General features: G+C 44.7%; 3 protein-coding genes, 1 non-coding gene and 1 pseudogene across 7 annotated transcripts; 3 read left to right on the forward strand and 2 right to left on the reverse strand.

The window, feature by feature from the left end:
- Positions 1-19,433: 19,433 nt before the first annotated feature.
- LOC123156178 (chloride channel protein CLC-f) lies at positions 19,434-26,342 on the forward strand. Of its 3 annotated transcripts, XM_044574341.1 has the most exons (9): positions 19,434-19,951; positions 21,240-21,642; positions 21,977-22,171; positions 23,717-24,171; positions 24,251-24,355; positions 24,456-24,689; positions 24,786-25,004; positions 25,103-25,335; positions 26,048-26,342. In XM_044574341.1, exons 1-9 carry the CDS (start codon positions 19,625-19,627, stop codon positions 26,106-26,108), a joined length of 2,232 nt encoding a protein of 743 aa, XP_044430276.1. In that variant the 5' UTR covers positions 19,434-19,624; the 3' UTR covers positions 26,109-26,342. The 3 variants fall into 3 exon arrangements, with proteins under 3 accessions (XP_044430276.1, XP_044430278.1, XP_044430277.1); XM_044574343.1 differs by lacking the exon at positions 19,434-19,951 and having other exon boundaries at positions 21,555-21,642; positions 21,977-22,148; XM_044574342.1 differs by lacking the exons at positions 19,434-19,951; positions 21,240-21,642 and having other exon boundaries at positions 21,977-22,212.
- A 219-nt stretch (positions 26,343-26,561) lies between these two features.
- On the reverse strand, positions 26,562-30,705 carry LOC123156179 (probable WRKY transcription factor 2; annotated as a pseudogene).
- A 25,425-nt stretch (positions 30,706-56,130) lies between these two features.
- LOC123163249 (U2 spliceosomal RNA) lies at positions 56,131-56,327 on the forward strand. Its single transcript, XR_006481811.1, has one exon. It is a non-coding gene; the product is annotated as a U2 spliceosomal RNA (small nuclear RNA).
- LOC123156317 (pentatricopeptide repeat-containing protein At1g80150, mitochondrial) lies at positions 56,147-60,636 on the forward strand. 2 transcript variants are annotated; one of them, XM_044574456.1, is made up of 3 exons: positions 56,147-58,186; positions 59,655-59,799; positions 60,238-60,636. In XM_044574456.1, exon 1 carries the CDS (start codon positions 56,801-56,803, stop codon positions 58,136-58,138), a length of 1,338 nt encoding a protein of 445 aa, XP_044430391.1. In that variant the 5' UTR covers positions 56,147-56,800; the 3' UTR covers positions 58,139-58,186; positions 59,655-59,799; positions 60,238-60,636. The 2 variants fall into 2 exon arrangements, with proteins under 2 accessions (XP_044430391.1, XP_044430392.1); XM_044574457.1 differs by having other exon boundaries at positions 59,655-59,787.
- Positions 60,637-60,810: 174 nt separating this feature from the next.
- On the reverse strand, positions 60,811-67,677 carry LOC123156316 (probable amino-acid acetyltransferase NAGS2, chloroplastic). The gene is made up of 10 exons (XM_044574455.1): positions 67,168-67,677; positions 66,065-66,152; positions 65,092-65,300; positions 64,314-64,465; positions 63,705-64,125; positions 63,064-63,161; positions 62,679-62,790; positions 62,412-62,571; positions 61,667-61,739; positions 60,811-61,379 (listed from the first exon to the last, which is right to left on the reverse strand). Exons 1-10 carry the CDS (start codon positions 67,531-67,533, stop codon positions 61,223-61,225), a joined length of 1,836 nt encoding a protein of 611 aa, XP_044430390.1. The 5' UTR covers positions 67,534-67,677; the 3' UTR covers positions 60,811-61,222.
- Between the last annotated feature and the right edge of the window lie 4,129 nt (positions 67,678-71,806).

The following is a 71,806-nucleotide window of genomic DNA, read 5'->3' on the forward strand; positions in this document are numbered from 1 at the left end:
GAGTTTGTAAGGGCAAGGAGATCGCCTACTTCGTGAAGATCTACCGCTAGTGAGGCAAGTCCTTCGTGGGCAACGACCGTTGTGGGATAGACAAGGTTGCTTCTTCGTGGACCCTTCTTGGGTGGAGCCCTCCGTGGACTCGCGCAACCGTTACCCTTCGTGGGTTGAAGTCTCCATCAACGTGGATGTACGATAGCACCACCTATCGGAACCACGGCTCAAAAATCACCGTGTCTCCAAATTGCGTTTGAAATATCCAAACCCTTCCCTTTATATTCTTGCAAGTTGCATGCTTTACTTTCCGTTGCTCATATACTCTTTGCATGCTTGCTTGAATTGTGTGAAGATTGCTTGACTTGTGCTAAGATAGTTAAAATCTGCCAAAGACTAAAATTGGGAAAAGGTTAAGTTTTTAATTGGTCAAGTAGTCTAATCACCCCCCCCCTCTAGACATACTTCCGATCCTACAAGTGGTATCAGAGCCTTGGTCTCCATTTGCTTTGATTTCCATAGATTTTGGTGGTCATAGCCTTGGTTTCACAACCTAGGAGAGTATGACGTCTAGCGAGGGAAATTATCACCGTAGAGGTTCTTACTTCGATGGTACTAATTTTGCTAGTTGGAAGCATAAGATGAAAATGCATATTCTCAGACATAACCCCGCCATTTGGGTTATTGTATGCATTGGCTTGCAAGGTGAATTCTTTGATGGGAGGGAACCAAACCGTGAAGCTACCGCGGAAGAACTGAAGATGCTGCAATACAACGCTCAAGCTTGTGATATCCTCTTCAACGGATTGTGCCCCGAAGAATTCAACAAAATCAGCCGTCTTGAGAATGAAAAGGAAATTTGGGATACTTTGATTGATATGCATGAAGGTACCGACTCCATCAAGGAATCCAAGTTGGATGTGCTCCAAAGTCAGCTTGACAAGTTCAAAATGAAGGATGGTGAAGGTGTTGTTGAAATGTACTCTAGGATTGCTCTTATCACAAATGAGATTGCGGACTTAGGAAGTGAAGAGATGACCGACAAATTCATCATCAAGAAGATCCTAAGAGCATTGGATGGAAAATATGATACCGTGTGCACATTGATCCAAATGATGCCCAATTACAAGAATCTCAAGCCAACGGAGGTCATTGGAAGAATTGTTGCTCATGAGATGTCACTCAAGGATAAGGAGGAACTTCACAACAAGTCAAGTGGTGCTTATAAAGCCTCATGTGAAGCTCCTATATCATCAAGTGATAAACAAACCTTCAATGAGCTTAATGGTGAAGAACTTCAACAAATTCTACAAGAGTAGAAGCAAAGAAAGCAGCTCCAAGTCAAGGTCCTACAATGACAAAAGATCTTCCGGTCGAGAGCGCAATTGCTACAATTGTGGGAGACCCGGACACTACTCCAATGAGTGTACGGCACCCTACAAAAGAAGAGAAGATTCTCCCAAGAGAAGAAGTAGAAGAGAAGAATCACCGCCAAGAGAGAGGAGGAGTAGAGATGATCGTTATGAACGAAGAACATCCCGGAGAAGCAAGGATTCAGAAAGGAAGGACAAGTCATCAAAGAGCTACACAAAACGAAGACATCAAGCTCATGTTGGTGAATGGGTATCCGGTTCCGACTCCGAACATCACTCCGAGAGAAGTATCACTCCGACTCCGAACATACTCAAGATGAAGGTGTTGCCGGTCTAGCACTTGTGTCAACCAACTCCTACGACATATTTGATTCGCCAAATGAAGGAATTGGAAGATGCTTCATGGCTAAAGGCCCTAAGGTAACACACCCCGAGTATGTTGATTTCAATAGTGATGAAGATGACTTGTTAGGTGATGATGATTTACTTGTTGACAACTCCAGTGATGAATACTATGATGAAACGTCAATTAATCATGCTAATCAAGATAAAACGAATGACGATGATAAGGAGAAAATTGAGCTCCTAACTAAAGAACTAAACACTCTTAAGTTAGCTCATGAAACTATCTTAGGGGATCATCGAGAACTTTTGAGGACTCATGAGAAGTTACGCTTTGAAAAGCTCAATCTTGATCAAGAGCATGAGTTCTTAAAGGCAATCAATGATGATCTTCGTAAGAAAAGTTCTTCTTACATTGCCAAGCATTTACTCTTATCTACTTACTTGCCTCAAGTCAAGTCTAGTAACAAAAACAAGAAGGATTCTTCCTCTAGTAGTAACAATAATCATGCTAAACCCAATCTTGTTGCTTCTAATACTTCTCTTGATTCCACTAATGATTCTCTTAGCCAAGTTACACTTGAGCAATAAAATAGCTTATTTAAGGGAATCATGGAGAAAGGTGTTTACAAGAGCCTTGCCGGGAGTAAGCAATTCGAGGAAATTGTACGCAAGCAAGGAAGGCACCGGAAGAATCAAGGTGTTGGTTTTGAACGAAAGTTCAATGCCAATGGAGTTGAGTGGGAAGAAGATCAATACCCCAAGACGAAGTTTGTTCCTCAACAAGAGAAGTATGATCCTACTTCCTTCAAGGGGACACAAGCTCAAGATGATCTTCCACCACAAGACCACAAGCACAAAGGCAAGGACAAACTTCAAGAGGAGATTGATGCATTTGAAGAAGCTCCTAAGGCCTTGGTCAAGTGGGTTCCCAAGACTACGTCAAGTTCTACTTCATCAAGCACGACTACAACTCCAAGGATTCCCATCAAGATGATGTGGATCCCGAAGAAGAAGAACTAGAGAGTTCTTGAGGGTGACTCTCCCAACATACTTCACTCATATCATTTTGGCAAGGACAATACAATCAACTTCCACATCTTGCACTAGTTCAAGGGGTCACAAACCCTCATGTTGGTAAGACAAGGGACAAGGTAACCTAATGCTTTCATGGACATCATCTTGTGTGTGCATCACTCTATGTCTATGGATATACTTGTTTGTTCCTTGTGGGACTAACCCGTGTAGGTATTGAAAGTGCAACTCACTCCAAAGGATTGCTCCAAATGATCTTCATCAACATTGAGCATCCACATCTTCAACACCTACATGAAGTCATCATCGACAAAACCCAAGGTTAGTTCATCCCTCTAAGGGGGGATCTCACATCTAGGGGGAGCTTAACTCTAAGAATTGAGTCAAAGCAACTCTAAAGGTGTGAACACATCAATGCATTATGTAAAAGTGGTAACCCCACTTGAGCTTAAACGATGAGTATGACCTATGATCAAATGTTCTTATTTGACTCCTAAGTCAATATACTCATATATAGATGACCTAGTCATCGCCAATTGTTTGATAGATGCTAGAATTGGTTGTGCATGCTTTGCCACATATTTCACTTGCCATTTTATTGTATGAGCATGTTGGTTGCATATTTAACTCATTCGAGGACATCCACTTGTTGCTTTGATTGATTGGCTTCTTTTTCTTTCACCAAGTGGATGAAGAAGAATGCCTAAGAACCTTCTCTAGCTATCTATGATTTTCTTGTGTCAAACTCTATTCATGCTACATCACAAAATTTGATCAAGTCAGATTCAAACCACTCTGTGTGAGGAGCACTTGGAGTCCCCGATTCATCATAGACTTAAACTTCCAAAACTTCTTTGTGCTTTCCGGTCTGACCGATTCTTCCATTTCGGTCATACCGAGATCACTAAGTCGGTCTAGGTTTTCAATCTCGGTGCAACCGATTTGAACTTTTCGGTCTCACCGAGTTGCTGCAACTGTCAATAGTTATGCATCTCGGTGCCACCGAGTTATTTCACTCAGTCACACCGACAGGGTCGGGCTATATATACTCACGGGCAAAAATTTGGAAACTTTCTCCAAACCCCTTCGCCCGCGCATAGCTCGCTCTGCCACCAGGGTCTCCGGATCATCGACTTCGTCGCCAGCCGCCTCCTGTCGCTGGTCTTCGCCGGCGTCAACGGAATTCAACCCCGCCGTTGTGCCATAGCGAGTTCATCGCCAAACTAGGGTATGGACTCGATCACAGTGCTATCCCCGTCCGATTCCTAGCACATTGTGTTCATCATGATTCTTGCCACGATTGAAACGATTCTATCCAGTCAAAACAATCCTTAGATTAGATGTGAATTGGAAATTTAGGGTTAGGTTTCCGCCGAAACCATCTCGGACCCACCGAGTTGAAAAACTCGGTTCCACCGATTCGGCTAAAGCCATTGCACAAGTGATTTTCTGTCTGACCGAAAATTGCAAATCGGTGTGACCGAGTTTAGAACTCTATGAAACCCTAGCAGTCTCGGTGCCACCGAACTGTGACTCGGTCTGACCGAGTTCACTAGTTTAGGTTCCAAAAGCTGCTTCAGTATCATCGAGTTTGCAAATCGGTTGATCCGAAATGCTTTCTGTGGAAAACTAAAACTAAATTTTTGAGTCATTCTTTTGCAAAAACTTCTGCATTTTGTGATGCTCATCCATTCTATCTCAACTATATCTATTCACAGGGTTAGCAGTCAGTGTTTGCAGCATGTCAGACCAAAGTGACAGCCAGAACCAGCCAGAGGAGTAGATTCGCATGAGTGAGGGCACTAGTCCCTCTAGCACCTCAAATGAAGGCAGCAGGAGCACCCCAAGCAATTTGCCCAAAGCTGCCACCAGGGCCTGAAGGAAGAGAACCTCGGACTCTGAGGATGAAGACTATGTGGCAGCTGAGGATGAGGCCACTTCCAAGAAGATTGTGCTCAAAAAGGAGTATGGCTCAGCTGCAACCACAAAGCCAGGTCTAAAGAGGAAGGTTCCTGCCAAGAGGACACCTACACTAAAAGTCAGAGCTTCAACTCAAGAACCTGAGAAATCTGATCCCAAAGAGGCTGCTGCAGAAGGGAAGAAGAGGAAGGAAAGGGTCAAGAAGACCATGGCCAGAGTTGTTGGACAACCTTCCATGATGGAAGAGGAAGAGGAAGAGGAGGCTGCTGCTCCAGCACCCAAGGCACAAAAACTTATGGGTGATGCTATAAGGTCAGGGGCTGCATCATCAAAGCCCAAAGAAGCACCCAAAGCTGCCTCCAAGCCCAAGACTGCACCTAAAAGGAATACCAGGAGCATACCAGCTGCTGAGAAGAACAAGGCCCCAGTGCCTGAAGTTGCTGAAGAAGAAGAAGATGAAGGACAAGTTCTGAGGAAGCTGAAACCTAAGCTTGCAGACCACAATGATGCTCATCCAGTGGCTGAGAATATGAAGCTGAGGAAGGATGCTGGGCTCAGACAGTGGAGATTGTCTGATCCTTATGCAATCAGGAGAAGGACTGCTGTTGACTACAGGTTCCACACTAAGGAACAATAGGACTTCTATGAGACTGTGCTGCTGGACAAGAAACCCATAGTTTGTGACATGAGGTGGGTGGACTGGAAATACATGAAGGAAAGTGAGGAACACTACCCAGGTGTGCATGACAGCTTCAAGGCTTGTGGAGTTGATGAATTTGTTGGATAGAAGTTCACAAACTGGAATGATGAGCTTGTAATGCAATTCTACTCCACATCTCACTTTTATCCTGATGGCAGAATAGTCTGGATGTCTGAAGGTACAAGGTACCAGTCCACAATTGAAGAATGGGCAAGCCTGATCAATGCACTAGAGGAGGAAGCCGATGACTTGGATGTCTATTCCAAAAAGAAAAAGGATCACAACTCAATGTCACATATGTACAAGGAGATCCCAGATAAAGCACTTGAGACTTCCAAGTTTGGATCTGTCCATTTTCTTCTGTTAGGACTGCCAACGATCAACTAGATTCTAAGGCACACTCTCTTGCCCAAGTTAGGTGACCACAACATGATCAGAGGGCATGCAATAAACATGCTACGCATATTTGATGTTCCACAGAAGTTCAAGGTCATGAGCCTCATAGTTGAGACTATCAAGAGGACAGCAGCAGACCAGAAGAGAAGTTGTGGGTATGCCCCACAAATCCAGGAGCTGATCAACTCCAAGATGGGCACAGGCAAATACTTGTTGGATAAGGAACACTTTGCTATCTACCCAGACTTTGAAGAAAACCAAGTAGTCATGAATGAGAATGAACCATTTTCAGTGCAAGCTCAAGAGAAGAAGGAGAAGGCAAAGAAGGAGAAGGCTGCCAAGATGGCAACTTTAGAGGAGGCATCTGAGTACTTTTTGAAGAGCAAGCAGGACCAGCTTGGTTACTTAATAGCATCAACTCTAAGGATTGAGAAGGGGTTGGCCACCCTAACTCAAAACCAGGAGATCCTGGAAAGAATCATGGAACAAAAGTTCTACGACTTAGATGTGAAAGTAACTAAGATCCAGTCTGTTGTGGAGCAGCTTCAGGAAGATATGCAGGAGAGGAAGGGCAAGACAACCACTGATGCATTTGCCAAAGTGCCTCGAGCTCAGAGATCAGTTTGTAGTGCCAGTGACAGACACCAGAGCCACTTCATCTGCACCTGCTACAGCTCCAGTGCAACCAGCTCCAGCACCAACTCCTCCAGCTCCATCCACATCAACTGAAGTCTTCGTCCAAGGAGCCATCTCTACACCACCACTTGAAGATCAAGCCTGAGAGTCGTTCTAGTACTATGCATTTTCTATGAACTTTTTGGTAACTTGTTGCCAAAGGAGGAGAAAAATGTATAGATCATAGGCTTCGAGAGAGAGAGAGTTTGCTTTTGTTCTCTCTTGCTTTTCGTGGTTGAACTTTATTTGCTTGTTCTTGCTTGAGATACTACGTTATTGTCTATGTGATACATTGATGATCATGTGTTTGATCATATGCTACCTTAATGCTTGTTGGATGACAATATTCCTTTTATCTCTATATGACCATTCACTTTGCTTGGTGATGAGTGCATGTATTCAATCTTTAATATTTTGAGCGCTCCACCAAGATGTATGTGACATGGAAGAGTAACCCATGAGCCTAACTCCTTGTGCATTTGCAGTCCAAAGCAAATCTTAAACTATGCACAAATTTAGGGGGAGCTCTTGCTTATCACATACTTCTCAAAGCGACAATGTTTTTCACTCTTATTATCATTTGTCAAAGCTTTGATCTATATGTTGTCATCAATTACCAAAAAGGGGGAGATTGAAAGTGCAACTATCCCTAGGTGGTTTTGGTAATTCCTAACAACATATAGCTCATTGAGCTAACATCTTTCCAAGACAAACATTTCAGGAAAAGCTCAATGAATGGCATGGCATGGATGAGGAAAGTGGATCCCTCAAAATTCTAAGGATAAAAGGATTGACTCAAGCTCAAAAGCTCAAGACTCTACATTTTATATTTTAGTGATCCAAGATCACATTGAGTCTATAGGAAAAGCCAATACTATCAAGGAGGGATGAGGTGTTGCTTAATGAGTTTCTTGCTCCACAGTGCTTAGTGATATGCTCCAAAAACCCTCAACTATTGTCTCACATCCACATATGACCTAAACCTAAAGTCAAACTCGGCCCCACCGATTCTTTCTATCCGGCGCCACCGAGTTCAGATGTCATAGCCACTGCCACAACCCTAGGCAAATCGGTCTCATCGATAGGGATCTCGGTCTCACCGAGATGGGATTGTAATCTCTCTGTTTCCCTTCATAACGTTTCGGTCTAACCGAAGTGAGCAATTGGTCCCACCGAGATTGCAATGTAAACTCTCTGTTTCCTTTTCGTAACATTTCGGTCTCACTGAAAAGAGTGTTTAGTTCTTTAGTTAGATGCTAAATCTCCTTCTTATCATTGTCATTCGTTTCATCTTGATTAGCATGATTAATAGCAATTTCATCATAGTTTTCATCACTAGTATTGTCAACAAGCAAATCATCATCACCTAGCAAATCATCTTCATCACTATTGAAATCAATATACTCGGGGTGTGATACCTTAAGGCCTTTAGCCATGAAGCATCTTCCAATTCCTTCATTTGGTGAGTCAAATATGTCATAGGAGTTGGTTGACACAAGCGCAAGAGTGGCAACAGCTTCATCTTGAGTATATTCAGAGTCGGAGTGATAACTTCTCTCGGAGTGGTTGTCAGAGTTGTAACCAGATAACCATTCACCAACATGAGCTTGATGTCTTCATTTTGTGTAGCTCCTTGATGACTTGTCCTTCCTTTCCGAATCCTTGCTTCCGCGAGAGGGTCTTCGTTCATAACGATCATCTCTACTCCTTCTCTCTCTTGGAGGTGATTCATCTCTTCTACTTCTCCTTTTAGGTGAGTCTTTTTTTTGTAGGGAGCCGTACACTCATTGGAGTAGTGTCCGGATCTTCCACAATTGTAGCAATTTCGATCACGACTAGAAGATCTTTTGTCATGGTAAGATCTTGACTTGGAGCTTCTCCCTTTGCTTCTACTCTTGTAGAATTTGTTGAAGTTCTTCACCATTAAGCTCAGATCTTCATTGAAGACTTGTTTTTCACTCGATGTGGTAGGAGCATCACATGAAGCTTTATAAGCACCACTAGACTTGTTGTGAAGTTCTTCTTTATCCTTGAGTGACATCTCATGAGCAACAATTCTTCCAATGATTTCCGTTGGCTTGAGATCTTTGTAACTGGGCATCATTTGGATCAAAGTGCACACGGTATCATATTTTCCATCCAAGGCTCTTAGGATCTTCTTGATGATGAATCTGACAGTAATCTCTTCACTTCTTAAGCCGACAATCTCATTTGTGATGAGAGCAATCTAGATTACATTTCAGCAACACCTTCACCATCCTTCATTTTGAACTTCTCAAGTTGACTTTAAAGCACATCTAAAAATGCAACTACCCCTAGGTGGTTTTGGTAATTCCTAACAATATATAGCTCATTGAGCTAACATATTTCCAATACAAACATTTCAGGAAAAGCTCAATGAAGGGCATGGCATGGATGAGGAAAGTGGATCCCTCAAAATTCTAAGGATAAAAGGATTGGCTCAAGCTCAAAAGCTCAAGACTCTACATTTTATATTTTAGTGATCCAAGATCACATTGAGTCTATAGGAAAAGTCAATACTATCAAGGAGGGATGAGGTGTTGCTTAATGAGTTTCTTGCTCCACAGTGCTTAGTGATATGCTCCAAAAACCCTCAACTACTGTCTCACATCCACATATGACCTAAACCTAAAGTCAAACTCGGCCCCACCGATTCTTTCTATCTGGCGCCACCGAGTTCAGATGTCATAGCCACTACCACAAACCTAGGCAAATCGGTCTCACCGATAGGGATCTCGGTCTCACCGAGATGGGATTGTAATCTCTCTGTTTCCCTTCGTAACATTTCGGTCTAACCAAAGTGAGTGATCGGTCCCACCGAGATTGCAATGTAAACTCTCTGTTTCCTTTTCATAACATTTTGGTCTCACCAGAAAGAGCGTATCGGTCCCACCGAGTTTACCTGACCAACTCTCTGGTTAGCTTATTACCAAAATCGGTCTCACCGAGTTTGTGTAATCGGTCTCACCGAGATTACGTTATGCCCTAAACCTAACCATATCGGTCCTACCAAGTTGCATGTCGGTCCCACCAAAATCACTAACGGTCACTAGGTTTACTGAATCGGTCCGACCGAGTTTGTTGATTCGGTCCCACCGAGATTGGTAAATTGTGTGTAACGGTTAGATTTTGTGTGGAGGCTATATATACCCCTCTACCTCCTCTTCATTCGTGGAGAGAGCCATCAGAACAAACCTACACTTCCAACTTACTATTTCTGAGAGAGAACCACCTACTCATGTGTTCAGGCCAAGATATTCCATTCCTACCATATGAATCTTGATCTCTAGCCTTCCCCAAGTTGCTTTCCACTCAAATCTTCTTTCCACCAGATCCAAATCCTGTGAGAGAGAGTTGAGTGTTGGGGAGACTATCATTTGAAGCACAAGAGCAAGGAGTTCATCATGAACACACAATTTATTACTTCTTGGAGAGTGGTGTCTCCTAGATTGGCTAGGTGTCACTTGGGAGCCTCCGACAAGATTGTGGAGTTGAACCAAGGAGTTTGTAAGGGCAAGGAGATCGCCTACTTCGTGAAGATCTACCGCTAGTGAGGCAAGTCCTTCGTGGGCGACAGCCATGGTGGGATAGACAAGGTTGCTTCTTCGTAGACCCTTCGTGGGTGGAGCCCTCCATGGACTCACGCAACCATTACCCTTCGTGGGTTGAAGTCTCCATCAACGTGGATGTACGATAGCACCACCTGTCAGAACCGTGGCTCAAAAATCACCGTGTCTCCAAATTGCGTTTGAAATATCCAAACCCTTCCCCTTTATATTCTTGCAAGTTGCATGCTTTACTTTCCGCTGCTCATATACTCTTTGCATGCTTGCTTGAATTGTGTGAAGATTGCTTGACTTGTGCTAAGATAGTTAAAATCTGCCAAAGACTAAAATTGGGAAAAGGTTAAGTTTTTAATTGGTCAAGTAGTCTAATCACCCCCCCTCTAGACATACTTCCGATCCTACAACATCCAATTTGGAGTCCTTGACGGACTCGGTACCTTCGTGCATATCAATCAAAGTATCCCAAATTTCTTTTGCATTCTCAAGACGGCTGGTTTTGTTGAATTCTTCGGGGCACAATCCATTGAAGAGGATATCGCAAGCTTGTGTATTGTATTGCAGCTTCTTCAATTCTTCCGCAGTTGCTTCACGATTTGGTTCTCTCCTATCGAAGAATTCACCTTGCAAACCAATACACATAATAGCCCAAATGGCGGGGTTATGTCCAAGAATATGCATTTTCATCTTATGCTCTAACTAGCAAAATTAGTACCATCAAACTAAGGACCTCTACGGTGGTAATTTCCCTCGCTAGACGCCATACTCTCCTAGGTTGTGAAACCAAGGCTATGATCACCAAAAACTATGGAAATCAAGGCAAATGGAGACCAAAGCTCTGATACCACTTGTAGGATCGAAAGTAGGTCTAGTGCGGGGGGGGGGGGGTAGACTACTTGACCAAATAAAAATCTAGCCTTTTCCCAATTTTAAGTCTTGGCAAATTTTAGCAACTTAGCACAAGTGAAGCAATCAATCTACACATGCAATTCTAAGAGTGTAACAGCAAAAAGTAAAGCATTGCATATGAAGGTAAAAGGGATGGGTTTGGAGAGGGCAAACGTAATGTAGACACGAAGATTTTTGGCGTGGTTTCGATAGGTGGTGCTATTATACATCCACGTTGATGGAGACTTCAACCCACGAAGGGTAACGGTTGCGCGAGTCCACGGTGGGCTCCACCCATGAAGGGTCCACAAAGAAGCAACCTTGTCTATCCCACCATGGCCATCGCCCACGAAGGACTTGCCTCACTTGGGTAGATCTTCAGGAAGTAGGCGGTCTCCTTGCCCTTACAAACTCCTTGGTTCAACTCCACAATCTTGACGGAGGTTCCCAAGTGACACCTAACAAATCTAGGAGACACCACTCTCCAAAAGGTAATAAATCGTGTGTTGATGATGAACTCCTTGCTCTTGTGCTTCAAATGATAGTCTCCCCAACACTCAACTCTCTCTCACGGATTTGGCCATGGTGGAAAGATGATTTGAGTGGAAAGCAACTTGGGGAAGGTTGGAGATCAAGATTCTTGTGGTTGGATTGGAATGTCTTGGTCTCAACACATGAGTAGGTGGTTCTCTCTCAGATAATGAGTAGTGGAAGTGTAGGCACGTTCGATGGCTCTCTCTCAAATGAAGAAGGGGGTGGAGGGGTATATATAGCCTCCACACAAAATCTAACCATTACACACATTTGACCCAACTAGGTCAGACCGAATAGAGAAACTTGGTGAGACCGATTTAGTTCAAAATGTGAACATTAGGAATCTCGGTGGGACCGACCAGATCAACTCGGTGGGATCAATGTGCTAGGGCTAGGGCAAAACCTCATCTCGGTGAGACCGATCGCATGAACTCGATGAGACTGATTTCAGCAATTAATCAAACAGAGAGTTGGTTAAGCAAACTTGGTGGGTCCGATTGCTCATTTTGGGTGAGACTGAAATGTTACGAAAAGGAAACAGGGAGTTTCCAATGCAAACTCGATGGGACCGATCGCTCATTTCGGTGAGACAGAAATATTATGAAGGGAAACAGAGAGTTTGCAAAGCCATCTCGTTGGGACCGAGAGTCGTATCGGTTTGACCGGATTGATTAGGGTTTCTGGCTATGGCCATGTCAAGTGAACTCAGTGGCGCTGGATAGATCAAATCGGTGGGGCCGAGTTTGACTTTAGATTTTGGACATATGTGAAAATGAGAAAGTGGTTGAGGGTTTTGGAGCAATATCACTAAGCATTTTGAGCAAGCAAGGCATTAAGCAAACACCTCATCCCTTTTTAATACTATTGGCTTTCCTATTGACTCAATGTGATATTGGATCACTAAAATGAAAATGAAGAGTCTTGAGCCTTTGCCAATCTTTGTCCTTAGCATTTTGAGGGGTCCACATCTCTAGTCCATGCCATGCCAATCATTGAACTTTTTGAAACATTTAACTTGAATGGATATTAGTTCAATGAGCTATATGTTGTTATGAATTACCAAAACCACCGGGATTAGTTGCACTTTTAGCTTGCCACTACCACTTGAGCCAACCAAAGCAATTGCTTGGTCAACAGGAATCTGAAGGCTGAAGACTTTGAGGACCGCCATATTAGGCCTGAACGGGTACACAAAGCTAACTGATTCAAACTGAACCTCTCCATGCACTTGATCCAAAACATGCCCCTTTGGGTCATCGCCATTGATCTTGGGCGCACGATTTATCCGTTCTAGAATTCTTGTGGCAGCAACGGAAGCTTCGATGAAATGTTTCAGCTCTGGGAGTGCCATTTCAAGGGATCTGTAACATTTCAATTTCTACCATGCGAGTGCTTCTACGATTTTGGGCCAGTCTCATGTACTCAATGCGTCAACGACGCCATGAATTTCTCATGAAATGGGCCGGCCCATGAGCTCACATACTGACCTTGGGGCCTAGGACAAGGTCCAGGTCAGCCCATTCCCATCTTGAATATTGTATGTGACATTTTTTCTTTTCTGAAAAAATGGTTAAGCTCTTAGCCTCTGCATCATTGTACCTGAACAAATTGATGTCACCATAGATTCACACTATATTGAAAAAAGGAATTGTTTCACACACAAAAAGCGCGTGAAAATAGTGTTTTTTTAATACCAGTACAAACACAAGCGCTCATATACACGCGCACACATTCACCCCTATGAACGCACACACGCACACCCTACCCTATGAGCACCTGCAAAATACTGAACCGGCATATTATCTTCAAATTTATGAAGTCACCGACGAGGTCGTCGACGGAAATGTCTCCTCCCACTGAATGCACATTGCCGGAAATACTGAAATAAATTTAGGAATAAATGCGAGCACGAGGATTTGAACCCTGGTGGGCATAGGTTGATAATCTTTCCCTACTAATAAACCAGCGATCGCTTCTGGTCGTCCGTCATCGGCCTTTTTGCAAAAAGGTCCCTGTATGTTTTAGTAATTGAACCCGCAGTCCGTCTTTAAGTGGATGTGGAAAACGTTTCATTATTTTACAAAAAACACCCTGTATTTGTAAGAATTCAAGCCATGATTCCTCCTCTATTTCATCTTATCCACACACTCCCTTTCCTTTCCAGCCACGGCGGAGCAGGAGAAGTTGAGGGGTGGAGCAGGAGCGGGGAGGGCGGGAAGGAGAGCATCAGCGAGTATGGGAGCAGGCGCCCGGAGACGGAGAGCGAGTGGATGAGCGAGGAGAGGAGAAGGTCGAGCGGGAAGCAGAGGCGGTGGCGCTGGAGGAAAGGGAGCAGCGCGAAGGTGAGCGGCAGGGATGCGTCACTAGCGGCGAGGCCTCGGAGCAGAGTGTGCCACTCGTACGAGGTGCGACGGTACGGTGGAGTAGGATGCGGCGAGGCGGCGCTCGGGGGCTGGCACAAAGGGCGGAGGAGACGACGAGGTGAGCGTGGAGACGGAGGAGGGGCCGGAGAGGTAGGCGAGCAGTGGCTCGAAGTCGTAGCGGCTGGCGGGGCCGGCGGCGGAGATGGAGACCGAGGAGGTGGTGCAGTTGGGTACGGGGAGGCGGAGGCACTGGCGCTGGTGGCTGTCCGCCGCCGCCAGTCCTCTCCGGCCTCCTCCGTCGTATCCTTCTCAATCTCCGACGTTTTTCTCCCGTGATTTGGATGGACAATTGGAGGTCGTGTCCTTGTCCAACACCAAGCAATGGAGTGCCCGACCCGGATTTCAGTCGCCTGCTATAAGAAGGAGGGGTCCTCGGCCAGAATCTCCTTCAGGTTGCGTTGTTGTACCATAAGCTCCATCAAAGCCCGTCCAAATTGTAATTTTCAACGAAACGTCCAATGTCGCCGCCGAGTTCGCCGGAGGAACAAGAACATCCGTCCAGTTGTCCATTGTAGCCTGCCTCGGCTAGACCAGAGGTATGTATCTCCTTGATATTCACTGGATGGAATACCATGTTTTACATATAATTCTGTCCCCTGGCTCTGTATGCGACTTTGTTCTTTCTTCAGTTATGAAATATCTTTGTAGTTTTATGTGGTGAAAGTTTTAGAGGCTGTTGATAGCTTTCCAAAGGTATTAAGTTTGTGCAAGTCAGCATAATGATTATGAAGATATCGTCAAATAATAGTTCTGCTGTTCCAGGATTTTCAGTCCAAGCAGATTTGCAAGAATTAATGGCGACTTTAGTTTAGCCTGCCTGAAATAAGTGACAATACTTAATTTTGTACTGTGGTATATATGTACTTTGCTGTTTGCTCAACGAATTATATTATATCAATATCAATAAGCCGACATTGTTCAGGCCTTATTTTTTAGCTATCCCCTTAACCCATGTTTCAGTTATTTTTCTGTCCCCTGCCTTGTTGGCGAGCCCGTGAGTGGCTACTGTGGTTGCTCGTGCTCCTGTACGGTCCCTGATCCTTCCTAATTATTCGTCGCCAAGGATGAGACGATTTTAGTTGCCGTGGATCGTATAGATAGGCCCTGTGCATCTTGATCTCGAATTCTCAATTGAATCTGATTGGATGAGCATGAATTATTCGGTTCTACAATCCAGGTAAAAAATATGCCACACAAGCTTGCTTTTGTCTGCAGAATAAGCATAATTTTTAACCGCCATGAGCACGTCTACTAGATCGATTTGTGTTAAACAAACTTACTTGGTTAAGTGAAGGAATGTCTAGCGAATTATATTCAGGAGCCTTGTTGACTTTTCAATCCTCGCAAAGAACCTTGCTAAGCTAAACTCATAATTACCTCGCTCTTGTATGAGATAATAGTATGGAGTAGAACCATATGCATCTTGATCTGGATTGAATCTGATTGGGTGAGCATGAATATTCGGTTCTGGAGTGCAGGTCAAAAGTATGCTACACATGCTGGTTTTTGTCTGCAGATAAGCATGATTTTGAGCCACCAAAGTGTATCGATTTGTGTTGAACCAACTTAGTGGATGTCTGGCCAGTTATATTCAGCGACTTTTTTGACCCGTCAATCCTCGCAAAAGAAACTTGCTAAACTTACAATTACTTCTCTTGTAGTACCAGATAACACTATGTAATAGAGCCATATGTTGCTGGTGACTGAAACTGGTTCAGTCATAATTGGCTGATTGCTTCAGTTTATTAGTCTAGCTAAGAGTTTGTTCTCTGTGAATGGTTTAGCATGGCTGAGTGATATGTGTTTACTTCACTAATTCATAAGAGTTATTTTCTCTTGCCAGCTTCAGCTGCAACAGCATCTTGCCTGCATCATATATTTTGTATTATGTTGTTGTGGGCATGCCGATTCTGAATTTCTGCGTACTGCCGACTTCGCCAGAATTACGTCCGCCTGTGTAGCCAAGGTATGTGGTTCAAACTACTCAATATTGATTTGGAGTTGTTTTGGTCAAGCGTCTAAACTAAACCATGCTACTGCACAGTAGCCAAAATTCAGTCTAAACTGAACCATGCTACAACACAACAGCCAAAATTCAGCAGAGTGAATGAAACATAGTAAAGCCAATAGTGTGTGCCCGTTATTTCCTACATCCATAAAAGGGAAATATCCTTAGAAGACAGCAGTTGAAATGGCGTTGAATAGCTTTCATTGTAATTCTAAAAGTGTGCTGCACAATGCTAATTTGTTAATTGTGCCCTATCAAATTGAAACCTGAAAATTCCTATTTATGATTAATAAATCATGTTGTTGCTACTTTGTTAATAAATCATGCACTTCTTAATTCTTTGTGTACGAAACTCATAACTTTGTCAAAACACTAGACATAACTTTTTTTTGATTAATTCAGTCAAGCCATCCTTATAGTTCTGTAATGTGCGAAACTCATAACTTTTTTTGATGCATTCTTCAGGTTGAGAACTAATGATGGACGACGTAAAAGCTGTTAAAGAGGAGATTAAAGCATGGAAGATGGCAGCAGAGGAGGAGGCTGAAGCTGGTAGATCAATTGAGCAAGAGTGCCTCACTCGTGTGCATTTATAATTAGCTTTTCCAAATCAATAGATAGTTTATGTCAAGATTAATACATGTTGTTTGATTCACTGTTTGATTGAAGCTTTACTAATTACACCTTCACACAATTTGCAATGTAGTTTCAACAAACTAACAGTGTGAGGTTTAACTTTTTTATTGCAGAAAATGGATGATAACACTTAATCAATCATTGTTGAGGATTTTGAAACCCGACCTTCATAAAGAAAGCAAAATGTTCTGAATCGGGTGTTTTGAAATGGAGGTTTAACTTTATTTGTAAATTCCGCTCAGTACGTCCACCCTGAGGCATCGCCATCTACATGGTGGAAGAGGTTCGTCACTGTGGACAACATCAGCAGCGACGTTGTTTCCAATACGCAGCAAGTGCGCGACTTTGGTGAGGGTGCGCAAGGTTTCTGCATGTCCCTCAAGTTCCTGCCCCCATACCGTTGCTCTCGCCGGCCACAGCCGAAAGCTTGGAACCACGGCCTGCTCTTATCAAGTCTCCATCTGATGTATGGTACTTTGCCAAGGTAAATTTAGTTATTTTCATACATCTTCCGAATTGAGCATAGTTGATGTTTATGTTCAATTGATGTTGATTAATGTATATCTTTTGATTATTTATAGAGAAATGCCGAATTCTTAGTCGAGTGGTAGAAAGAAGGTGTCTGTCAGGTCTTAGGCTCCTAGCTCATCTTGCTTTAATCTGAAATCATATCAGGTCAAGGAGTAGCTTCCCACAAAAAAAAGGTTCAAGGAGTACCACTAGCACCTCTGAAGCAGCAACAAAAGGATCAAAACCACATTCTTCAGTATCCTACTCGGCAAAAAAAGGGCAAAAAGACTAACTTCCAGAAAAAAACATGAAGAATTCTTCAAGCACCAGACTGAGACTGATTCCTTGAGAAGCGTGCTTGATAATATCATGTGGTCAGGTTCTTTTCTAAGTTGAGGTAGGGTTGCCTCTTCAATCTATGATATTCAAACGAGATGGAAAATGAATATATAGAGGAATATAATTTGAATATATTATTAACAACCTCCATATTTTTATCATGTCTCATGGCCAGTTCAATACTTCTTTCTTGATGCAACGGTTGATATATGGTTGTTTTCCATGGCTATGTTAGTAGGCTTTGGTGCAAATTTATATTACTCTCTTATTCTCTAATGATTATACTGGGACGCTCATTTGAACAGATCTAAGATGCACTAGGAGCTTTCAAAACAAAAAATGTATGAGCAAATAAGATTTGTAATCTTCATCACTTTAGCTCTTAATGTGTTGTCATTCATTGCAACTACATAACACACGCATGGGGGGACAGAGAATATAAGTCGCGACACGGGTGGGATGCCATGTTGAAATAGAGAATGGAGACTGTGTGTGCAAGGTGGTCTTACGTCATGCTTACTGGGTTGAAGTTTTTTCTACTGTTGCAACGTTGGTGCTGGTCGACTGCCGGTGGTGTTGGGTGGTGGCTGTTGGGCGCATGAGAAGGAAGATGGAGGCAAATCGCTGGGTGGATGTATGGAGAAGATAAGAACTGAGTGGTGGAAAGGGAATTCTTGGTGGGATTGAGTGCCTGTTGCTACTGCTTTTCTTAAACGATGCGATGTCAGTGCTGCTAGATGTTGATTTTTTTTTGCGTAGAGCTAGATGTCGATCTCTGCTAGCATACAATTTACTTGGTTGTTGTTTAAGCCTACCATATCTTAATCTTAATTATGAATACATTAGTAGTTTCAGTACTTAAAGATGTGTGACTGAAATATTGGGAAGATTTGTTCAAAAAAATATTAAAAAGAAATACTATTTCTTAAGGGAAAACATATTTGGGGCTCACATATGGACTATTTGATCATCAATATATCCCTAGAGTCTCGATGTTCCTCATGCCGTTGATAAGATAGAGAGGAGGGAGCGACGAAGAGTTGAGCAAGTACAACAATGGTGCATCCAGAGAGAGGGGGAGAGGGAGGGAGACATGGATAGATAGAGAGGAGGGAGCGACGAAGAGTTGAGCGAGTACAACAATGGTGCATCCAGAGAGGGGGAGAGGGAGGGAGACAGGGAGACAGGGAGAGGGGGAGGGGGGGAGAGAGAGAAGCATGTGGTCATGGCTACACCGACCATGTCCTCCGTCATATCATCTCACCCGCAACTCTGCATGTCCTAATCTTGATCTTATTCGAGCCCTGATGATGGTGTAAGGGAAGTAGCCGTGTTGGTGTAGTCAATGTGAGCACCAAAGCATTGTAAACTCTTTACTATCTTATGGATCGTCTTATCTTTGAAGTGGCCATGTATGAATTCATGATAAGACAAGGAAGAATATAACAGATTGAGAGATAGAGCTCAGTATTTCACCATGATAGATAAACCCCGGAATTTATTTCATACTCGTTGCAACGCACGGGCTCTTTTGCTAAACCATTAACTTTTATTAAAAATAAGGCGTTTAACCATATTATCAACATGTATTTAAAATGATTATAATAAATGATGCACAATGACACATGAAGCAGGCTCTTTACTATCTAATGGGTCGTCTTATCATTGAAGTGATCAAGTATAAAATATGAATTCATGATAAGACGAGAAAGAATTTAAAAGATTGAGAGATAGAGGTATTTCACCATGATAGATAAACTCTTGAATATCAATCAAACCCTGGAATTTATTTCATACCCGTTGCAACACACGGGCTTTTCTCTAAAGCGTTAACTTTTATTAAAAATAAGAAAATTCCCACGTTTAACCATATTATCAACATGTATTAATATGGATATAAAAAAATGATGTACAGTGACACATGAAGCAGGTTATGTCCATTTTATCGCCCGGTGCAACGCACGGGCATTTGTACTAGTAAAAAATAATGTATTTGTTGGTAAAAATCTTTCGCTAATGAAATAAAACACGCCATGTATTTTGGAAATAGAGCCTTTGACGAGGGGTAACCTGGAAAACAAGCACGCGCACTTCCCTTTCCTCTCTCCTAACGTCCGCCCACACCTCCCCCTCTGCCCGCCCTCGCCATCGCCAACCGCCGACGAGATCGCCCGCGACAAATCCCCCAGATCCGCCGCGGGCCAGCGAGCCGGGGAACCTAGCTTTGATGCGATTGCGCTAAGCTCGCGCTCCTGCCCCGCCCGCGCGCCATGGCGCACAGCGACCTCGAGCCGCTGCGCTCCGGCGCCGCCGCGCTGCCGTCCTCCTCTGACCCCGACTCGCCGACGACCCCGCGAAGGAACCGCGTGCGCGAGCTGCTGCGGAACCTTGACCGCCGGCTCTCGAGCAGGGGGCGCCATAACCACGTCGACAGCGGCCCGGCGTCCCCTACGGCGGCGGGAGAGGCGGGGGCGCCCAGGAGGGAGGAGGAGAGCGACGAGCTCGGGGACGGCGCGCCGCCCGAGTGGGCGCTGCTGCTCGTCGGGTGCCTCCTCGGGCTCGCCACCGGCATCTGTGTCGCCGCGTTTAACCGCGGGGTAAGCAAGAGATCTGCGTTGAGGAAAAAAATGCGTTATTTATCAGTTCTTTTAAACCTTTGCTTGTGGGAAAATCAGTATTCTGCAGAGATCTCTATGCTTGACCAGTGCAAGGTCTTTGAAATGTTCTCTGATCTTTCTATGTTGACTGTTTTCGTGAGTCTGTTGCGATGAGATAGATGGGTTGTGGGGATTTCCAGCAAACACTCTGGACTATGAATGCGGGTGTACGTTTACGTGCATTTGTATTACCTCTGTTCGGAAATAACTGACGCAGTTTTAGTTCAATCTCCGTTCGGAAATAAGACGCAGTTTTAGTTCAAAACTGCGTCATTTCTTTCCGAACGGAGGGAGTAGCTCTGTAGCACACTCCTGTATGAGGTAACACAGAGATGTGGAAGAAACTTATAGTCTCATCTGTGGGAAAAGTGATAGATCATAAGTATGAATTTGTGTGCCGTTCAGGGTGTCATGTTGGACAATGTTTGGGTGTTGTTTGATTGTCTTCACATGGAACATGATGCTACGGAGAATTGGTGATAGCGGTCTCTGCTAGTTAAGAGTATACGTGTTAGTGTATGCCTCGTGATGCTAATGGGGTGAGCAAGGGCCAAGGAGTTCTGTGTGCAGTATGTTAACCTGATGATGATTTGCCGGTTTGATAAGGTTTTGTGCTATTTAATGTCTTCTTGCTGCTGACTCTGGTTTTCTGATTTTGTCACTGATTTGCCTTGATGAAGATCAGATAGAAGCCTATTTGAGATTTAGCAAACTGCATGGGAAACAGAAAGGCCCTCATTCTGACGAGTTTGGATGTTCTGCCTGTGTATCTACCTTGCAACTGCCATGTGATCGCAGAGCTTAGCTCTGTTTTGCTCTTATATTTTTAAAAGCATTTGATTTGGAGAGCTTTTGAGTGGGTGTTGTGGTACCTTGGGAGTATTTTTGGGTTATTTCAGGTCTCTAATAGACTAAGGCCATCTCCGTGTTAAGATACTTCTATGTTCTCGCACTGTAATAGACCCATGCCCATCTCCGTCTGGAGCTACTACTAATTACTTTTCACTACAGGGTGAGATCTAAGTCCTTGTAGTTGTATGCTTGGTGTTTGTCTGTGTTTTTAAGCTACCAAGTTTTTATATCTGACGGAAAGGCCTTGCCTAGGAAGATCAAATCATTAAGCAGGAGCTATCCAAGCAGATTTAGTTGTTTATTGTTTGAACTAAAAGGTTCTTTTGTAACCTTCACCGTTTAGCTGTTTGAAAAACACCTGCCTTGCCCTTTTCAGGTGCATGTCATACATGAATGGGCATGGGCAGGCACACCCACTGAAGGAGCTGCTTGGCTTCGCCTGCAGAGGCTTGCTGATACTTGGCATAGGATATTGTTAATTCCAGTAACTGGTGGAGTTGTTGTTGGTATGATGCATGGATTGCTGGAGATATTTGAGCAGATAAAGTTATCTATGTCATCTCAAAGGGAAGGTATCGATTTCATGAGTGCGATTTTTCCTGCAATCAAGGCCATCCAAGCTGCAATTACTTTAGGGACGGGATGTTCTTTGGGTCCTGAAGGGCCTAGTGTTGATATTGGTAAATCTTGTGCAATTGGGTGCGCTGAAATGATGGAGAACAACAGGGAACGAAGAATTGCTCTTATTGCAGCTGGATCAGCTGCTGGAATTGCTTCAGGTATACATAAATAACTACTTTTTTTATAGCTTACCAGGCTTGCCACCTGGTATATACCTAAGTAACTATATCTGTTCAAATTGTTTACATGCGTAAGATAGAATTAAAATACAACAAAATCCTGCTAAGATGCTAGGCAGAAGTTAAAGAAGAAAGGACGATGCAATAAATATGCAAGCAAGAAGGACCACAAATCATATTTAGGAACATTTTAGATCTTTGCGGGAGTGAACGGCAGATTCATATTTTTTATGTTACCAGCTCCTTAGTCCCATAACCCATGCTATTGAGTTTCTTTCCTATTTTCTCCCCTGACACTTGTCTATATGTTTAGGTTTTAATGCTGCAGTTGCTGGATGCTTTTTTGCTATTGAAACAGTACTGAGGCCACTCCGAGCAGAGAACTCACCACCATTTACAACTGCTATGATTATTTTGGCATCAGTTATATCATCAACTGTGTCCAATGTTTTGTTAGGGGAGAAGGCAGCTTTCATTGTCCCGACGTATGAACTAAAATCTGCCGCTGGTATTTTATCTTATTCCGATCAAATTTGGTATTACAGAAAGGTAGTTTTTGTTCAGTTAGTAGATTATGTGTTATGTGCTCTACTGTAGTAGGAAAATTAGGATGGTCTCATCTTGCACCTGGTTCTCTTTTCTGAACACCCATAAAAACGTGTGTTGTATCTTGCACCTGGTTTGTAGTTTTTATCTTTTGTTTTGCAAGAAATCAGTCGATATCCGCACCATGCATAAAAACATTGTTTTTGCTAGTTTTAGTAATTTCAGTAGGGCAAATATATATTTCCAACCCTGTTTTCCAAATAGTGTCACTATAGCCCAATTTGCTTGCAAATATGACACCTTATGTTTTTTGGTTCTAGGTAAATTTATCATGAGAAAATTATCTTAGTATCAAGCAAACATGTAAAAATTGGAAATATCATCCAATATGATTTCATGTGGGGACTCGGGTCCACATTGTAGTAACATGGTGGATATGGGCATGTTTGGTTAGTGCCATGGGTACCATGCCTGAGAAAAAGTAGTGCCTGGCCTCAGCCTGAGATGTTCATGATTTTTGCCTGGTCAGCCCAGCCTGGGATGTTGGCGTTTGGTTGGTGCCTGACTTGTAACATGCTTATGATGAGTTATATGTGTTGTGAACCAAATAAAATAATATGTCCTTTCTCTTCTCTTGCTCTTGTGGCGGACACAGTGATTCTCCGTTCTCTGGTTGATGGCTTTCAAAAGTCAATTCCAGAAAGAGCCATTTGATCCCCATCAAAGTTTGCATTGAAACCCTCACGCACTAATATACTTGAAACTCGATCTATTTCACCGCACTTCTACTTCCTGACATTTTAAAACAAGGTCCTTATATGAGAGGGGTTAGCTTCCAGGCAGCACTTGCCTGGCGTCCAGGCGTGAGGAATCGGAGGCCTGGGTCTGGCTAATCACTTGCCTGGACTAATCACCTCACCCAGGCCAGGCTAGTGTAGTATGGCTAGGGACTCGAACCAAACATTGCCCAGGCAACATCCAGGAAGGCCCCAGCCAGGCGTATCATGCCCAGGATGGAACAGGCCTAATATTTCCGACTTGCCAATCTTTGGTCTGACACTCTGACCAGTTGGCTATATACTCTGTTTTTAGCACTCCAGCATTTTTGGCCACAATATCCCATCTAGCATTCATCTTCCCCTTTCGAAACAAAGAAACTGAAATAATGCTATGATGGATTAGTTATTAACTGATGAATTTATAATGCTTAATTCCTGATATAAAATCCTAGAACTGTGGTGGCTTGTGCAGGAGAGAAAACAGTAGTCGTAGCACCTTCTGTAGTCTCCTCGCTCTACCAGCTATGCAACTATAATGCACAGCTAGCAGCATGAGCCATTCCTTGTAAAATTTATATTAGTTTTTAGCACTTGTTGCTGTGATTCTTTTTCATCTGGCAGTTAAGACATTTATTAACTCAAAATTCTGATGTTCCGTAATGTGTATTTGTTATTGTCTAAATTTTCAGTTGTCTAAGTATGCAACTGACTAAAGTTATATTCTGCAGAGCTTCCACTCTATCTTATTCTAGGCATGCTTTGCGGGGTAGTGAGTGTGGTATTCAGGCAACTGGTTGTTTGGTTCACAAAGACTTTTGACTTGATAAGGAAAAAATTTGGTCTCCCTGCTGTAGTATGTCCAGCTTTAGGTGGTCTTGGAGCAGGTTTAATAGCTCTAAGATACCCTGGGATACTGTATTGGGGTTTCACCAACGTTGATGAAATTTTACATACCGGAAAAAGTGCTTCAGCTCCTGGGATTTGGCTGTTAGCTCAGTTGGCTGCTGCAAAAGTTGTTGCAACTGCACTTTGCAAAGGTTCTGGTCTTGTTGGTGGCCTATATGCCCCAAGCTTGATGATTGGTGCTGCTGTTGGTGCTGTTTTTGGAGGCTCAGCGGCAGAATTAATAAACTCTGCCATTCCGGGTAACACTGCTGTTGCACACCCTCAAGCTTATGCACTTGTAAGTTTTGTTTTTGAGCTAGGCAGGTAGTTTAAAGTTTGATACTGCCAAAATTAATACTATTTTCTACTCAATTCAGGTGGGAATGGCTGCTACCCTAGCCTCAGTTTGTTCAGTTCCATTGACATCTGTACTGCTACTCTTTGAACTGACAAAAGATTACAGAATTCTGCTACCTCTGATGGTAATGTCCATCCATTGCATTTTTTATTCTGCTGTAAAAGCATTCCATTTAGCATACTAAACATACCAAGTTTAAGCTTACACTTGTTTTCAATTAATAGGGAGCTGTTGGTTTAGCAATATGGGTTCCATCGGTTGTAAGTCACTCCAGCAACAAAGAGATGTCTGACGCTACATCTCCTCGCCATGGTTATTCTTCACTATTACCTCCAGCTGATAGGAGTGAGGCAGATGGGAGACGACCAGATGGAGATGATGTTGAACTAGCAATTCTAGAAGATGATCTATATCACTATGGTAGTAACAGTGAGGAGATGCTTCTCGATGAGTTGAAGGTCTAGCAGTTCATTTTCCGTTTTTTTAGTTTCATTTGAGTAAATATGCAATACTGTGCTGGCTATTTCATACCTTTCTAACAAGAACTCTTGCAGGTTTCACGAGCAATGTCAAAGCATTTTATTAAGGTTACATCTTCAGCCACTATCAAGGAGGCAACACTGCTTATGCACGATAAGCAGCAAGGTTGTGTTCTTGTTGTAGACAATGAAGATTTTCTTGAAGGGATTGTTACAGTTGGTGACATTCGTCGTAGAGGATTTGAATCAAGTGAAGATGCTAACAGTACTGGGGAAAATTCATCTGTCCTGGATGTATGTAACCTCACAATTAATGGCCTACAGTTAAATTCACCATCTGATTATCATTTCCTGTAAAACAATACACATCTTTACTCGAAGAGTCTTTTCAGGTGAATTCTGCTCTTGTTACATCGTGCCTCACACGAGGGTTTCAATACCATGGCAATGAAAGAGGGCTGGTGACCTGCTTTCCCGACACAGATCTGAGCACCGCTAAGGTGCTCATGGAAGTCAAAGGTATCAAGCAACTTCCAGTGGTCAAAAGGGGGGCTGGTCGTAGGAATGATGGGAGGCGTAAAGTTCTCGGGCTTCTTCATTACGAGTCAATAGGACGATGCTTAAGGTGATCCTTGTTATGACTTATACTTTTTATTCAATAGTTGGACTATTTCTGTGACAACGATGCACTTTTTTCCCATCAATAATTCTGTGCTAGATAAATGCAGCCAAGTGCCATGTGCCAACCACCTCCAGGACTCCAGATAAATCTATTGGCCCTGGTGTAACTTTGAATTTTAAACTGACAAATTCTTACATGACAATTGTTTTTCTTTTAGACTATTAAAAAAAAACTACTTTGCTTGGACAAGGAAAGAATGCACTGTACCCACTACCCACTTATATCCTCTCACTGTCTGACAAACAACATTTAAAAGCACAACTGACCTTATTTTCCTACCAAGATACCAGAATAGTTATAGTCAATCTATTGGTTTCCTTGGCTTTGACCCTCAAGCTCAATGCAGTTATCGTATTTTGGCTTCCTGCTTGGGGTGCACATATCACACTGCACAAAGATTCTTTTGAATAAAGCAGTATTGGGCCTGTGGCCATTCATTAAACAGATAGCAAATAACTTGTTGACAGTCATATCTTACAACATATGGCGGTTATTTTTCTTGTAACTGAAGCAGAGGTGGACTGTGAGTCTGTAGATACATTGATTGAAACTGACTCCTTGCAAAGGGGATATGACTGATCTACGAGAACTCTTGCACTTTCTTCCTGCCATACGAAAGCACTCTGATACGAATGTTTGAACAATGCTTGTGCAGGGAGGAGCTGGAGCGGTGGAAGGCGATTTATCAGAGAGAATTCCCAGCAGCCAGCAGTTAGCTGGCAGTGAGCATGGAGGCACCGAACATGCAGAGCTGAAGTTTTGGTTGTAATTTTTAGTGAAGAACATACCAAATACATAAAGGGACGTTTCAACAAACTTAGGGATTTAGGGTTAACTTGAACACCTCAGTTAAAAGAGTCACCAAATGTAAAGTGTTTTGGAGCTTGCCAGGATATACATTTCGTATGGATTACAGATTATAAGAGGTGATGGTGTGGTTTCAGCTTTGATGTTTCTGGGTTCTGACATGGTAATATACTGGGAACATATTGCTTGGCCTTTTGCAACTCAATCCAAAACAAATGTAAATTGGTTATTGTGGAAATTTGTTAGTACTTCGTGTCATATCTTATGTTGAGCAACTATGACTTGCTGTAAATAGGTGTGCTGTTGCGCCATAATAAAATGTGAAACCAGAATAACTCAGGATCTGCACTGCAGTGAGTTAAACTTTCAGATTAGGTAAAACGAAAGCATGTAAAGTTTTACAGTATCTGACTTGAGTTGATTCAATGTTAGCTTGAAACCTGAATATTTCAGCAACAAAGGTAATGCCCTCTCCCAGAAACCATATGGCAAGTTTGGTTAGCTACCTCAGATCTTAATCCATTTTTCCTGCTTAAAATCATCTGAATTCTCTGTGTTCCCTTTTTCTGTATAAGATGAGGCCTCTGTAACCATGAAATGAAACTGAAAAAAAAGTTCACATGGAAGAACAAGGGTACATCACCAAAATTGTTTTTCACATACAAAAGCATAACATACTGCATGTCTCATCTTACAAGAGACCTGAATATTTTTACATGTTAGGACCCTGAGACAACCTGCTCATCAGCTGCTGGTAAGCTGCCGGACCAGTTCCACTCTGATCTGCTGGCCGTGCCGCCGGATTCCCCTTCACCTCCCTTGCCTGCAGCACAAGCCTTGGGTTCCCCTGCATCGCCGATGGATGGCCAGCCATCATCTGCGCCGGCACTGGAACAAGCGCCAGGCCACGGGGGAGCACTCCGAAGGGGAAGCCGCCTGCTACACCGAGCTGCGCAAGTGAGCCATAAGCGGCAGCGCCGCTGTACTGAGGGATGATACCTCCTTGTGCTGGCGGTGGCGCAACACCACCATGGCCCGAGCTTGGGTGGCCATTGTTTCTGTCAGCCGGAACTTCATGGGTGTGCTTGCCCTCATACGTCGTGATGACCGATTTCAGGTCATTCGACGCCCTCTCGACGTGCTTGCGCACCGGGCAGCCCGGGTGCGTGCATTTGTAGTAGCTCCTGCACACATATATGAAAGGGTTTCTTCACTGCTGAAGTGTTTCTGAAGCTAAACATCTTCCTACTAAGGGGATGAAAGAAACCGCAGCGACAATAGAAATGACCTTGGATTTGGGTTTCCTTTGACGACTTTCTGCCCGTACTTGCGCCAGCGGTAACCGTCGTCGAGCACATCGACCTCGCTGGTGGTCTGCACAATGACGCGAGCCTCTCGGACAGCTCTCGACGCCAGAGCCCCTATGTCTATACTACCGATGGCGGTGGTTGGAGTGACATAATCCATCATTCTGAAATGAAACTCAAAAGAACCCATGATGTAGCTACGAACCAACATGGTTTACTGGAACTACAGCAGGCTAGTGTTAGGGAATTAGTGAAGAAGTCTAACTAACCTTCTCTTCAACTCGGTCGCATCTTTGTCCCTGTCAATGCCTGAAGATACAGTACCATGTGCTTCCCTGTTATTGTCCTCACCGGTGAGTGTCGGCGGCGAGACATCAATAGCTTCTCGGGTAGCTGATCTGTCTTCAAATCCTTCTCTGTTAAGAGAAGCAGACAGGTTTGTCGCAGGAACTTCACCGTGCGCATGTTGAAAGTGGTCATCTCGAGCACTATCTTCGCCATCGGCTTGCAGATTGTTGGAGTGCGAGAATGGGACACCTGGCCACCTGTCGGGAGGCGGTAAAGGGTGATTGTGAGAACCTTTGTAGACTATCTCCGTTATGTCACCATCTTGACAACGCTCCACCTTTTTCTTGACAGGGCAATTTTGGTGACTGCATTTGTAGTAGCTCGTTGGATGGTCACTATACTTCACTTGCTTCTTCCCATATTTCCTCCAATTATACCCATCCTCAGCACGAACAATGACCATCGCTGGACAATCTTCTCCATTTCTGTTTGCCTTGCTATCTTCTTGTTCGTTATCGGGGATACGGTGATTGTTCTCGCTTGCTGAGGCCTGGTTTTGATGAGTAACACCGGGATCCTGAACAGTAAAATCTTTTTCAGGTCAATGCATAACTGAACAGAGGATTTGACTTCGCTTGCAATTTTGCAAGAACGAGAAAACTGGCATTGCCGGATATAGTGACAGGAACTAGGCGATAAGACAGTACTAACCTTGGAGCAAATTACCTTATCGGCAATTGAAAAAGTTGGTTTAGACCTCAAAATTTGCTGGAAGGAGATTGTATGATCATCATGTGATAGCTCTTGAGCCTTCTTATGGACCGATGGTATTGTTGTTTTAGCATTAGTACACATCAGAAATGGCAATTTACCAGTCGTAGGAGAAGGTTGTGCCTGCATTTTATAACCATTTCCAAAAGTTTGAGACCGTAAACATTATACTGGGAGAATAATATCCAAAGGCAATAATAATCAACAATTTAAAGAAAATACAGATTGTCCAATGCAAATCAAAATCAAGCTATACTAGTCAGAGAATAGTTTGATCATGTACTGATAAAAATGCTCCCATTGGTGATCATTGCACATAAACTGACATTGACTGAGGCAGGGGAAGTAACATACGATTGCGTTGGGAAGAAAAACCGGAGACTCAAGAAGTTCCCTTGGACTCACGCCAGGTGGAATTATGATAGGAGACCGAATCGACGAGGAAAAACCAACACGGGAAGTGTCAATCTTGAGTGCACAGAAACCGTTCCTTTCTGCTGGACTGCCACTATCTGGGCTTGATTTCTCATTAGCATCAAACAGGTTTGGTTCAAAATGGAGAGAGGTTTTTGTAACTTGAGAACTTTCTCCCGGGCTCGAACCGACAGAAGCTTTGCTCCTCTCCATTCCATCATGAGGTTTGTTGCTGCCACTGTCACTGGAAACATCGGAGAAGGGACCGGAGCTGAAATCATCGTTGAACAGGCTCAACATGAGTGTTCTTGGGCTGGGTGTGGAGAGCATCCAATCCTCCATCACTGCTCCACGCCTGTTGCTGGCCCCAGCCATTACTGTAGCTGAGAGGCTTAGACTGAAACAGGGAAAGAAAAATACATCATTCACAGCTGAGACAAATGAGTATTTCTGGTAATAAAATGAAGAGCAGAAGGAGCAGTTTATGTAGAAACTCCATCATTGCAATCTATGCTAAGATGCTTGGATACATTAAACTACATACATGTGCAAATTCCTACGGGCCCAGTTAAAACACAACATGGAGCTTAAGCCCAGAAGTCCATTTTAAACATTGAACTATTATTCATATTAAATTCCGGACTTTCGAAACCTCCGTTTAAAATGAACAATAGACCAGTTTTAAAATTCGGTGTCATGTTTTGGGCATTTAAAAATATGTGCAAAAAAACATGGATGTTGGGAATGCTATGAAATGACAACGTACAAAAATTCATCAAACAAGTATGGCTATTTATGTCATGTTAAGAAAATGCGTGAGAAATTCAATTTGTCTTTTGTGTTTCCTGTATGGAACAGAAATGATCACATTGGACAGTAAAATCAAAAGAAATGGAAAAATAAAAAAAATCTGACTCTGTGGCATTGATTATGAACAAATGTTTTAGGTGCTTGCAAAGTTTGGTGGCCAAATACCGTCAAATGATCTCCATACAAACGGAATACAAATTCTGCTCAAACAGCACACATACATTTGAGCAGAAAGCCCGGGGTTAATATAAACTGTTTCATCGTATTGAGCTCAAGTTGGACCAAGCACATGGTTCAAAGTAGACTTGTTTCACAGTTAAAATTAGTAGCAACCTTGCATACATGAGACAGTTGAGTGAATCTCCCCCAGGAAATTACAGGACGAAATGTGGGAATCACACTTGCAACATCATCAATCTAATTCAGAGTAACAAAATAACTCTCAGAATCTCTAAAATTGATGCCAGCAATCAAAGAGAGAGAGAAGAAATAAGGCTAATAACTCACCTGAAGCGGGCTTGATTCCTTCTCCTCCCCGCGACAAAAAAAAACCAAGAAAAGGGAAGAACCTACGAACGGAGGAAAGAATTTTTCTGCAGAAAACAGCGGGAATGGATGGGATCCTTGTGCAGCAAGACGAGCAGGACCGAAGTGCGCAGGCTCACTCACTGGCTGCTGCTCTGTGCTGTGTGTATTTTTCTGCAGAAAACAGCGGGAATGGATGGGTTCTTGATTTTTTTTTCAGGGAAGAGAGAGAGAGAGAGAGAGAGAGAGAGAGAGAGAGAAGAGGAAGATGGCGGAGAGAAGTGTGGAGAAGATGTCGCGGGCGGTGATGGGCTCGAAAATTCGTGTGCCCAGCGGCGGAGCTGCTGCTGTGTCGTCTTCGCCGCCCACTTTGCCCCCGTCTTTGGTGGAAACCGAGGGCTCCTTTGATTCGAAGGAGTATAAGATTTTCAAAGGATTAAAATCCTTAGTTCTCTTTCTTCTATATTGGTTCTTTGATTCGTCCTACAGGAAATTTTCTATGAAATCTTTTATATTACATTTCATAGAAAATTTAACATTCCTTTATTTTTCTTATGTCATCAAACACTCCTTATTAACTCTATAGGATTCAAATGGGCTCAAATCCTATACTTTTCTATTTATACGTTTTTAAAATCCTGCAAATCAAAGAGGTCATGAACTGTTTCTTGCTAGGCGAAATGGTTTAACCATGGATGGTGTTAGAAGGGAAAGAGGAATTTGATGGAATTGTTTTATGTATTGCTTGAGCCTCATGGGCATATATATAGGAGTACATGGTCATCTTGGAGTACAAGTCAAGGCAGGAACAAATCCTACGCTATCCTATGTTTCCTAAATAAACATTATACTCAACATCCCCCGCAGTCACAACGGTAGCGACGCAGACGATGAGACTGGAGAAGAATCCGAAGGCAAGCCGACAGACACCCCCCACAGTCGTAATGGTCGATGCAGCGCGAAAGTCGTGGCTGGAGTGGAAACCGACGAGGTTGCTCAAGCAAGGCGGTAGCCCTTTGTGCCGTTTGTCGATGTAGCCGAGAGCGTGGGTGGTGGAGCCGTGGTCGAGGTAGCCATGCGAAGAATGCCGTGGTCGATGTCGAGTCAGGATGGCCGGTGTCGAGGAAGTCGCCGTGGAGCCGCGGGCGCAAGGGGGCGCCGAGTTAGCATGGGCGCAGTGGTGTCGAAGTAGGGGTGCGCCGGGAAGATGATTTTGTTGACGACGCGTCGCGGCGGGTTTGCCAAGCCCGGGAACACATCGTAGACGAAGGCACGCACCGGTGTTGCCAGCACCGGGCATGCGTAGACGGACGAAGACGAAGTTGACGAAGCGTCGCACCAGGCTTGCCAGGCCCGGGGACACGTCGTGGATGAAGGCACGCATCGGTGTTGCCAGCACCGGGCATGCGTAGACGAGGAACCTGCACGAGTTGTACGCCATGTCAAAGAAGTCGGAGGGCCAGCAGAGAAGAACTCGACGACGGTTGCGGCGTCCATCGGCGCGGGGCCAATATCACCAACGGTGGTTGGGGTAGATGAAGTGGTCGGGGTAGATGACGGCGACGCTGACGACGGGCTGGTGCTGGATGAAGACGAAGGAGGTGGACGGGCGGCTGCGGCGGCTACGGCGGCCAAAGAAAAGCGGCGGCGGCGGCGGCGGCTTGATTAGGAGCACGGCGGCGGTGCTCGAAGTAGGGGGAAAACCCTGACAACATGACGAAGACCAGCGCAGACGGTGGCGTTCCCGCGCCAAGGGAGACGGCGCGGCGCATGCCATGGGAGGTCGACGCGCGGTGACGGCGGAGTGGACCGCGGGCCGCGGCGCTACGGCCCAAAGGGGCGACGCATTGGCGGCGCGAGGGTCGGTGCGGCCACGGGGACGACCAGGAGCGGACGACCTAGGGGCGGCGATGGACCGCGGGCCGCGGCACTACAGCCTGAAGGGGCGACGCAGCGGTGACGCGGGTCGTCAGCCGGGAGAAGAACTACGGGGCGGCGGCGCTGCGGCCCGACGGGGCGACGCAGCGGCAGCCCATTGCTCGATCGGTGGAGGGACACGCTGAACTCGGGGACGATCTTCACGGGACCTGCGGAGGCGCGCGCAACCGACGGGCCAGGTCGGTCGCACGGCGTAGATGAGGCGGATCACGGCGGCAGGCGGGTGATCAATCCGATTACGCGCGAGGTCGGGGACGCCGCTCAGTGAAGACGGGGTGGCGGCGGAGTCCGAGATGAAGCCGGCGACGGCGGGCGGCAGGGTGGCTATGATTGGCCGCCGCATGGCGCGAGGCCGCCGGGTCGGGTGATGCAGGAGTCCCGATCGGAGCAGGGCGGTGATGGCTGGCGTAGATCGATAGGCGGGCCGGCGCGCGAACAGCGGCGGCAAAGGGCTGCCGCATGACGCGAAGCCGTCGGGTCGGAGCAACCGGCGGGCAGACACGCGGAGGACGCGCGAGGCCGCCGTTTCAGGACGACCGGCGGGCAGACGCGCGGATGACGCGCGAGGCCGCCAGATCGGTGAAGAAGCCGACCGATCGCGCCAGGGTTGGAGTAGAGACGCACGGATTTGTCGGCGATGGTGGCGACGCAAACCGATCAAGATTAGATCGAAAAAACAAAAAGAAACCGCCGATCAAAATGACCGGCGGGAGAGAAAAACCCCGGAGCAAGGGCTCAGGAAAAAGACTCTCTAGGGCAGCCGGTCAACACGACCGGCGGACGAACCCTAGGTACGGGCGGCGCGGCCGCCGGCGGCGGTCATGGAGGCCGACTGCCCCAGGGGCGGCGCGTGGGTGCGGAAGTGGCGGCGGCTAGGATTTAGAACCCGGAAACTGGTACTATGTTAGAAAGGAAAGAGGGATTTGGTGGAATTGTTTTATGTATTGCTTGAGCCTCATGGTCATATATATATAGGAGTACATGGTCATCTTGGAGTACAAGTCAAGGCAGGAACAAATCCTACGCTACCCTATGTTTCCTAAATAAACATTATACTCAACAGATGGATTTATGGCAACTCCAACTCGGATCACCTATTGGACATTATCAAATGTTGATGTGTCCGCGGACATGTGAGCAAGCTCAAATATCTGCCCCTTCAATGAAGAGAATAGAGAAAAGAAGGGAGAGGAAGCATTGTATATGCAATTAAGAGTGGTCCTATGGGGCATTAGCGCGGGAGGGGTGATGACAGACGGCGCGCCTTCGGCTCGCTTCAGTACTTGTAATCATCGCTAGGTGACCTACGGATCTGGATGCAACTTTTATCAATTCTGGTATTCACTGTACTTTTATTAATTCTGGTATTCATTGTACTGTCACTGTCTAATATTCAGAGCTAGAATTGTATTAACCAGGAACTACATACATGTGTGGATACATAGACAAAATACCGTGTCCCTAGTAAGCCTCTACTAGACTATCTCGTTGATCAAAGATGGTTAATTTTCTCAACCATAGACATGTGTTGTCATTTGATAAACGGGATCATATCATCGTGATGGACAAGACCCATTCGTTAGCTTAGCATTATGATCGTTCAATTTTATTGCTATTTTGCTTTCTTCATGTCAAATACATATTCCTTCGCAGTGGCGTAGCTAGGGGGTGGCCAGGGTGGTCCATGGACCACCCTGAGATTTCACTATACCCTATATATTATAGTAAAAAATAAGTAAAATCTAGTAGGAATAATTAAATACAAATGAAAGTTCTACTATCGGGCCACCCTGATTATTGAGCTGGTTATGCTACTGTTCCTTCGACTATGAGATTATGTAACTCCCGGATACCGGAGGAATGCCTTCTGTGCTATCAAATGTCACAATATAACTGGGTGATTATAAAGATGCTCTACAGGTATCTCCGAAGGTGTTTGTTGGGTTGGCATGGACCGAGATTAGGATTTGTCACTCTGAGTATCGGAGAGGTATCTCTAGGCCCTCTGGGTAATACACATCATAAAAGTCCTTGCAAGCAAAGTGACTAATGAGTTAGTTGCAGGATGATGTATTACAAAACGAGTAAAGAGACTTGCCGGTAACGACACTGAACTAGGTATGAAGATACCGACGATCGTCTTGGGCAAGTAACATACCGACGACAAAGGGAATAACGCGTGTTGTCATAACAGTTCGACCGATAAAGATCTTCATAGAATATGTGGGAGCCAATATGAGCATCCAGGTTCCGCTATTGGTTATTGATCGGAGAGGTGTCTCGGTCATGTCTACATAGTTCTCGAACCCGTAGGGTCCGCATGCTTAACGTTTGATGACGATGTTGTGTTATATGAGTTATGTGATTTGGTGACCAAATGTTGTTCGGAGTCCTGAATGAGATCACGGACATGGCGAGGAGTCTCGAAATGGTCGAGAGGTGAAGATTAATATATAGGACAATAGTATTCGGACACCGGAAGTGTTCCGGAGTGTATCGGGTACGTATCGTGTCACCGGAAGAGGTTCCAGGCACCCCCAACAAAAGATATGGGCCTATTGGGCCAAGAGGGGAAACGCACGAGCCACCAGGGGCTGGTGCGCCCCCCATATGGGCCAAACCAGGAGGATAAGGAAAGAGGGGAAGGGAAAAGGTAAGGGGGGATTCGACCTCCCCCTTCCTTCCCTCCTCCCTCCTTCCTCTCCGGCAAATAAGGAAGGGGGAGGGCGAATTGAGGGAGGAACCCCAAGTAGGATTCGACCTACTTGGGCGCCCCTGGCTGCATTCCCTCTCCCCCAACCTATATATATATATGGGGGGGGGGCTAGAACACACAACACCATTCGTTAGCCGTGTGTCGCGCCCCCCCTCCACAGTTCACACCCCCGGTCATATTCTCGTGGTGCTTAGGCGAAGCCTTGCACGGATCACTTCACCATCATAGTCACCATGCCGTCATGATGACGAAACTCATCTACTTCCTGGACACCTTGCTGGACCAAGAGGGCCCTGGGACGTCATTGAGCTGAACGTCTGCAAAACTCGGAGGCGTCGTACGTTCGGTACTTGACCGGTCGGAGCTAGAAGAAGTTCGACTACATCAACCACGTTGTCAAACGCTTCTGCTTTTGTTCTACGAGGGTACGTAGACACACTCTCCCCTTCTTGTTGCTATGCATCTCTGTTGGAAATATGCCCTAGAGGCAATAATAAAATGATTATAATTATATTTCCTTGTTCATGATAGTTGTCTGTTGTTCATGCTACAATTGTATTAACCGAAAACAGTGATACATGTGTGAATACATAGACCACAACATGTCCCTAGTGAGCCTCTAGTTGACTAGCTCGTTGATCAACAGATGGTCATGGTTTCCTGACTATGGACATTGGATGTCATTGATAACGAGATCACATCATTAGGAGAATGATGTGATGGACAAGACCCAATCCTAAGCATAGCACAAGATCATGTAGTTCGTCTGCTAAAGCTTTTCTAATGTCAAGTATCAGTTCCTTAGACCATGAGATTGTGTAACTCCCGGATACCATAGGAGTGCTTTGGGTGTACCAAACGTCACAACGTAACTGGGTGACTATAAAGGTGCACTACAGGTATCTCTGAAAGTATCTGTTGGGTTGGCACGAATCAAGACTGGGATTTGTTACTCCGTATGATGGAGAGGTATCTCTGGGCCCACTCGGTAATGCATCATCATAATGAGCTCAATGTGACTAAGTGGTTAGTCACGGTATCATGCATTATGTAACGAGTAAAGTGACTTGCCGGTAACGAGATTGAACGAGGTATTGGGATACCGACGATCGAATCTCGGGCAAGTAATGTACCCTTTGATAAAGGGAATTGCATATGGGATTACTTGAATCCTCGACATCGTGGTTCATCCGATGAGATCATCGTGGAACATGTGGGAGCCAACATGGGTATCCAGATCCCGCTGTTGGTTATTGTCCGGAGAGCTGTCTCGGTCATGTCTGCGTGATTCCCGAACCCGTAGGGTCTACACACTTAAGGTTCGATGACGCTAGGGTCATTAGGAAGACTTGTATGTGATTACCGAATGTTGTTCGGAGTCCCGGATGAGATCTCGGATGTCACGAGGAGTTCCGGAATGGTCCGGAGGTGAAGATTTATATATGGGAAGTTGTCATACGGTCACTGGAAAAGTTCAGAGGCATACCGGTATTGTACCGGGGCCACCGGAGAGGTTCCGGGGGTCCACCGGGAGGGGCCACCTCTCTCGGAGGGCCTCATGGGCCGTAGTGGGAAGGGAACAAGCCCTTAGAGGGCTGGGCGCATCCACCCCTTGGGCCCATGCGCCTAGGGTTGGGGGGGAACCCTAAAGGGGCCGCCCCCCTTTGCTTGGGGGGCAAGTCCCCCCCCCCTTGGCTGCCCCCCCCCTCTAGATCTCATCTAGAGGGCCCCTCCTCCTATAAATAGAGGGGTAAGGGGAGGGCTGCAGCACCACGTTCAAGGCGCAGCCCCTCCCCTCCCCAACACCTCTCCTCCTCCGCAAAAGCTTGGCGAAGCCCTGCCGGAGTACTGCCGCTCCATCACCACCACGCCGTCGTGCTACTGTTGGAGCTCTCTTCCTCAACCTCTCCCTCCTCCTTGCTAGATCAAGGCGCGGGAGACGTCTCCGCTCCGCACGTGTATTGAACGCGGAGGTGTCGTCCGTTCGGCGCTAGGATCATCGGTGATTTGTGAAGGAAATATGCCCTAGAGGCAATAATAAAGTTATTATTTATTTCCTTATTTCATGATAAATGTTTATTATTCATGCTAGAATTGTATTAACCGGAAACATAATACATGTGTGAATACATAGACAAACATAGTGTCACTAGTATGCCTCTACTTGACTATCTCGTTGATCAAAGATGGTTGTGTTTCCTAGCCATAGACATGAGTTGTCATTTGATTAACGGGATCACATCATTAGGAGAATGATCTGATTGACTTGACCCATTCCGTTAGCTTAGCACTTGATCGTTTAGGATGTTGCTATTGCTTTCTTCGTGACTTATACATGTTCCTATGACTATGAGATTATTTAACTCCCGTTTACCGTAGGAACACTTTGTGTGCAACCAAACGTCACAACGTAACTGGGTGATTATAAAGGTGTTCTACAGGTGTCTCCAAAGGTACTTGTTGAGTTGACGTATTTCGAGATTAGGATTTGTCACTCCGATTGTCGGAGAGGTATCTGAAGGAAATATGCCCTAGAGGCAATAATAAAGTTATTATTTATTTCCTTATATCATGATAAATGTTTATTATTCATGCTAGAGTTGTATTAACCGGAAACATAATACATGTGTGAATACATAGACAAACAGATTGTCACTAGTATGCCTCTACTTGACTAGCTCATTAATCAAAGATGGTTATGTTTCCTAGCCATGGAAAAAGAGTTGTCATTTGATTAATGGGATCACATCATTAGGAGAATGATGTGATTGACTTGACCCATTCCGTTATCTTAGCACACGATCGTTTAGTATGTTGTTGTTGCTTTCTTCATGACTTATACATGTTCCTATGACTGAGATTATGCAACTCCCGTTTACCGGAGGAACACTTTGTGTGCTACCAAACGTCACAACGTAACTGTGTGATTATAAAGGTGCTCTACAGGTGTCTCCAAAGGTACTTGTTGGGTTGGCGTATTTCGAGATTAGGATTTGTCACTCCGAATGTCGGAGAGGTATCTTTGGGCCCACTCAGTAATGCACATCACTATAAGCCTTGCAAGCATTGTAACTAATGAGTTAGTTGCGGGATGATGTATTACGGAACGAGTAAAGAGACTTGCCTGCAACGAGATTGAACTAGGTATTGAGATACCGACGACGAATCTCAGGCAAGTAGCATACCGATGACAAAGGGAACAATGTATGTTGTTATGCGGTTTGACCGATAAAGATCTTCGCAGAATATTTGGGAGCCAATATGGGCATCCAGGTCCCGCTATTGGTTATTGACCGGAAACGTATTTCGGTCATGTCTACATTGTTCTCGAACCCGTAGGGTCCGCACGCTTAATGTTTCGATGACAGTTATATTATGGGTTTATATATTTTGATGTACCGAAGGAGTTCAGAGTCCTGGATGAGATTGGGGACATCACGAGGAGTCTCAAAATGGCCGAGACGTAAAGATTCATATATTGGATGATATGGTTAGGCCAAGGGGTCAAGCCCATGAGGCTTTAGGTCGGTGCAAAAGGAGTTTTCTGGAGGCCAGGGGGCCAAACGCCGGAGACCCTGGCGTCTGGTCCTGGGCCAGACGCCGAGGCCCATGGCGTCTGGGCCAGACGCCAAGGATTGTGGCGTTTGGTCCTGGAGTCCGAGTTGGACTCTTGCCTTTCGGGCATAACCGACTTTGAGGAGGCTTTTGCTCCAATTTCGACCCGAGGGCTCAACATATAAATAGAGGGGCAGGGCTAGCACCAAAGACACAACAATTGATCCTTGAGATCTCTTAGCCGTGTGCGGTGCCCCCCTCCACCATAGTCCACCTCGATAATATCGTAGCGGTGCTTAGGCGAAGCCCTGCGACTGTAGAACATCAAGATCGTCACCACGCCGTCGTGCTGACGGAACTCTCCCTCGACACTCGGCTGGATCGGAGTTCGAGGGACGTCATCGAGCTGAACGTGTGCTAGAACTCGGAGGTGTCGTAGTTTCGGTGCTTGATCGGTCGGGCCGTGAAGACGTACGACTACATCAACCGTGTTTTGCTAAACGCTCCCGCTTACGGTCTACAAGGGTATGTAGACAACACTCTCCCCTCTCGTTGCTATGCATCACCATGATCTTGCGTGTGCATAGGAATTTTTTTGAAATTACTACGTTCCCCAACAGTATCTCTGGGCCCTCTCGGTAATGCACATCACTATAAGCCCTGCGTCGGTAGAACATCATCATCGTCACCACGCCGTCGTGCTGACGGAACTCTCCCTCAAAGCTCGGCTGGATCGGAGTTCGAGGGATGTCATCAAGCTGAACGTGTGCTGAACTCGGAGGTGTCGTGCGTTCGGTACTTGATCGGTTGGATCGTGAAGACGTACGACTACATCAACCGCATTGTGCTAATGCTTCCGCTTTCGGTCTATGAATGTACGTGGATAACACTCTCCTCTCTCATTGCTATGCATCACCATGATGTTGAGTGTGCGTAGGATTTTTTTTGAAATTACTACGTTCCCCAACAGTGGCATCCGAGCCTAGGTTTTATGCGTTGATGTTATATGCGCGATTAGAACACAAGTGAGTTGTGGGCGATACAAGTCATACTGCTTACCAGCATGTCATACTTTGGTTCGGCGGTATTGTTGGATGAAGCGGTCCGGACCGACATTACGTGTACGCTTACGCGAGATTGGTTCTACCGACGTGCTTTGCACATAGGTGGCTGGCGGGTGTCAGTTTCTCCAACTTTAGTTGAACCGAGTGTGGCTACGCCCGGTCCTTGCGAAGGTTAAAACAACACTAATTTGATGAACTATCGTTGTGGTTTTGATGCGTAGGTAAGAACAGTTCTTGTTCAGCCCATAGCAGCCACGTAAAATTTGCAACAACAAAGTAGAGGACGTCTAACTTGTTTTTGCAGGGCATGTTGTGATGTGATATGGTCAAGACGTGATGCTATATTTTATTGTATGAGATGATCATGTTTTGTAACCGAGTTATCGACAACTGGTAGGAGCCATATGGTTGTCGCTTTATTGTATGAAATGCAAGCGCACTGTAATTGCTTTACTTTATCACTAAGCGGTAGTGATAGTCGTAGAAGCAATAGATGGCGAAACGACAACGATGCTACGATGGAGATCTAGGTGTTGCGCCGGTGACGATGGTGATCACGACGTTGCTTCGGAGATGGAGATCACAAGCACAAGATGATGATGGCCATATCATGTCACTTATATTGATTGCATGTGATGTTTATCCTTTATGCATCTTATCTTGCTTTGATTGATGGTAGCATTTTTAGATGATCTCTCACTAATTATCAAGAAGTTTTCTCCCTAAGTATGCACCGTTGTGAAAGTTCTTCCTGCTGAGACACCACGTGATGATCGGGTGTGATAGGCTCTACGTTCAAATACAACGGCTGCAAAACAGTTGCACACGCGGAATACTCAGGTTAAACTTGATGAGCCTAGCATATACAGATATGGCCTCGGAACACGGAGACCGAAAGGTCGAACGTGAATCATATAGTAGATATGATCAACATAGTGATGTTCACCATTGAAAACTACTCCATCTCACGTGATGATCGGACATGGTTTAGTTGATTTGGATCACGTGATCACTTAGATGACTAGAGAGATGTCTGTCTAAGTGGGAGTTCTTAAGTAATATGATTAATTGAACTTTAATTTATCATGAACTTAGTCCTGGTAGTATTTTGCAAATCATGTTATAGATCAATAACTCGCGTTGTTGCTTCCCTATGTTTTTTGCTTCCCTATGTTTTTATATGTGTTCCTAGAGAAAACTAAGTTGAAAGATGTTAGTAGCAATGACGCGGACTTGGTCCATGATCTGAGGTTTTTCCTCATTGCTGCACAGAAGAATTATGTCCTTGATGCACCGCTAGGTGACAGACCTATTGCAGGAGCAGATGCAGACGTTATGAACGTTTGGCTAGCTCAATATGATGACTACTTGATAGTTTTGTGCACCATGCTTTATGGCTTAGAACCGGGACTACAAACGTTTTTGAAACGTCACGGAACATATAAGATGTTCCATGAGATGAAATTGATATTTCATACTCATGCCCGTGTCAAGAGGTATGGGACCTCTGCCAAATGCTTCGCCTAAAAGATGGAGGAGAATTGCTCAACTAGTGAGCAAGTGCTTAGATTGTCTGAGTACTACAATCACTTGAATCAAGTGGGAGTTAATCTTCCAGATAAGATAGTGATTGACAGAGTTCTCTAGCCACCATCACCAAGTTAGTAGAACTTCGTGATGAACTATAGTATGCAAAGGATGAGGAAAACGATCCCCGAGCTCTTCGCGATGTTGATATCAACGAAGGTAGAAATCAAGAAAGAGCATCAAGTGTTGATGATTGACAAGACCACTAGTTTCAAGAAAAGGGCAAAGGGAAAGAAAGGGAACTTCAAGTAGAATGACAAGCAAGTTGTCACTCCCGCGAAGAAGCCCAAAGTTGGACCAAAGCCTGAAACTGAGTGCTTACACTGCAAAGGAAATGGTCACTGGAAGCGGAAATGCCCTGAATATTTGGTGGATAAGAAGGATGGCAAAGTGAACAAGGGTATACTTGATATACAGGTTATTGATGTGTACCTTACTAGTGTTTATAGTAGCCCCTGAGTATTTGATACTTGTTCGGTTGCTAAAAATTAGTAACTCGAAATAGGAGTTACAGAATAAACAGAGACTAGTTGAGGGTAAAGTGACGATGTGTGTTGGAAGTAGTTCCAAGATTGATATGATCATCATCGCACACTCCCTATACTTTCGGGGTTAGTGTTAAACCTAAATAAATGTTATTTGGCATTTGCGTTGAGCACGAATATGATTTGATCATGTTTATTGCAATATGGTTATTCATTTAAAATCAGAGAATAATTGTTGTTCTGTTTACATGAATAAAACCTTCGATGGTCATACACCCAATGAAAATAGTTTGTTGGATCTCGATCGTAGTGATACACATATTCATAATATTGATGCCAAAAGATGCAAAGTTGATAATGATAGTGCAACTTATTTGTGGCACTGCCATTTGGGTCATATCGGTGTAAAGCGCATGAAGAAACTCCATAAAGATAGACTTTTGGAATCACTTGGTTATGAATCATTTGATGCTTGCGAACCATGCCTTTTGGGCAAGATGACTAAAAACTCCATTCTCCGGAACAATTGAATGAGCTAGTGACTTATTGGAAATAATACATACCGATGTATGCGGTCCAGTGAGTGTTGATGCTCATGGCGGGTATCGTTATTTTCTGACCTTCACAAGATGATTTGAGCAGATATGAGTATATCTACTTAATGAAGCACAAGTCTGAAACATTTGAAAAGTTCAAAGAATTTCAGAGTGAAGTGGAGAATCATCGTAACAAGAAAATAAAGTTTCTATGATTTGATCGCGGAGACAAATATTTGAGTTACGAGTTTGGTCTTCAATTAAAACAATGTGGAATAGTTTCACAAACTCATGCCACCTGGAACACCACAACTTAATGGTGTGTCCGAACGTCATAACCGTACTTTATTGGATATAGTGCAATCTATGATGTCTCTTACCGATTTACCACTATCGTCTTGGGGTTATGCATTAGAGACAGCTGCATTCACTTTAAATAGGGAACCATCAAAATCCGTTGAGACGACGCCTTATGAACTGTGGTTTGGCAAGAAACTAAAGTTGTCGTTTCATAAAAGTCTGGGGCTACGATGCTTATGTGAAAATTTTCAACCTGATAAGCTCGAACCCAAATAGGAGAAGTGTGTCTTCATAGTATACCCAAAGGAAACTGTTGGGTACACCTTCTATCACAAATCCGAAAGCAAGTTTCGTTGCTAAGAATGGATCCTTTCTAGAGAAGAAGTTTCTCTCGAAAGAAGTGAGTGGGAGGAAAGTAGAACTTGATGAGGTAATTGTACCTTCTCCCTTATTGGAAAGTAGTTCATCACATAAATCAGTTCCATTGATTCCTACACCAATTAGTGAGGAAGTTAATGATGATGATCATGAAACTTCAGAATCAAGTTGCTACCAAGCCTCGTAGGTCTTCCAGAGTAAGATCCGCACCAGAGTGGTACGGTAATCCAGTTCTGGAAGTCATGTTACTAGACCATGATGAACCTACGAACTATGAGGAAGCGATGATGAGCCCAGATTCCGCGAAATGGCTTGAGTCCATAAAAATCTGAGATAGGATCCATGTATGAGAACAAAGTATGGACTTTGGTTGACTAGCTCGATGATCAGCAAGCCATAGAAAATAATTGGATCTTCAAGAGGAAGACAAACACTGATAGTAGTGTTACTATCTACTAAGCTCGACTTGTTGCGAAAGGTTTTCGACAAGTTCAAGGTGTTGAATACGATGAGATTTTCTCACTCATATCGATACTTAAGTCTGTCTGAATCATGTTAGCAATTGCCACATTTTATGAAATCTGACAAATGGATGTCAAAACTGCATTCCTTAATGGATTTATTAAGAGTTGTATATGATGCAACCAGAAGGTTTTGTCAATCCTAAAGGTGCTAACAAAGTGTGCAAGCTCCAGCAATCCATCAATGGATTGGTGCAAGCATCTCGGAGTTGGAATATACGTTTTGATGAGTTGATCAAAGCATATGGTTTTATGCAGACCTTTGGAAAGACTTGTATTTACAAGAAAGTGAGTGGGAGCACTACAGCCTTTCTGATAAGTATATGTGAATGACATATTGTTGATCGGAAATGATGTAGAATTTTTTGGAAAGCATAAAGGAGTGTTTGAAAGGATTTTTTTCAAAGAAAGACCTTAGTAAAGCTACTTACATATTGAGCATCAAGATCTATTGAGATAGATCAAGATGCTTGATAAGTTTTTCAATAAGTACATACCTTGTCAAGATTTTTAAGTAGTTCAAAATGAAACAGTCAAAGAAAGAGTTCTTGCATGTGTTGCAAAGGTGTGAAATTGAGTAAGACTCAAATCCCGACCACGGCAGAAAATATAAAAGAGAATGAAAGTCATTCCATATGCCTCAGTCATAGGTTTTATAAAGTATGCTATGCTATGTACCAGAGCTATTGTATACCTTGCTCTGAATTTGGCAAGGGAGTACAATAGTGATCTAGGAGTAGATCACTGGACATTGGTCAAGAATATCCTTAGTGAGGACTAAGGAAATATTTCTTGATTACGGAGTGATAAAAAAGCCCGTCGTAAAGAGTTACATCGGTGCAAGCTTTTACACCGATCCAGATGACTCTAAGTCTCAATCTGGATACATATTGAAAGTGGGAGCAATTATCTAGAGTAGCTTCGTGCAGAGCATTGTAGACATGGAATATTTGCAAAATACATACGGCTCTGAATGTGACACCCGTTGACTAAGCTTCTCTCATGAGCAAAACATGATCACACCTTAGTACTCTTTAGGTGTTAATCACATAGCGATGTGAACTAGATTATTGACTCTAGTAAACCCTTTGGGTGTTGGTCACATGACGATGTGAACTATGGGTGTTAATCATATACATATATGAATATTGGTGTTAAATTACATGGCGATGTGAACTAGATTATTGACTCTAGTGCAAGTGGGAGACTGAAGGAAATATGCCCTAGAGGCAATAATAAAGTTATTATTTATTTCCTTATTTCATGATAAATGTTTATTATTCATGCTAGAATTGTATTAACCGGAAACATAATACATGTGTGAATACATAGACAAACATAGTGTCACTAGTATGCCTCTACTTGACTAGCTCGTTGATCAAAGATGGTTGTGTTTCCTAGCCATAGACATGAGTTGTCATTTGATTAACGGGATCACATCATTAGGAGAATGATCTGATTGACTTGACCCATTCTGTTAGCTTAGCACTTGATCGTTTAGTATGTTGCTATTGCTTTCTTCATGACTTATAAATGTTCCTATGACTATGAGATTATGTAACTCCCGTTTACCGGAGGAACACTTTGTGTGCAACCAAACGTCACAAGTAACTGGGTGATTATAAAGGTGCTCTACAGGTGTCCCCAAAGGTACTTTTTGAGTTGACGTATTTCGAGATTAGGATTTGTCACTCCGATTGTCGGAGAGGTATCTCTGGGCCCTCTCGGTAATGCACATCACTATAAGACTTGCAAGCAATGTGACTAATGAGTTAGTTGCGAGATGATGTATTACATAACGAGTAACGAGACTTGCCAGTAACGAGATTGAACTAGGTATTGACATACCGTTGATCAAATCTCGGGCAAGTAACATACCGATGACAAAGGGAACAACGTATGTTGTTATGCGGTTTGACCGATAAAGATCTTCATAGAATATGTGGGAGCCAATATGAGCATCCAGGCTCCGCTATTGGTTATTGACCGGAGACGTGTCTCGGTCATGTCTACATAGTTCTCGAACCCGTAGGGTCCGCACGCTTAAAGTTAGATGACGGTTATATTATGAGTTTATGTGTTTTGATGTACCGAAGACAGTTCGGAGTTCCAGATGAGATCGGGGACATGACGATGAGTCTCGAAATGGTCGAGATGTAAAGATCGATATATTGGACGACTATATTCGGACTTCGGAAAGGTTCCGAGTGATTCAGGTATTTTTCGGAGTACCGGAGAGTTACGGGAATTCGCCGCGGAGTATATGGACCTTATTGGGCCATATGGGAATAGAGGAGAGAGGCCAAAAGGAAGGAGGCGTGCGCCCCCCTCTGGTCCGAATTGGACAAGGGGCGCAGCCCCCTTTTCCTTCTTCCTCTCCCCCTCTTTCCTTCTCTCCTACTCCAACAAGGAAAGGAGGAGTCCTACTCCCGGTGGGAGTAGGACTCCCCCCTTAGCGCGCCCTCCTCCTTGGCCGGCCGCCTCCCCCCTTGCTCCTTTATATACAGGGGTAGGGGGGCACCCCATAGACACAATAATTGATCCCTTGAATCTCTTAGCCGTGTGCGGTGCCCCCCTCCACCATAATCCACCTCGATAATATCGTAGCGGTGCTTAGGCGAAGCCCTGCGTTGGTAGAACATCATCATCGTCACCACGCTGTCGTGCTGAGGAACTCTCCCTCAAAGCTCGGCTGTATCGGAGTTCGAGGGACGTCATCGAGCTGAACATGTGCTGAACTTGGAGGTGCCGTGCATTCGGTACTTGATCGGTCGGATCGTGAAGACGTACGACTACATCAACCGCGTTGTGCTAACGCTTCCGCTTTCGGTCTACGAGGGTACATGGACAACACTCTCCCCTCTCGTTGCTATGCATCACCATGATCTTGCGTGTGCGTAGGATTTGTTTTGAAATTACTAAGTTCCCCAACAATTTGGATCATGATGAGTTCGACTCCATCAGCCTCATTCTCTTGAACGCTTCCGCTCGTGATCTACAAGGGTATGTAGATGCACTCCTCTCTCTCTCGTTGCTAAATGACTCCATAGATTGATCTTGGTGATGCGTAGATTTTTTTTTCCTGCAACGATCTCCAACAGTGGCATCATGAGCTTGGTCTATGCGTAGTTTCTATGCACGAGTAGAACACAATTTTGTTGTGGGCGTAGATTTTGTCAATTTACTTGCCACTACTAGTCTTATCTTGTTTCGGCAGCATCGTGGGATGAAGTGGCCCGGACCGACCTTACACGTACACTTACGTGAGACAGCTTCCACCGACTGACATGCACTAGTTGCATAAGGTGGCTAGCGGGTGTCTGTCTCTCCCACCTTAGTCGGATCGGATTCGATGAAAAGGGTCCTTATGAAGGGTAAATAGAAATTGGCATATCACATTGTGGTTTTGGCGTAGGTAAGAAACGTTCTTGCTAGAACCCTATAGCAGCCACGTAAAAACATGCAACAACAATTAGAGGACGTCTAACTTGTTTTTGCAGCATATGCCTTGTGATGTGATATGGCCAAAAAGGATGTGATGAATGAAATATATGTGATGTATGAGATTCATCATGTTCTTGTAATAGGAATCACGACTTGCATGTCGATGAGTATGACAACCGGCAGGAGCCATAGGAGTTGTCTTTATTTATTGTATGACCTGCGTGTCACTGAATAACGCCATGTAATTACTTTACTTCTTTGCTAAACTGTTAGCCATAGTAGTAGAAGTAATAGCTGGCGAGACAACTTCATGGAGACACGATGATGGAGATCATGGTGTCATGCCGGTGACGATGATGATCATGGCGCCCCGAAGATGGAGATCAAAGGAGCAAAATGATATTGGCCATATCATGTCACTATTTGATTGCATGTGATGTTTATCATGTTTTTGCATCTTATTTGCTTAGAACAACGGTAGTAAATAAGATGATCCCTCATAACAATTTCAAGAAAGTGTTCCCCCTAACTGTGCACCGTTGCGAAAGTTCGTTGTTTCGAAGCACCACGTGATGATCGGGTGTGATAGATCCTAACGTTCACATACAACGGGTGTAAGCCAGATTTTACACATGCAAAATACTTAGGTTGACTTGACGAGCCTAGCATGTACAGACATGGCCTCGGAACACAAGAGACCGAAAGGTCGAGCATGAGTCGTATAGAAGATACGATCAACATGGAGATGTTCACCGATGATGACTAGTCCGTCTCACGTGATGATCGGACACGGCCTAGTTGACTCAGATCATGTATCACTTAGATGACTAGAGGGATGTCTATCTGAGTGGGAGTTCATTAAATAATTTGATTAGATGAACTTAATTATCATGAACTTAGTCTAAAAACTTTTGCAAAATGTCTTGTAGATCAAATGGCCCACGCTCATGTCAACCTCAACTTCAACGCGTTCCTAGAGAAAACCAAGCTGAAAGATGATGGCAGCAACTATACGGACTGGGTCCGGAACCTGAGGATCATCCTCATAGCTGCCAAGAAAGCATATGTCCTAGAAGCACCGCTAGGTGAAGCACCCGTCCCAACGAACCAAGACGTTATGAACGCTTGGCAGTCGCGTGTTGATGATTACTCCCTTGTTGAGTGCAGCATGCTTTACAGCTTAGAACTGGGGCTCCAAAAGCGTTTTAAGCAGCACAGAGCATATGAGATGTTCCAAGAGCTGAAAATGGTTTTCCAAGCTCATGCCCGGGTCGAGAGATATGAAGTCTCCGACAAGTTCTACAGTTGTAAGATGGAGGAAAATAGTTCTGTCAACGAGCACATACTCAAAATGTATGGGTTGCACAACCGCTTGTCCCAACTAGACATTAACCTCCCAGATGAGGCAATCATTGACAGAATCCTTCAGTCGCTCCCACCTAGCTACAAGAGCTTTGTGATGAACTACAATATGTAGGGGATGGTGAAAACTATTCCTGAGGTATTTTCAATGCTGAAATCAGCAGAGGTAGAAATCAAAAAGGAACATCAAGTGTTGATGGTCAATAAAACCATTAGTTTCAAGAAAGGCAAGGGTAAGAAGAATTTCAAGAAGGACGGCAAGGGAGTTGCCGCGCCCGGTGAGCCAGTTACCGGCAAGAAGACAAAGCACGGACCCAAACCTGAGACTGAGTGTTTTTATTGCAAGGGGGACGGTCACTGGAAGCGGAACTGCCCCAAGTACTTAGCGGATAAGAAGGCCGGCAACACCAAATGTATATGTGATATACATGTTATTGATGTGTACCTTACCAGTACTCGTAGTAGCTCTTGGGTATTTGATATCGGTGCAGTTGCTCATATTTGTAACTCAAAACAGGAGCTGCGGAATAAGCGGAGACTGGCGAAGGACGAGGTGACGATGCGCGTCGGGAATGGTTCCAAGGTCGATGTGCTCGCTGTCGGCACGCTACCTCTACATTTATCTACGGGATTAGTTTTAAACCTCAATAATTGTTATTTAGTGCCAGCTTTGAGCATGAACATTGTATCTGGATCTCGTTTAATACGAGATGGCTACTCATTTAAATCCGAGAATAATGGTTGTTCTATTTATATGAGAGATATGTTTTATGGTCATGCCCCGCTGGTCAATGGTTTATTCTTAATGAATCTCGAACGTGATGTTACACATATTCATAGTGTGAATACCGAAAGATGTAAGATTGATAACGATAGTCCCACATACTTGTGGCACTGCCGCCTTGGTCACATTGGTGTCAAGCGCATGAAGAAGCTCCATGCTGATGGACTTTTAGAGTCTCTTGGTTATGAATCATTTGACACATGCGAACCATGCCTCATGGGCAAAATGACCAAGACTCCGTTCTTTGGAACAATGGAGCGAGCAACCAACTTATTGGAAATCATACATATTGATGTGTGCGGTCCAATGAGCATTGAGGCTCGCGGAGGATATCGTTATGTTCTCACTCTCACTGATGACTTAAGTAGATATGGGTATGTCTACTTGATGAAACACAAGTCTGAGACCTTTGAAAAGTTCAAGGAATTTCAGAATGAGGTAGAGAATCAACATGACCGAAAGATAAAGTTCTTGCGATCAGATCGTAGAGGAGAATATTTAAGTCACGAATTTGGTACACACTTAAGAAAATGTGGAATCGTTTCACAACTCACGCCGCCTGGAACACCTCAGCGTAACGGTGTATCCGAACGTCGTAATCACACTCTATTGGATATGGTGCGGTCTATGATGTCTCTTACCGATTTACCGCTATCATTTTGGGGATACGCTTTAGAGACATCAACATTCACTTTAAATAGGGCACCGTCTAAATCCGTTGAGACGACACCGTATGAATTATGGTTTGGAAAGAAACCTAAGTTGTCGTTTCTAAAAGTTTGGGGATGCGATGCTTATGTCAAGAAACTTCAACCTGAAAAGCTCGAACCCAAGTCAAAAAGATGCATCTTCATAGGATACCCTAAGGAAACCATTTGGTATACCTTCTACCTAAGATCCAAAGGCAAGATTTTTGTTGCCAAGAACGGGTCCTTTCTGGAGAAAGAGTTTCTCTCGAAAGAAGTAAGTGGGAGCAAAATGGAACTTGATGAAGTACTACCTCTTGAACCGGTAAGTAGCGCAGCTCAGGAAGATGTTCCTGTGGTGCCTGCACCGACTAGAGAGGAAGTTAATGATGATGATCAAGGTACTTCGGATCAAGTTGCTACTGAACTTCGTAGGTCCACAAGGACACGTTCCACACCAGAGTGGTATGGTAACCCTGTCCTGGAAATCATGTTGTTAGACAATGGTGAACCTTTGAACTATGAAGAAGCGACGGCGGGCCCAAATTCCAACAAATGGCTTGAAGCCATGAAATCTGAGATAGGATCCATGTATGAAAACAAAGTATGGACTTTGACAGACTTGCTCGATGATCGGCGAGCGATAGAAAATAAATGGATCTTTAAGAAGAAGACGGACGCGGATGGTAATGTTACCATCTATAAAGCTCGACTTGTTGCTAAGGGTTATCGGCAAGTTCAAGGGGTTGACTACGATGAGACTTTCTCTCCCGTAGCGAAGCTGAAGTCCGTCCGAATCATGTTAGCAATTGCCGCATACTATGAGTATGAGATATGGCAAATGGACGTCAAAACGGCATTCCTTAACGGCTATCTTAAGGAAGAATTGTATATGATGCAGCCAGAAGGCTTTGTCGATCCTAAGAATGCTAACAAGGTATGCAAGCTCCAGCGATCCATTTATGGGCTTGCAAGCATCTCGGAGTTGGAACATTCGCTTTGATGAAATGATCAAAGCGTTTGGGTTTATGCAGACTTATGGAGAAGCCTGCGTTTACAAGAAAGTGAGTGGGAGCTCTGTAGCATTTCTCATATTATATGTGGATGACATACTTTTGATGGAAAATGATATAGAACTTTTGACAACATAAAGGCCTACTTGAATAAGTGTTTTTCAATGAAGGACCTTGGAGAAGCTGCTTATATATTAGGCATCAAGATCTATAGAGATAGATTGAGACGCCTCATAGGTCTTTCACAAAGCACATACCTTGACAAGATATTGAAGAAGTTCAATATGGATCAGTCCAAGAAGGGGTTCTTGCCTGTGTTGCAAGGTGTGAAATTGAGCTCAGCTCAATCCCCGACCACGGCAGAAGATAAAGAAAAGATGAGTGTCATCCCCTATGCCTCGGCCATAGGGTCTATTATGTATGCCATGCTGTGTACCAGACCTGATGTAAACCTTGCCGTAAGTTTGGTTGCAAGACACCAAAGTAATCCCGGCATGGAACACTGGACAGTGGTCAAGAATATCCTGAAGTACCTAAAAAGGACTAAGGATATGTTTCTCGTTTATGGAGGTGACGAAGAGCTCATCGTAAAGGGTTACGTCGATGCTAGCTTCGACACAGATCTGGATGACTCCAAGTCACAAACCGGATACGTGTATATTTTGAATGGTGGGGCAGTAAGCTGGTGCAGCAGCAAGCAGAGCGTGGTGGCGGGATCTACATGTGAAGCGGAGTACATGGCAGCCTCGGAGGCAGCACATGAAGCAATATGGATGAAGGAGTTCATCACCGACATAGGAGTTATTCCCAATGCGTCGGGGCCAATCACTCTCTTCTGTGACAACACTGGAGCTATTGCCCTTGCCAAGGAGCCCAGGTTTCACAAGAAGACCAGGCACATCAAGCGTCGCTTCAACTCCATTCGTGAAAATGTTCAAGATAGAGACATAGATATTTGCAAAGTGCATACAGATCTGAATGTCACAGATCCATTGACTAAACCTCTTCCGCGAGCAAAACATTATCAACACCAGAACTCTATGGGTGTTCGATTCATCATAGTGTAACTAGATTATTGACTCTAGTGCAAGTGGGAGACTGTTGGAAATATGCCCTAGAGGCAATAATAAAATCATTATTATTATATTTCCTTGTTCATGATAATTGTCTGTTGTTCATGCTATAATTGTATTAACCGGAAACAGTGATACATGTGTGAATACATAGACCACAACATGTCCCTAGTGAGCCTCTAGTTGACTAGCTCGTTGATCAACAGATGGTCATGGTTTCCTGACTATGGACATTGGATGTCATTGATAACGAGATCACATCATTAGGAGAATGATGTGATGGACAAGACCCAATCCTAAGCATAGCACAAGATCGTGTAGTTCGTTTGCTAAAGCTTTTCTAATGTCAAGTATCAGTTCCTTAGACCATGAGATTGTGTAACTCCCGGATACCATAGGAGTGCTTTGGGTGTACCAAACGTCACAACGTAACTGGGTGACTATAAAGGTGCACTACAGGTATCTCCGAAAGTATCTGTTGGGTTGGCACGAATCGAGACTGGGACTTGTCACTCCGTATGACGGAGAGGTATCTCTGGGCCCACTCGGTAATGCATCATCATAATGAGCTCAATGTGACTAAGTGGTTAGTCATGGGATCATGCATTATGTAACGAGTAAAGTGACTTGCCGATAACGAGATTGAACGAGGTATTGGGATACCGACGATCGAATCTCGGGCAAGTAACGTACCGTTTGATAAAGGGAATTGCATACGGGATTACTTGAATCCTCGACATCATGGTTCATCCGATGAGATCATCGTGGAATATGTGGGAGCCAACATGGGTATCCATATCCCGCTGTTGGTTATTGGCCGGAGAGCTATCTCGGTCATGTCTGCGTGATTCCCGAACCCGTAGGGTCTACACACTTAAGGTTCGATGACGCTAGGGTTATTAATTAGGAAGACTTGTATGTGATTACCGAATGTTGTTCGGAGTTCCGGATGAGATCCGGTACGTCACGAGGACTTCCGGAATGGTCCGGAGGTGAAGATTTATATATGGGAAGTTGTCATACGGTCACCGGAAAAGTTCGGAGGCATACCGGTATTGTACCGGGGCCACCGGAGAGGTTCCGGGGGTCCACCGGGAGGGGCCACCTCTCTCGGAGGGCCTCATGGGCTGTAGTGGGAAGGGAACCAGCCCTTAGAGGGCTGGGCGTATCCCCCCCTTGGGCCCATGCGCCTAGGTTTGGGGGGGAAACCCTAAAGGGGGCGCCCCCTTGCCCCCCCCCCCCGGCCGGCCCCCCTCTAGATCTCATCTAGAGGGGGCCGGCCCCCTTCCCCCTCCTCCTATAAATAGAGGGGCGAGGGGAGGGCTGCAGCACCACGTTCAAGGCGCAGCCCCCCCAACACCTCTCCTCCTCCGCAAAAGCTTGGCGAAGCCCTGCCGGAGTACTGCCGCTCCATCACCACCACGCCGTCGTGCTGCTGTTGGAGCTCTCTTCCTCAACCTCTCCCTCCTACTTCCTGGATCAAGGCGCGGGAGACGTCTCCGCTCCGTACGTGTGTTGAACACGGAGGTGCCGTCCGTTCGGCGCTAGGATCATCGGTGATTTGGATCACGACGAGTTGGACTCCATCAACCCCGTTCTCTTGAACGCTTCCGCTCGCGATCTACAAGGGTATGTAGATGCACTCCTCTCTCTCTCTCTCGTTGCTAGATGACTCCATAGATTGATCTTGGTGATGCGTAGGAATTTTTTATTTTCTGCAACGATCTCCAACAATCTCCTAGATAGATCTTGCGTGAGCGTAGGAATTTTTTTGAAATTGCATGCTACGTTCCCCTACACACTCCCCCCCTCGTTGCTATGCATCTCCATGGATAGATCATTGTGTGTGCATAGATTTTTTTGTTTTCTATGCAACGATTCCCAACACATATGGTATGTGTGATAACCAACTTCATGTTTGAAATTAGGTATAATGATTAGGAACCTCTCTTTTCCTCTCTCCCGTGCCCTCCCCCCCCCCCCCACCTACGGTGATCCGAGGGCTCAACCCTAGCCATGGGGCGGGGCCCCTCTTCTCCAGCCCTCCTCCCCATTGCCGTCGGTAAGCGTCGCCAGACTAAGCCCGTATGGCGTTGGTGGCGGCGTGGTCTTCTCTCCCTTTCACTCGACCCAGCGGGGCGGGGGCGGCGAGATCAGGCGGAGGCCGGCCAGTGTAGCGTGCGGCGGCCGCGGGGCGGAGTGGTGGCGGGCTGACTGGTGAGGTGGCTCACGTGTGACCATGGGGTTTCTTATTATCTTCGCGGGCGTGTGGGGACGGGCGCAGATTTGGGGCGGCAGCCTTGACCCCTGGGGTTGCTTATTCTCTCCATGGGCGTGTGGGGACGGGCAAGGGTTTGAGGCGACAACCTCGTTGGGGAGCAACCCCCCCCCCCCCCCCCCCCGCCCGATGTCGGTTGGCCGGCACAGATGCTGGGGGGGCTACCTTGGCTGCACGAGCGGCAAGATGGCAACACCTGTGAAGCTCGGTGCTGGGGCTACCCTGTTGGCCATGTGCATCGACCTAAAGACGGTGGCCTTTGCTCTCATTCCACACCTGTCCCGCCAGCTTGGATGACGGCGTCCTTCGGGTGTTGCTAGTGGTTGAGGTGGTGGGCGCTTCGAATCTGGATTGGGGGAATCTCCTGGCCGGTGAAGGCGGCGTCGTGATCCTTCCCTTGCCCTCCACCTCCGTGTCCCAGGTGAAAGACCATAATCTACTGGATTGGGTGGCGACGACTCTCCGGCGTAGTTTTCTTCCTGGAGACGCTGCCATTGGCCGACAGGCGCCTTGCTCTTTGCCGGAGATGATGTTGCGGTCGAGGGACTGGCTTTGCGAGGTGGGGTCACCGTACTTGTCGTCCTTCCTCGGCCACCAACTTGACCTGGGTATGCGTGCTCGGGGGTGAGCAGCTATGTCTACCGACAACATGGCATTCTAAGATCCAGGATGAGAGGGCAGGGGGCCCTCTTTGAAGGCGGAGGCAGTCGGCGGGTCTACAGTGGTGGTTTCTGGGAGGCGACAGTGTGTGGCCGTCCTTTGGCGGCGGGTCGCTCTCTTGGCTTCTCCTTCTCATTTGGCAGGATGTGGAGCTCTTTGATGCTCAAGCCTTTGTGTGGTGCATTTGAATCCTGTTAGCCGTAGCATCGTGTATCTTTACCGATTACCTAGGTTTTCTTCTTTTTTTGTTTCTTGTGTTGTTTGCCCGGTTATAATGTTGTTGTGGTTGCTTTAAAATACAAAGCTGGGAACCTCTTTCGTCAAATTAGGTATAATGATTTAGGTTGTTAGATAAAAAAAAGCAGAGTCCAATGCATATGACAACACTATCCCACTGGCGATCTTTTTTTGAGTATCAGTACAGACACAAGCGCTCATATACACGCGCATACACTCACCCTATGAACGCACACACGCACACCCTACCCCTATGAGCACCTCCGAAAGACTGAGCCGGCATATCATCTTGAGATTTACGAAGCCACCGTAGGCGCCTCATCGTCGACGGGAACGTCTCCTCCCACTGAAAGCACATTGCCGGAAATCCTGAAATAAATTCAGGAATAATGCGAGCACCAGGATTTGAACCCTGGTGGGTTGCAACGGAGAATACCCCCCAATCGGGAGGTGATGTACTCATGTTCTTTGGTCCGTGGTAGCGAAGCATGCCTTTCCCTGTAGTCTGTACACGCAGGACAACAGCAACACGTGTAGAGAAGCAAGGCCCGTCTTCTCTTCTGAAGCTGATGGCTGATTTTGTCCGATCGAGGATGGAATACACCTGCACCGCATCATGAGTTCATGATTCTTCCATCTACTGTACCATCTATGTACGCACAAGTCAGCAGGCAACCTGCATGTGCCTTTGACCGTCTCCATGCCGCGTAGGCTGGACGGAATGCCATCACGACAGCCTTAGAAATGGCAGAAAAATACGTAATTTTCGAAAGCCACGGTCATTCTGTATTTCTTTTTTCCATAGTGCCCATACCAAAGTATTTTATTCATCACTAGTCGTACCCGCACCGCCTCCGCGTATCCATCACAGCTTTTCTTCTTCTTTTATTGGTTGATTTTTTCTCGAGGGGTGATTTTTTTAGTTCAGCCAGGAGAAAAAGGATTTTCTTTTTTGAGGGAAAAGGAAAAAGGAAAAGGAAATAGAACAGAGACCAGATGGGCTGAAACTCTAACCGGATTCAGACCGTTGGGCTCTCTAATTAGGCCCAACCGCCCAGGCGACAAAGCAGCGCCCGCGTCCCCGTGCCGCTGGAGCGGGACAGAAGAGAAGGGAGCGGTTTAGTACCACCTCGACTAGCGACGAGCAGCGCGGCTGGGAGGAGCTCTATATAAGGAGGCGTGGCTACATATCACAACTCATACCTTTCTCGGCCTTTTGGCTAAGATCAAGTGTAGTATCTGTTCTTATCAGTTTAATATCTGATATGTGGGCCATGTGCCCACAACGATATTAAATTTATTTTTTATGGGGAAAGGTCCACAATAGTGGCTTGTCACTAGGACCCTTAGGTGTCGCCCAGGCTTTGCACTGCTGCCTGGGCCCGGCGCACCCCAACCAAATCGAATTTCTAATTTGCTTCAAATTGATGATTGTTTTCTGTTTTTTATTAAACCGAATAACAAAGTTAATTTCGATGGCGGTGCCTAGAATTGCTTCAATAATCACGATAAGCTTCCTGAATATGACAACCCCGCTGTCTATTCGGCCCGTTGTCCGTCCATTAATGCTGGGCCTAATCCCAATAATCATCAGCCCATGGTCCAAAACAGGTTCGGTAAGTTGCGGGCTTTTCTGCTCGTGGGCTTTAGCGAGCGAGTCCATTCGACTGCACGGTGGGTCGCGCCTCCACGCAGCCATCGTGGTGGAAGTAACTCTCGCCTCCAGTACCACCCCCCGCCTCCGCCCCCGACCATGGCAACCTCCACGCCGCCGTCCTAATTAACAGCCACTCTCCCAAGTCCCAACCTACCCCGAGACCCAGCCCCCCCCGCGCTGGCCGCGACCCGCCCCGGGATCGCGCGGATCAGATGCTATCCCTGGGCGCCCTCCGCAAGCTCTGCGCCGCCTTCGACGCCGTCGCGCTCACCATCATCGCCGCCGGCCTCTCCCACCCCCGCTGCCGCCCCTTCTCCGCGCGCGCGGCCCCTCCGCCGGACTTCCCCACCATTGCCTCCTGCCGAGCCGCGGTCGCGGCCTCCAAGCGCCGCCGCCAGCCCTCTTCGGCCCCCGCCGAGGCGCAGCCGGAACGGCCCGCGGACGCCGAGGCGCCGGTGCTGGTCAGGATCAAGAGAGAGCGGGACCCGGTTCGGCTGTACGAGCTGTTCAAGGCCAATGCGGACAACCGCGTCCTGGTCGAGAACCGGTTCGCGTTCGAGGACGCGGTGGCGCGACTGGCAGGTGCTCGACGGAATGACCTCGTGGAGGAGATCCTCGAGCAGCACAAGGCGCTGCCCCAGGGAAGGCGGGAGGGGTTCGTGATCAGGGTCATTGGCCTGTATGGGAGGGCCCGGATGCCGGAGCATGCTCTCCGGACGTTCCGGGAGATGGAGATGTACGGGTGCGAGCGCACGGTCAAGTCGCTCAATGCCACGATGAAGGTGCTGATGCAAGCACGGCTCTTTGATGAGGCCCTGCGGCTGTTGGACGAGGCATCGCCTACATACGGGGTTGAGCTGGATGACATATCGTATAACACAGTGGTGAAGATGGCGTGCGACATGGGGGAGCTCCATGCAGCGTACCGGGTAATGCAGGAGATGGAGAAGGAAGGAGTGCGGCCAGATGTCATCACATACACGACACTGATGGCTGCGTTCTATAAGAATGGCCACCGTGAGGTTGGGGATGGCCTGTGGAACCTCATGAGGTTGAGGGGTTGCATGCCCACACTAACCAGTTACAATGTAAGGATTCAGTTCCTGATCAACAGGAAAAGGGGCTGGCAGGCAAATGATCTGGTGCGGAAAATGTATGCAGCGGGGATAACACCGGATGAGATCACATATAACTTGGTTATTAAGGGATTTTTTGTGATAGGTGAGCATGAGATGGCGAAGACGGTCTTTGGTGCGATGCATGGGAGGGGATGCAAGCCAAATGAAAGGATTTACCAGACAATGGTGCATTACCTATGTAAGCGAAGGGAGTTTAATTTGGCATTCAGATTGTGCAAAGACAGCATGGAGAAGAACTGGTTTCCGAGTGTCGATACCATTCACCATCTGCTGAAAGGCCTTATGGTAATTAAAAAGGACAGGAACGCCCGAGAGATAATGAAGTTGGTTGCTGAGAGAAAACCTTCCTATTCAGTTGATGACGTGAAGGCCTTCCAAGACATATTGTCTCATGGGAAGACTGGAAGATAAGTTGACTGCTGGACGAAAAGTTTTGCTGTAAATGCACCACATGTAACTGTAAGGCTGTTGTTGACACTATTTCATTAATTTTGTTTTTGTGGCCAAATTACAATAAAATAGATTTAAAAGGTTTTCAGTGCTTAAATTATTCTTTGAGAGATCTCAGATAGTGGCATTTACTCAGCTGCTGAACTGTGTAAAAAAATCGCAGGAGAATCTTTACCTCTAATGAAAAATCATGATCACTCTAAGAGAGTGTCTTATACTCTGTCACAAACTAATGCTTCCAGATTTCTCAGACTATTCAAAATAGTTCAATATAGCGAAATATAGAGTTGTTGCTGAATATTGCAAAAGAAGTAGAATCAAATGTGATGTATTTCAAGTTATGTTTGGGAAAATCTAAGGTTTTTCTTTTTTATACCAATTTCACGAAAAATAAGGTAGAAGATTGTCTACCTCTTGTTGTTTACTGTTTGCAACAGTATTTCTCGCTTGAGATTGAGGCTTGGCATACACAATAAGCTAAAGTCATTTTGATTATTTATTGATGAGCCATATGAAACTCCATGCAACATGTTTTATCTGATTGCAACCTAGGGTATTATCTTTTGTGCAACTTTCTCCTTGCATATCAAGTATGATTTGAAGATGTGGGATTTCCAGCTCTTTCCAGCTCATGGACTTTATAAACTATGGTTGAAATGATTCACTGGTGTAGTGTGTGTTGGGGGGGGGGGGGGGGGGGGGGTAGTTATCATTTTTCTCCTAATCTTCCTCAAATTAGATCCATGTTATATATTTTTAGCATATTGTTGCTACAGGGTGTGCGAAATAGTTATCATTTTCCTCATAATCTTCCTCAAATTAGATCCATGTTATATATTTTTAGCATATTATTCCCACTCAAAGTTTAATTACTGCCGTATTGATTTTCTTTTGATTGTTTTAGAAGGCTCCACACAAGTAATATCAGGAGTGGGTATATGTGAAAAAGTCTAAAATACCAATTTGAAATGCCTGTTCTTGAATCGCAAACAAGTATTTTTCTCAGTTTGAAATGATATTTCATCTTCAATAGGGGATAATCCAGGGGTGAAGAGGCCAGATGACCAGTGGTGTCTTGTTCATTACAATTCAGTCAGCTAGTACCATAAATGAACAGTAGTAAACACTTAATTTAGTGAAGGATTTATGAAAGCCCTCTTCTTAGCTCAAGCTCATGTGAGCTCGGATGAACAGTAAAATCTCAAAAAATACAAATAAAAATCTGAATTTTATTGGCAACAAACATTGATGTGTGTTTCACATGCGAGCAAATTCAGTGTTTGAAACACCCCATCCATGGATTCGCTGTTTTTATTGGGTTTGTTTGGACCTATGTGCCAAACCAGCTACGCCTCTGGATACATCAATCATGAAGCATGAGCATGACAATTTGAGATATATATGCCCTGTTTACTGATCCTTTCAGTTCAATGAATTATGCTAGTGATCGCTACTGCAATTGTATCCTTCTTTGCAGCTGGCGCTTTTTCCATGCTTGGTTGAAAGGAGAAGGTGACAAAGAGAATAATTAAAGTGCAGAACAATAGAAGTTGAGGGGGTGAACGGGATCGCATGGTCATTCAAGCAGCATTGTTCCCAGAACCATTATTGTAAGTCACAAGGTAGGAGAAAACAGTATTAATAACAGCCAAATCAATTTGAGATATTTCGTCACTGCACATCCCAAAAAACATGATCATCTTGATATCCACTTCACAGAACTCATTGTCTCTCAATCAAATAAAGCAAAGTTAATAGGGCTCCCTTGCCCTTCATACGGCAATCTTTCTGATTCTTGTCAATGTTAGATATTTCTTGTCCAACACTATGTCGTAAATTGTAGCGGTTTCTTTATTGCTAGTCTGTCTGCTGAGTTGCACTTGATCTTACATATAAACACAGAAGCATAGTTCCTCTTGCTTGCTTATTCTTAATCTAGCAATAAACCGTCGAACACCCGTGCGCGGTATTAATGCACATTTGGCTGCCTAGAGCGCTGCAGTTTTTGCTCCATGACAGTAAATCAACTAGTTATCGTATAATTTTACCCCTCTTGACAGGTAGACGTTTCCAAAGATCAACGTTGTTGCTTGTAGCACTTGGAGGAAAACAAGCGTATTGATCATCAATCGCAGCCAAGTGAGCTTTCTTCTGCCCAGGGTGGCAACAGATGGGGCAATTTGCAGCTTAGCGCAAGCAGCAGCATAGCCAACCAGAAGAGATTTATACCAACAGCCCGGTAGCATATCCATATACTGCTATTGGGAGACAAACATACACTGCTACTTTTTAGTTAGTATATCATGTTCATGTCACTACAACCATAAATTTACGGCATTCTTTGTCTGGTTCTTCATGTAGAAAATTTATCATTGACAGTATGTTGTATTCTCGTTGTTTCTACTCAATTGACGTGTACAACACAGGTGGAACAATATAAAACACGTGTTAGCACTTTATTCTATCTGGGTGTGGCTACGTCAAGTGATATATAGTATAAGAGAAAAAAAAGAAAAAACTGAAAAGATTTTTTTACATGAATCTTCATGCAAGATCAAAGTTAGCATCAACTGAGACTTAGCAAAACTGATTCAGAATTTGTACTTGAAAGTGTCAGAAAACTCGATCAAAAATTCTGAAAAATGGAAGGCGGTTCAAAAACTTGTGCAATAAATAAAATATATGCCTTGTTCCCCTATGTTTGTTGCTCCCCATAAATTCAGAACACTACAAGGGGAGCTGTTCAGTGCATCCACCCAACGACAAGACAGGAACTCACTGGCAAGTTTTCGAGCCAGATCCATTTCTCCTGGGAAGGACCAAAGGAGACCGATCTTTATACCGTCTCCTACGGTCACACAAGAACACCAGACGCCTCACAACTATCAGCCAGATAAATATTAGTCCTACTCTACAGACGCTTGTTATCAACTATTCACTTAACTTTATACCATATACAATTCTACAATGTACAACAGCTGCATAAGTTATCATATAAACCTCATATGCAGCAACTAGATTCCTATGTTGTTCACTTCCTTTTGATCATTTCATCGCAAAATTGTTGGCAGCCATATGTCCAATCTCTGCTGGCTGGAGCCGCTTGATGTAATATTTTGATCCGCGTGAGAGATTGATTCGTTTTCGCCTCTTCACTGGGATGGATTCCACTGAGCATTCCTTGAAGCCACGCCGGACAAACCTGTTGAGGTTCAAGTGTAAACATGAGAAACATCCGGCACTGCATTACGACATGAACATATTTTCACCACCAGAAATAAAATGCACTCTAAAAATATGAGCAGATATAGCAGGTTTTATTGATGCATCAAGAAAGATGGTGGGGTTGACTCTTAATTGAAGGAACCGTGAAGTATTCCATGATTAACCACAGCTGCTCATCAACAATGAATATTATGGAGTTCAAAGATTATTAAAACATCTACACATACGTACCAATTTGACGACAACTAGAACATAACTACATACCAGTCTGCTGTCCGTGTGGTAAGCAAGAATATTTTCTCAAGACCAAGGGATAATGCCTTCTTTTCAACATAATCTGCAGGAGTAGATCAGCCATGATAAGTATTTGATAAGCACTAGTCCATTGCAGTGCACAATTAGTGCTAGAGAAAGATGAAGTAAATGGTGACAACATATAAGGTGGAGACTCAATTGTGGTGATTTTGTTTAAGTTTCTTGGTTTATACACACACACAAAATTAATAGTAGGAAACATTCCCAAGAAAAACTGAGGTAGTTCTCGGTTAAGCAAAATCTCTCTTCCAAATATCAAATTCTAATTCAGTTCATGTTGGTAGACTAAGATTACAGTATACATGAAAAAAAGTTAACAAGGCGAAGCAAAACAAACAGTATGCCAACGCTCTAGAGTTAATATTACCAACCTCCATGCTTTCTACTAATGTGCAATTTAAGTATTGAAGTTGTAGGCTGCGTTTGGGATCAAGGTGGGTTCTTATAATCCCGTTCATCCCACTCGCTTTACCCTATTTTAGTGCCTGATTGACGAGCTTTTTGCCTACTTTCATGACTTCCACAGCAGATAATAAGTTAAGGAAGGCACAACACAGTTCAGCGACCACAAGATTAGATGTTTGCAACATAGAATTAAACATTAATATACACTTTTTATGACAAATAGTTGAAAGTAAAGGTTTGCATAGCCTTTACTGAGCAGACTAACGAGGTGGATTTGCAACAGTCTTACCAAGTAACTTGTCTCCTTGACCCTGTCCTCGACATTCTTCAGAGACAGCTATAGCAGCAACTTCCCCAGATTTATCCTCAAAAAAGGGAAAGAGAGCAGCACACGCAATGATTGAACCATCTCTTTCCACGACAATAAATGACTTCAGTGCTTCCAAAAGCTGTTGAAAGATAAAAGAGAATGCTTTGTTCAGTTTCATAAAGAGGCATGTCTTAACTCAGGCTATTAGTGTTTACACTGCTCAAAGTCCGCATGATAATGAGGTACCTCTTTATCTGTTCTCTGCACTAGGACACCGGATTCTTCTAGGGGACGAAGGATTTTTCTAATACCAGAAAAATCCTCCTCTCTAGCCGTTCTTGTTCCTTCATACATATCTCTGTTAAATGAGTGGAAAACATCATTTCCCTGCACTTTGCTCCTATATATATGCAGTAAATATGTCCTATTCCAGATCATAGGCATTCTCAAATAGCAGCGCATATTATCTGCTGTGACATTGATAGCATGCATGCGTTTTGAGCTTTCGCAGAACTTATATAAATCAATAGCTCAACAGGCACATAGGTGCATTGCAAGTACGCAATTGTGGGCTTACACATCAAGACTAATGTTTCGTGACAGCTAGGAAAGAGCAAGAGTTTCAATATACCTTGCTATTAGTGTTCCTGCACCATCTCTTGTGAATAATTCTAGCAACAATGACCCCCCAACAGTGCCATCTATGATATGAACTCTTTGGACACCGCCCTGATATGTAAAAATGAGAAGATCCTAATCAGGAAAAAGGAACAACAGCAATGCATAAATAATACAAAAAATACATGAACTGCCGTACATCATATACTTTTGCCCCATGGAAACAGAATATTCCAAGGACCACAGTGGATATGATTCCCGGAGAAACATGGCAGATACAAGTACCACTCGGGTCAATAAACAAGATATATTCAGTAAAAAAATGGTCTTTGAGCAGGATAGTTGTCTAACATCATGATATGTATAGGACAATTTTTTTGGCGGGGAATATGTATAGGGCATTTTTTTGGCAAGGAATATGTATAGGACATAATGGTGCACACTGATGAATGTACAAAAATTGCATCTGGTGTACTAACATGTATTCATACACCAAAAGCAGTTTGGAAGATAAAGAGTATCCTATAATATTCAAGTTTGGTGTTAACAATGTTGGAACCCTAGAAACCATGTAATCTAGTGCAGAAGTAGCAACTTCAGAGCTCACACTTTTATACCTCCTAAATCCAACTCAAGAAAGAAGCAAAAACTTACATGGCATACGTATGCTGCTGCAGCCAACTCTGAAAGGTAGCCATTTGACCTGCTCAACCGCTCTGCCCCACCAATAGCAAACCCTTGCTCACCAGACAGACCATTTCCATTATTGAAACCCACACCATTCCGAAAGGATGCAGTGTAATCGCTGACGAAATCTCTTCCAACCCATACTTGTTCTTTCTCTTCTTTGATAGGAAAATTGTGGGCATAACTAATGTCCTCCTCCCCTACAACCTTTACATAATTTGCAGCAGTTTCACTCTGCTTAGCGCGTGTTCTGATGAGCATATCTGCTTCCTCGATAGACATGAAACGATTGACTCGGCCATGCTCGTCATATATTTGGCCATCAACAACACAGATAAGCTTGTCCGCCTCGATAGCCAAAGCACATGCTGTCGCAACTTCGTATGTGCTGAAAGTCAGTAAAAGTAAGACTAATATCAGATGATGTTGAAGATAAGAATGTTGTATCTGTCTCATCTTGTATTTCATAAAAAAAAATCCTTACGTGAAGTTATGTGAACTGTTTGATAGTGATTTTTAGAAGTGTTACTGCAGAATAAGAAGAAAACTACAAAGTGAATGGGGTAGACATCATACTTGCAATTTAACACCTCTCCTGAACTGGAGTATCCCATATTGCTCACGACAACTATGCTATCCCTATCAAGTCTTTCTTTTATCCGTGAAACATCTATTTTCTTAACTTCACCAGTGAATCCATAGTCAATGCCACCAACAACTCCTCGTCTCTGCCACAAGAAGAGAGAGGTATTTCAGTTCGCCATTTCAGAACAAGTATACAAACCCACTCAAACATTATTATCTCAAGACAAGCAAAAGAAAAAAGATGCCACATAGAGGTTCATAATCTTAATTTTAAGCTTTACCTAAGTAGTTCCAAATTCCAAAACTTGACACTCATATAAGTACATAATATTAATACCTCGCGATGGGTTCAGTTAGTTTTTTTATTTCTGATCTTATGTACCGTCCGATGTGTGACTTGGCAGTTCTGTTACTCTGTTAGTAATGAAGTTATGTCTGATCTGATGTATAGTCGATGTGTGCATTGGCATATTATCCCTTTCAACTGCATCTATCATTGGACAGTCATACTTATTTGAAAATAAGTTAACAGCCCCTCGTGCACCACTAGGGGTGCTTAACGCCACTTCGCCAACTGGCCTCTACACTTTGCAATGGCCACTTTGCCAAAAACAAGTTAAGAATACGCCTCCAACTTTCAGGGCTAATCTTTCAAGCGTCAGATGGGTCCCCTATATCTGCTTTTGACTACTCTTCGTAAAAAAAATTGCATCTAGAAATAGATGAAACCGATATGGTACCGAAAACCAGTATAGTATGCCATGCTAACCTTAGCACCCAGGAAGTTTCCGCTTGCAACATTGTCGGAGATTTCGTGCCAGCGACCATTAACACCATGTCGACGAAGATCTAGCATTGGGGGACCAGGAGATAGCTTTGCTTCTATAGTAAGGCGTATTCTGCCAGCTGCCTCCATCGCAGCATCTAATGAATCAGAATCTGTAATACGGTAACGACCACCATAATTGGCCTTCTTTCCTGAGAAATTCATAAAGTGAGCTCCTTCACCACTGTGCACACATGTAGTACAATCACCAATACTATTTAAAGAAAAGATATGTGCAACGACAAATCATCAACCACGGCATCAAAACAAAGTATAGCACTGGTTATGTAGCTTTTACTTTGCAGTACTTCGCCAATCATCAACACTACAAGAACCAAGAAATGACTTCAATACTTAATCTCCATTTCCAAAAGTGTGTGCTGAACCGAAAAATAGAAAAACCATATATGAGATGAGACAAACTATGACTGGAATGCGCCACGATACTTATGCTATTAAACTGACTGGATATATCTCCCTCGATATGCTATATATATGCAAAACAAAAAACAGGATGTTCCTCTATACGTAATCTTTATCCAGAGCTCACTCAGCCGTGCTTATCCGAAATAATACCCCCACTTTCCTTATATGCCACCAAATACTCCCCCCGTCCCAAAGTAAGTGTCTCAACTTTGTACTAACTTTAGTACAAAGTTGTACTGAAGTTGAGACACTTGTTTTGGGAAGGAGGGAGTATCAAATACAGCATATAGAAATAAATAAATAAACAAATAGGTTCAAAAACATCAATGAACTTGTGAGATTTGTGGGATGTGAAGAATAATCCTTTTTGTTTTGTTCCAACGGTAACCAAACACAGTCACTTCAATAGTGTGGACGTTCATAGAAAAACATATCTATTCAAAGCATTTTAGCATAGAAAAGAGTAAAAAAATGCAAATCTTCAGCTAACCTCTATCAGCCAAGAGCTTATCAATCTGAACATGTGTTCCAGGAACAAGAACAAATTTGATCCCAAGACCATGTAGAAGCGATATATCCTGCATGTCGAATTAATGTGAATATTGTGGAACTACACATAAGTTGTCAAAAGTATATAAAAATACATTTTAAAGAAAATTTCAACAAAACTACGCTCTTTAACTTAACACAGATCTACACCTTTAGTGAACTGTCATTTCAGCAATTGAACACTGACTAAGCCATTATGGTAATGTCATGGACCAGGGTTCATGAAAGGTAACACCTCAGCAAATCTTTATTATTTATAAATCTTGTTTTAGAAGGAGGAGCAGGCCAACCTATCCAAACCCAGGCTCAGCTACCCGGGTGCAAGATTTATTTCTTGGTAATTTTCATGTACAGTGACACCACCCCATCATGAGATGGAAAATATGTGTGGTTTTACACCGGGACACTGGGTCATTTTCTTTCTGGGGTCCGCACCTTCCAAGATATTGTTAACAACAATATTCAACAGAAATGTTTTGATGACAATGACTGTTAGGCACATTGAAAGTAACACGAAGTACACGTGCAGGTGCAGCTGTTAATTTACTTATTATCTTCTCCAACAAATCAGTGAAGGAGGCAGAGCTGGTTTGAACTTAGATCAAACTAGCTTGACCACTCATATCGCAACCAGCCGTCGGTTTCTCTCTTGACGTTGCTCTCTTCTTTGCAGCAGAATTATTATAAGAAAGCAACTGTGCTGTCCAGCTCGAACAATGACATAGCAAAATCAAGGCCGCGGAGATGGCCCCAAGTTCACTCTCTTCAAATATGTCCAGCAAGATTATGCGATCCACGGTCCGACCTCTTAAGAATTCCTAACTCGGCATGTGCATGCTGAATTCGGAACAAATCTGCGAAAATCCCCCTCTTGTTGAACGATCCCATCAAAATGGCGTTTGAGGCAAAACCGAAAACAAGCAATAAAAACGGCGAACAGGCGTGCAGAATCGCTGTCAAGTGTCAACCCACAGCACCGAAATGCGAATCATCCATTTCCGCGAAAGCGGGCGGGGGACCATTCGGGGGGAGAGCGACGGGTACCTGCAGAATGCCGTCGAGGTGGGGCCCGGCGACGACCTCACCGGAGATGACGACGACGAAGGTGCTCCCCCGGTGGCCCCGGATGTACGGCCAGGCCTCCCGGAACCACCCGACGAACCTGCCCCCTTCGTCCGCCCCCGCCTCCCCACCACCTAAAGCCCCATCACCGAATAACCCTGCTCCACCGCCGCACCGCACGCCCGTTGCACGCCGGCGCCACGACTCAGGGGCGCGCATCGCGACACTCCCAGGCCGCGGCCGCGTCGACCCCGCCGGCGCCCGGGAGGGCTCGCCGGCGGCGCGCGCGAGGGACGCCGCCGCAGCCATCGGAGGGGTGCAGGCGAGATTCAGCGGGGACTGGTACATGAGGGCGGCGGTCTGCTTTGGCGTGGCGTGGCGCTCAGGCCGTACGCGGCGAGACGAAATGTAGAGAGAGAGAGAGAGAGTTGGAAGCGGCGATCGGCGAGCGATGTGGCGCGCGGAGACGGGGTTTGGGCCTGGGTTTGGGTTTGGGTTTTGCTCAGAATAAGTGGGGGAGTGGGATATACGTATACGCGAGCCGTGTTGACTGACGCTTGGGCCTTCTTGTTTGCTTCCGTGGTGGTGACTGTGATCCGACGGTCCGCGCCGGCGGCGTTCGCGTCTGGTGGAGGTTGGTCTCGGCTCGGGGGCGGCGTCAGCCAATGCCAATGCCCATGCGCGCGGTAGGTGAGAGACGCGCGGCTTCTGCGCGCGTGCAAGGGCCAATCCGAAGAAGCAGTCACTCACTATATTATCCTGCGGCCACGAATACGATTATACGAGTTTCCCGACGCTTGCGGTCGGTCAGGTCATGTCACCGTGACAAATTGACTTCTTTCACGTTTGTGCACTGCACGGCACACGGCTTTTCTCGAAAAAACGTGCACCCGAAAAAATCAACTTTCGTGGCGTACCCTCGAAAAAACGTTTGTGCGCTGCACCGCTTTTCTCCCTAGCCCTCGTTCGGTCATTGTAGCTGAAGGCCGGGCCAAAAATCACTATTTTCATCTTATTTTAGGACCATGTGACCCTCTTTTAGAAGTTTTTGTATGATCCGACCCTCGTGCCTATCCACGGACGCATCAGCTGTAGGGATAGAAACTGCATAATTTTTCCGGAGCCACAAGCCAGTACGCCCTCCGCCCGAATTTATTAGGCCTCTTTTTTGAGTCAAAATTTGATAACGAATTTAACTAATAAATATAAATGTCACAAAAATTATACTCCCTCTGTTCATTTTTATAAGGCTTTGTAAATATTTCAGACACTGTGTAAAACAGCTCAATTTCACTTGTCTGGAATGACTTATAAAACTGAACAGAGGGAGTATCATAGAAAATCTTTATCAAATATAAATCCAATAATATACTTTGTGTAGCATATCCTTTATATATTTTTAGTCAAATCCAGTTGTCCAAACCCATGGAGCTGTGAGGGGTTGACCTAGGACTCAGGTATCGGCCACCTCGGAGCATGGTAGAGAAGTTTGGGTCTAACTCAAAGCTACGGCCGAACTTCAATTCGGGTGTCAACCCATTTGGTGGTTTTCTGGTCTTGGATGTAGCTAGGGGTGCGTTGTGTCATTTCGGATCTTTCGGTTCATGCATATAATTGGTCAACAGTTGGGTTTGATGAGCGTGTGTATGGAGGTTGTAATGGGCGTATTGGTGCACCCCTGCAGTGTTAAACCTATTTGAATAGTTGTGTTCGTGATTATGGATGACTTGAATTGGCCTATTGGATCATAGAACAACTTCAATTGTTAATATTATTAGTAATAGAGCTTGTGCAACTTCAACATTTAATAATAAAACTTGCCAAATAAAAGCCTCGGGGATTCTTCTTCGTGGGTGGTATACGAAGGGGAGTGCAAGGCTATGTGATTTTACGAGGAAGGATAACACTCAGCATGGGCACAACCAGTGAGGTTATGTTACGCATGTTTTGTTCTGGATGGTTCGTATACACTCTCTATCCTTGTCTCTAATAGACGATGTCATGTCGCATAGGTGCTTCTAGCCGCTCCACTACATATCCCTTTTAAACCTATTGCTTATTAGCGTCGGTCATTCAGTGTAACAACACTTATGGAGTACACAATGTACTCACCTTGCTTTAACAAAAACGTATAGGTACGGTGATGGACGACATTAACTGGTCATCATACGGACAACAGTTTGAGCAGGGATATGGCCGGGGCTTGCTTTTGTTTTTGCCTTCTTAAGGCAATCTGTATTCTTGCATGTCTAAGGTTTATTCAGTTTTGTTGTATTAGTTGGATCTTGATTGAAAGACCCTTCTTGAATTAATTATTGTATATGTATGTTGCTGTTGCGGAATATTTTGGTATTTGTCTTGTGATATCATTTGTTCCACATGGTGGACACATTTGACGTGTTGGTTGTGTGAAGCTTTAATGTCCTTGGGATCAATTCTACGCGGCTACATAGTGTCGGTCTGGGCTGCTAGACTTTATATTGAGGTGAGAAAAAAATTAAAGGTAATGGTTGCCTTGGATGCATTTTGTCTATGCCCGCCTTTTTCCCCTCGGTAGCGCATTATGAGGGGTGTGGGGAAAGGGCGAGTGTTCATTTGACACAATTTGCAATTCAGAAACAGTGAACATGCTCAAACAAATCAAGATTTACACTGCAAAAAAAGATTACTAAAAGTTTTATGCTCTAAAATACAAAAAGGGTGCGCCATGATTCCGCAAGAAAAAGCATAAACTATATCGCCAGGATTTTCAGCCAATTGTTTTTCCAAAATGTGTGTGTTTTGCTGAAAAAATGGGCATATTATCCTCTACTTCCCTTGCACAAACTAACAAAAAAACTTCAATAAGAAGGTTGTGTGGAAAGTTCCTGCTAAAGAACATGCAAAAACATTTACCTACAAAAAAGATGTTGAATACCTACAAAGTTTCCTATAGTGCCTTAACCCTTGATAACCTAATAAACGTGGGTACCGACAAAAATATGTTGAATCACTTGTGTAAAAGAACGATTTATGTATTATCACCTCACCCCCCTTGTCGGTGTCAAAACTGGCAGACCACGGGGTAGGGGGTCCCAAGCTGTGGATCTCGAATCGGTGCTAACAGGAACGAAGGAGACGATGTTTACCCAGGTTTGGACCCTCTCTATGGAGGTACAAACCTATGTCATGCTCTTGTTTATATTGATGATGATTTATCAAGTACAAGCTTGATCTACCTCGAGATCGTAAGTTCTATTCTGACACTAGGGCCAGGTAGGGCATCTAGAGTTACATGGTCGGTATCCAGGGGGCGATAGGAGATGACTTGGAGTATACGTCAAGCCTTTGGCAGATGTAGTCTTGGATACGTCTAGGCGTGTAGCTTTCGGAGTCCATCTGAATGAGAATGAGGGCTTGCGGGCCCAACCCAAGGACTATGGACTAAGTAGGTTGATACTCCCTAGTTCAGGACACCGTCAGTAGCCTCCGAACTGCTCTTCTACGCCGAGGATGACATCTTCAACTTAGGATCCGAAGTCCTTGGCTTGACAAATGAGTTCCCCCTTGTTGATAATTTGAGATGCTTTCTTTCATTTAGAGCCACCATGGACCACTCCTCGAAGGAATGGCGTCACTTGAAAGGGACTTGACCGAACTTGCATTGCGTCCGAAGACATGAGGTTACTTAGCCTTGAAGGCATGTCGCGTAGGTGTGAACAGTACTCCTAGCCTGACAACTTTATCGAAGCGGCACCACCCACGACTGGGCAGGCAGTTACTGTTCACCTGAATCACGACCCAAGGCAATCCTCTTTTCGGCACGCCCCATCAGAATGAAGATCATGCCCGTTTTCTAAGGGGTATCAGTAAGATATTGTTTCTCCGTATATGCATAATGACATCTTTTTATGGGTAATGGCGATTTCAACGACGCGATCGGTGGGACTCTTGGCCATAATGACATCTTTTTATGGGTAATGGCGATTTTAACGATGCGATCAGTGGGACTCTTGGCCTTTTATCAGCCTGGGAAAAGTATGATCTCCTTCCTCCCACCTCTTGAGCTCTAGCGCCCAGATCCAATACCGAGCTCATTTCGCTTCCGCAACGCTCCTCCAACTCCACCCCTAGCCATGCCTGACGCCAATCCCAAGGGTCACTGGGCCGGCTCCTCTGTCACAGAGGGCACCATCTTGGAGTTGCGCAGCGCAGGGTCATCCCCACTCAGGTCAGCACCCGAGTGTCGGACCCGAACCTGCGAGTACCCTCCCCCCAATCCCGGGGAGAGGGTTGTCTTTGTCCCCCACCTCATTAGAGGCCTGGAATTCCCACTGCACCGTATCGTGCGCGGGGTCATGTTTTTCTATGGTCTAGATTTCCACCATATAGCCCCTAATTCCATACTTCACCTCGCCTCCTTCATTACTGTCTGCGAGGCCTTCCTCCGCATCGAGTTGCACTTCGGATTGTGGCTTAAGATTTTCGGCGTCAACGCTACAACAAAAATATACTTCCGTGATGATACGTGTTTGTCACAGTAGGTCGCGTTTTTTTGTCATGCATGTACATCCATGACGATTTTATGACAGAATCAAGATAGTCATACCTGTGATGTCGTAGAAGTGTTCCATGACATTAC

The sequence above is a fragment of the Triticum aestivum genome, chromosome 7B, assembly GCF_018294505.1.
Source record: "Triticum aestivum cultivar Chinese Spring chromosome 7B, IWGSC CS RefSeq v2.1, whole genome shotgun sequence".
NCBI lineage: Eukaryota > Viridiplantae > Streptophyta > Magnoliopsida > Poales > Poaceae > Triticum > Triticum aestivum.

Excerpts from the sequence above, each read along its gene's own strand:
- LOC123156316 (XM_044574455.1), bottom strand. The coding sequence starts at position 67,533 with ATGTACCAGTCCCCGCTGAATCTCGCCTGCACCCCTCCGATGGCTGCG. Across the intron at positions 65,301-66,064 it reads TAAGCTCTTGGCTGATAGAG|GAAAGAAGGCCAATTATGGT; the intron begins GTTAGCTGAAGA and ends TGAATTTCTCAG. Across the intron at positions 61,740-62,411 it reads TCAAGGAGACAAGTTACTTG|ATTATGTTGAAAAGAAGGCA; the intron begins GTAAGACTGTTG and ends CTACTCCTGCAG.
- LOC123156317 (XM_044574456.1), top strand. The coding sequence starts at position 56,801 with ATGCTATCCCTGGGCGCCCTCCGCAAGCTCTGCGCCGCCTTCGACGCC.
- LOC123156178 (XM_044574341.1), top strand. The coding sequence starts at position 19,625 with ATGGCGCACAGCGACCTCGAGCCGCTGCGCTCCGGCGCCGCCGCGCTG. Across the intron at positions 25,005-25,102 it reads AAAATTCATCTGTCCTGGAT|GTGAATTCTGCTCTTGTTAC; the intron begins GTATGTAACCTC and ends GAGTCTTTTCAG. Across the intron at positions 25,336-26,047 it reads TCAATAGGACGATGCTTAAG|GGAGGAGCTGGAGCGGTGGA; the intron begins GTGATCCTTGTT and ends ATGCTTGTGCAG.